The sequence below is a fragment of the Lolium perenne genome, chromosome 3 (assembly GCF_019359855.2).
Source record: "Lolium perenne isolate Kyuss_39 chromosome 3, Kyuss_2.0, whole genome shotgun sequence".
NCBI classification, from domain to species: domain Eukaryota; kingdom Viridiplantae; phylum Streptophyta; class Magnoliopsida; order Poales; family Poaceae; genus Lolium; species Lolium perenne.
In genome coordinates, this window is record NC_067246.2 from 74,744,078 (window position 1) to 74,816,166 (window position 72,089).

General features: G+C 45.6%; 2 protein-coding genes and 1 non-coding gene across 3 annotated transcripts; 2 read left to right on the forward strand and 1 right to left on the reverse strand.

Moving 5' to 3' along the window:
* Window positions 1-28,128: 28,128 nt before the first annotated feature.
* Window positions 28,129-28,767, reverse strand: LOC139837914 (uncharacterized). The gene has a single exon (XM_071827233.1). The coding sequence runs from the start codon at window positions 28,765-28,767 to the stop codon at window positions 28,129-28,131; it is 639 nt and encodes a 212-aa protein (XP_071683334.1).
* Window positions 28,768-29,689: 922 nt separating this feature from the next.
* LOC127346260 (small nucleolar RNA R71) lies at window positions 29,690-29,793 on the forward strand. Its single transcript, XR_007879430.1, has one exon. It is a non-coding gene; the product is annotated as a small nucleolar RNA R71 (small nucleolar RNA).
* A 21,835-nt stretch (window positions 29,794-51,628) lies between these two features.
* On the forward strand, window positions 51,629-52,443 carry LOC127341487 (monothiol glutaredoxin-S2). Its single transcript, XM_051367339.1, has one exon. It carries the CDS (start codon window positions 51,785-51,787, stop codon window positions 52,148-52,150), a length of 366 nt encoding a protein of 121 aa, XP_051223299.1. The 5' UTR covers window positions 51,629-51,784; the 3' UTR covers window positions 52,151-52,443.
* The last annotated feature ends 19,646 nt before the right edge of the window (window positions 52,444-72,089 follow it).

Below are 72,089 nucleotides of genomic sequence, written 5' to 3' on the forward strand. Positions count from 1 at the left end.
CTGAACACCTGATCATAGGCAATTAGACATAGAGGCCGCATGCTCACAGCTATCAACATCACGCATAAGGGCTCCCACATAGCCCATGATATATATAGTATGAAAAAAAATGTCCCCACCTGGTCTGATTTATCATCCAGACATTTCCTATTTGACGCTCGTAGCGCACGTTGGCGCCGCGATGCACACAATGTGTTCTTCATCAAACAATAGGTGGGGCAGCCCAGTTTGGTGGTCGTAGGTATGGGAGGAAGAAGTTGTGTCGAGGAGGAAGAAGATGTGGGCGACCAAGGACCCACCTCACAGGAGACAGGGAGGACATGGCTTGTCGCGACGTTGTTCGAGGAGATGAACCAAAATCTTAGGGTTTAGGGTGCGGGTTCGACGACTTAGGGTTCCGTGTGGTGGTGCTGGGATTTCACCGGAGGTGGAGAAGAAAGGAGGTTTAAGGGGTCCCTGGAACGACGGCCCGGCAGGAGTGGTGGCTCGGACTGGCCGGGGCGGTGAGGTGGCGCGCTAGCGCCGCCGTTCGTGGGTGGCGGCGGCAGGTGGTTCGGCCATAGCGGTGGGCGACATCGGAGCCGGAGAGGAATGCGAGAGAGAGAGGGGTGGTGGTGGTGGCAGCCGGCCGGAAGAAGATGAGGAGAACACACATCGATGGGTGGGTCTGGCCCACCACCTCCTCCTGCATGCGTTGACGCGCTCCCTAGAGAACATGCAGTCGTATTTCCTTTATTGGGGCTTAACAATGATATAACGAGCCCCCAACCCAAGGGTCGTGGTCGGCCGGTGCGGGTTTGGCGAGGTACGGGCCTTGCCCATCTCCTCTTTAGAGCTTGTATTCACAATTGGAGCTGCTAGTATTCGGCGCGGACATCCATATGTTTGGCATGAACTAGCTTGGGCTTCACGAGGCTGCTATGACGAGGTGTTCCTAGGTAGTCGTTTCTTTGGTTAAGTCGGATTCGCTGGCTCATGAAGGTGTGATGGCGATGATGCTAGTGATCAACCTCGACGATGGCCATCGTCTTTGGTAGTGTGTATGATGTTTCTGTTTAGTAACCAAGGTGGTTGTGTTGCTTTAACTGTCTTCGGCCAGTTTCCTACTAATTAACCCGGACAACTCTCCTCTGCTTAATTGATGAAGATGGCATATTCTTTTCCCTCATTTCAAAAAGAAATCTTTTAATGGTGAACTGTCACCGGAGAATATGCAAACCTTTGCTCACTTTAATTTCATGAGGTCAGTATTCCCTGAAAACGAATTGAAGATTCATGGGTCACCAGGGAAAGATTCCGAGTCAGATATTCGTGTCAAGTCGCTGGTAGTGGCGACAAAGGCACCAACCCATGGATCCAGCCAGCGCGCCTGGCTGAGGCGTGTGGAGCGTGAAACGTGCGCCTGGCACCACCTATCTTCTTCCTGCTGTCCATTAGCGCAATCTTAAGCTATCTAATCAGGCTAGTGCTGCGACGACTGCGAGCAAAACAAAAAAAAGACGCATCGTCACTCAATTCCACCCAACAAAAAAGATAGATGTATGGATCCCCCTCCCACGGGATAAGAAAACTACTGCCATTAGTTTCAGAGAGGCGATGCGTAACCATGGGCCAGTGCACGCACGCCACCATCTACGGCTGGAGTCTTGGAGAGCGACGGCCACGCTGCTCGCTCGCTGCTTAATTTCCTGTTAATTTCTTCACCAATCAAGGGTAGACCGCCTCATGAACTTTGCTTCCTGTGGATTGACCAGCGAACCAAAACTGGCCGTCCGATTTGTTAACAAGAAAAAAAAAAAGCTCCAAAAGGCCGGATGCGCGCGTCAGCAGCTGCGCTGCCACACATATATAAGCATCATATATAGGGCGGGCCGGCCAGCAGACTTATAAAAACCCTGTCAAGTCAGCATCATGATTCATGAATGTGTCCTCTCCCCTAATAACAAAAATATTTTGGCGAGCTAGCATCATTGGCATGTGATTGCTGTTTAGAACATTGCGCATACTCCAAGCTCTTGATTGACGTGGCCAGCATGCATCCCAATGCACGTCTGCTTGCTTTACCTAACGTATAGCGGCAACCATATATGACCTTTGCTTCTACTGCCGACATCTTGCTTGAGTCGAGGACCCAAAATCTGAGCTCAAGTTTAGTTTCCTAGCGCACACCCCCCCCCCCCCCCCCCCTCCCCCCTCTCGTAACCAGACTTCTCAGAGATCTTTTACTGGGTAGTGGGTACTAAGAATAACCTGTTAATTAAAGCACCTCCATCCTCGTCCCTAACCTGCGTCTCACAAACGCGCCGGATCAGCCGAATGGAGGGTCGGCGCATGTTATCACGTTTAGGGATAGCCCCGTCCCTTTTTTTTTTGTTGAATGACGTCGCCACCAAGCAACTTAGCGCCGCCCGCTAGCAATCTCGCGCCGCCGCCCTGCAACCTAGCGCCGGCCGTTAGCAACCTCGTTCCGCCGCCTTACAACCTAGCGCCGTCGGCGTCCACCCCCTCTGATCTTCACCCTCAGCATCAACCCTCTCCCGTTCTCAGAGAATCGACGCCGCTATTTGAGCGCGCGGTTATTCTCCGATTTGTTCGAGATGGATTCATCGTCCGTACTCCTGGGATTGCGATTTGGGAATCCTCGATTTCGCGCTTCTACGATCTGAATCGTAATTTTATCGCCGAAGTTGATCACAATGTCTCTGCTCTTCCGGTTGGAACAGCGCGGGAGATTGGAGGGTTTCAAATCCTGTTCGGCCCGATTATTGGATGTGGGTTGGACCGAATTTTTTTGGGTCGAGCCCAACGTTCTCATCCGCCCATCGGTCGCAGTTGTGAATGGATTTTGTTGCGTCATGGATCTGGAGCTTCCCCAAATTCCCCAATGGCGTCTTCTGTTGGGCCACAGCCCAATACTGTTCATCGAGCCACGCCTTTAGCCTCCGCAGCAGATAGGATCAGGGTAAACCCTAATTCTTTTGGTACTGGATCGGTGGTTTTCGTCACATCGCCTACTTCCACCAGATCTGCTCTCCTTCAACCATCTCCTCCCCGTCGCTGGTCTGGGACTACCACCGGTGATAGCAGATCGTTTGCTCAGATCGCTGCCTTGCCGCAGATGGATCGGAGATTTGGAGGCCCGCGCAGATCTCCTCCAAGGAGAAGCAATTACTTCGGTTATCGGCCAAGGGCTGGATCCGATGCAGATCGAAGAGATGAGCAGCGCCGCTGGGAAGATGAGCGCCGCCGTGATGAAGATTGGCGCCGCGAAGATGAGAATCGGCGCCGTGAAGAGGAGCGACGACATGCAGATCAAGAGCGTCTCCGATTTGAGGAGCGCAGAAGGCTGGATGAACGCAGGCGCCTGGATGATGAGCGTCAACGCGAAGCAACCCGTATTTCGGAGAGGGTTGCGCGTGAGCGAGCCCTTGCCGAGAGATCTCGCAAAGATGATGAACTGCGTGCTCGAGATCGATGGGCACATCGCCCGGAGATGGTTCCTGGTGACACCTCCAACCTCAATTCTGCTCGATCTGCCGAAGTAAGTCCTGTTGCACCATCCTTGCCATCATCTAATACTGCTGCTGCAGATGTTCATAGCTCGCAGTTGCAAAATCAGCATAGATCTGCCGTTGTCACCGATAGTTCTCAGTCGCTAGTCTCTCTGCCGGAACCGGTGGGGTCCTCTGTACCACCACCAGTTCCTGCCTCCACCACTGCTGCGAATAGAAGGGTCGAGATTCCTATCAGAAATCTCTCTTGTTTTTACTGCAATGGTGATCATCATATTTCTGTTTGTCAAGAAAGAGATCAGTGGGATTACAACGCTCCTTTCTTTGGTAGTGAGGAATTTGGGTCTGGTTTTTATTCTATCCCGGTTCCTGAAGAAGATAATTATCCAGTAGAACACCTCAATTATGCTCATATCACTGTTGAAAAAGGTGAAGTAAACTGCAGAAATATTGAGCATGAGTTCAATGTCTGGGCTGAATCTATGAAAATCAACTGGCGTTTCTTTGCAAAAGAAGTTTCTGCTACTGAGTTTAGAACAAGATTTCCATCTGCCAAGACTATTGAAGAGCTGGCCCACTTTGGGAAATTGTTTATGAGGACAGTACCTGGTGCAATCATCAGTTTGGAAAAATGGGCTGGTGACATTGAGCCAATTTCCATCATGCAGGAGGCCTGGTTCAGGATTAAAGGCATTCCTATGAAATTCAGGAACAAATCTACAGTGTATTATGCTGCCAGCCTTGTAGGCAAGCCTCTTGCTCTTGACAAAAATTATCTCAGGCACTTTGCCTATGTGAGGGTAAAGATTGGCAGTCAGGATTTGGCCTTGGTGCCCAACTCTAGAATTGGTGAAATAAAGAAAGGTTTTTATGAGTTTCAATACTCCAGGGAATTGTTTGACCCTTCCTCCAATACTGGCAACAAGACTGCTGTCCCTACTGATGCTCAAGGTGATGAAGGTGATCAGGGAACCCCAAAAAGGCAGAGAATGGGCATGCAAGATTCTGATGCAGGTTCTCAATCTCTCTGGAAATTACAAGGTATCACACAGACAAGCTGCTATGCATGAATCCTCTATGCCAAGGAAGGATACTGGCAAAAGGAAGCTGTTTGAGTTGGAGCTTCCATGTGTCCCTGAGAAGACTTTGGTTTCCACACCCTGTGCTCCTGTCAGTTCTTCTCCTCTTTCAGAAGTTCACAAGGAGGTGGTTGGGGCACTTGCATCCCTTCCATCTCAATCTTCTGAGAGCTCCTCCTCACAGAGAGCTGCTGATTCCTACAAGCAATTTCTTACTTCTCTGGCAAGATCCAACAGTGACAAAGCCTTCACAATTCAGAAGGAATACAAGAATCTTCTTGACCCAATTGCTGAAAATGTCAATGAAGAAAATGATCCTGCTGATGAATTGATTGACTATGACAGTAGTGATAATTCACAGGACTCTGATACTCCATATCTGACACAGGGACAGGGGATTCTTGCCTTGGCTGCTCCTTCTCTTATATCTGAGAGGACTGCTGTTGTTATTCCTGTTGATGGTCCACAGCCTGAGCCTGATTCACAAGAAGAACCTCTTTCACAGGTTGATAACCCAACCATTGACAATGATATTCCAGGTGCTGGCAACCCTTCTTCTTCTGGTGGAAATCAACAACAACCTGCTCCCAGGATGAGCTCCAGAGTTGAAGCCAGAGGCACTCATAGCTCAAGGATTGGGTCTAGAGCCATGGAGAATACTGAAGCCAGCAATATCCCAGGTACAAATTTAAATACTCACAACTCCTTTGCTTTGTTAGATGATGAGGAAATTTTAGCTAGAGCTCTCGAAATGGGAGTTAGTCCTACTTCCTTTTCTCTTGAAAATGTTAGTTATTTGAAAGATTTGGAAATTGCTAGACATAACATGGCTGCCGTACAAAAATCTGCTGAGAATTCCAATGATATTGATTCAAATCCAATCCTGTTACTGGGACTGGGTGAGGAACAGAGTGAAAGTGACAGAGATGTAGAAGAGGAGGCTTTCACTCCTGTTTTATCCAGAAGAAAAAGGAGAAATAAAAAGTCTGCTTGTAAGATTGGGAGAAGTGGATCACAGTTGACATCAGGTGATGTCACTTTGGGAGCACAATCAAAATCAAGTGTTGCCCAGGTCAAAAAGGAATGAGTGCCTTCCTGGCAGATTTGATAAAAGATCAACAGTTGGATTTTATTGGTCTTCAGGAAACAATTAAAAAAGATTATTCTTCTGCTTTTCTCAGAAGAATTGACCCTGGTGGTGATTTTGATTGGAAATGGATCAGCTCTGTTGGCAAGAGTGGGGGTATCCTGGGTGGTTTTAGGCTATCTAGGTTTACCATTTGTGATACTTCTGTTGGAAAATTTCATATCAAAGTTACCCTGCTTGATCTCAAATTAAATGTTAAATGGTGCTTCATTATCATTTATGGAGCTGCTCAGGCCTCTGACAAAGAGGAATTTCTGGTGGAGCTTGGTAACATTTGTAGTAATCAAACTCTACCAATTCTGGTTGGAGGTGATTTCAATATCATGAGATTTTCCAATGAAAAAAATAAGCCCATGCCTCATAACAAATGGTCAGATATTTTCAACTCCATCATTAATACATGTGCCTTAAGAGAGATTCATATGGCTGGTGGTCAGTATACTTGGTCTAATAATCATTGTGATCCCACCCTGGAAAAGTTAGATAGATTTCTGATGAGTAGTTCTTGGGAGGAACTTTTTCCTCTTGTAACAGTTCACAAGTTGTTGAGAGATATATCTGATCATAATCCTTTGATTTTGGATACACTGGATATCATGGTAAAGAAAAGAGATTTCAGATTTGAAAAAAGATGGCTCAAAGAGGATAATTTCCTGGATAGAGTCAAAAGATGTTGGGAGCAACCAGTACTTGCCAAGGACAGTCTGGACAGATTAATGAAGAAACTAAAAAATGTCAAGAAAGCTCTGAAAGGTTGGGGAGCTAATCTGAGAGGTGCAGATATTAAAAAGAAGAAAGATATTTCCAATGAATTGAGGGAATTAGAGGAGCTGGAAGAGAATGTTCCACTATCTCCATCACAAAGGGTAAGGAGAAGTGTTCTGCAGCAGGAATTGCTGTCAGTCTTGGACAATGAAGAATCCTTCTGGAGACAAAGATCTAGAGAGAATTGGCTCCTCCATGGTGATAGCAATTCTGCTTTCTTTCACAGAGCTGCCAATGGTTGTAAAAGGAAGAGAACTATTTTCTCTTTGAAAAACAGAGATACAATTATCCAAGGTGATGCTGCTCTGTTGGAGCATGCTACTGCCTTTTACAAGGATTTGTTTGGTCCAGTAACTGACTCTGGGATTAGATTAAGAGATGATGTCTGGACAGAAAGAGAAAAACTTAATATTCTTGACTGTGTTGAGTTGGATAAACGTTTTACTTTGGAAGAGATCAAAGATGTTGTTGATCACATGGAGAAAAACAAGGCAGCTGGTCCTGATGGTTTTCCCATTGAATTTTATCAACATTGCTGGGATATTGTCAAATTTGATATCCTGCATGTTTTCAATGATTTATTTGATCATAAAATTGGCTTGGACAGAATTAATTATGGGGTTATTACCCTTATTCCAAAATCTGCTGATGCTGATGTCATTCAAAAGTATAGGCCAATTTGTTTGTTGCAAGTCTTTTTCAAGATTGTGACAAAAACTTTGACTGTTAGAGTATCTCCTGTGATGAGTAAGCTCTTACTTCCCTGCCAGACAGCTTTTATTAAAGGGAGGTACATCTCAGATGGTGTGATGTTACTTCAGGAAATTTTGAGAGAGGATAAAGTCAGGAAGAAACAGGGTGTAGTCCTAAAAATTGATTTTGAAAAAGCATATGACAAAGTAAATTGGGGATTTCTGTTTGACTGTTGTAAGCAGAAAGGATTCAGTGATAATTGGATGCAGTGGATTAAAAAATCAGTTGCTGGTGGGACCCTCAGTGTCAAGGTTAATGACAAAGTGGGCCCATATTTTACTAGCCATAAGGGAGTGAGGCAAGGTGATCCTTTTGCCCCCTTCCTATTTAACATGGCTGCTAACAGTTTGGCTAAAACGATTCATCTGGCTCAAGACAATGGGCTAATCACAGGACTGTCAGATAATCTGGTACAGAATGGGGTTGCAATCTTACAATATGCTGACTACACCATTTTATTGCTGCAAGATGATGTTCAGCAAGCAATCAATTTGAAACTCTTGCTTTACATTTTTGAATCCATGTCTGGATTGAAAATTAACTTTGATAAAAGTGAAGCAATGATGATTTTAGATGACAGTATAAAGCAGAGCTTTTATGCTGAGTTGTTCAAATGCCAGATGGGTAGTTGGCCCATCAAGTATTTGGGAACTCCTGTTTGTGCTAGAAGGGCCTCAGTGTCTGACATGAGATTCTTGGAGGAAAAAACCAAGAAGAAAATGTGTGGCTGGATTGGTAACTCTATGTCCATTGGAGGAAGACTGGTTAAAATAGATGCTTGTTTGGCTAGCACTGCAGTGTATCAGATGTCCCTGAGGCTTTTGCACAAAACAAATATTGAGCAGATTGATAAGCCTATTAGATCCTTCTTTTGGGCTGGTAGTGCTGATAAAAGAAAATATCACTTTGTGAAATGGAGATGGATTTGTAAACCAAAACAAAAAGGTGGTTTGGGTGTTAAAGATTTGGCCAAAATTAACATTAGTCTGATGTGTAAGTGGTGGTGGAAGCTGGAGCATGACACAGGGCCTTGGCAGGATTTTATGAGATTGAAATATTTAAGAGGAAAAGGCATTTACTTTGCAAAAAGCAGGCCTGGAGATTCTCCACTTTGGTCTGATATGCTGAAAGTCAGGGAGCTTTATCTCTGTGGCAGAAGAATGAATGTTGGGAATGGATTGCTAACCAGCTTTTGGGGAGATTCTTGGTGCAGCACAAGGCCTCTCAAGGATATGTTCCCTGTGTTGTTTGATATTTGTAATGAACAGAATATTACTGTGGCTGGAGCTGCTGCTAGGGGATGGAGATTCTCTTTTAGAAGATGGTTGACTCCTGATCTCATCATTCAGGAGGCTGGGTTGCTTCAGCTGATGAATCAAACAAATTTGACTCAGGAAAATGATTATCCTAGATGGAAATGGTCAAAAAATGGCTGCTTTACTGTGAAATCTGTGTACAAACAGATTTGTGGGAATGGTAGAGACAGATCCTTTAAGCATCTGTGGAAGAGCAAAATTCCTCTCAAAATCAAAATTTGGCTCTGGTTAATTTGGCATAATGCAATAGCCACTAAGGACAACCTCCTCAAACGCAATTGGTCTGGGAATCCCAACTGCCAGTTTTGCAATGAGCAAGAAACCATCTCACATCTCTTTTTTGGTTGTTCTGCAGCCAAATTTGTATGGAGTGCAGTGGCTACTGCTGTTAAATCTCCCACACGTCCTGGGAGTTTTTCACAATTCTTTTGGTGGTTTCCCCAATTTGCTTCAGTCAGCCGCAACACCCAGATAGCTGGTTTAGCAGCTATTTGCTGGGCCATCTGGAAAATTAGAAATAAAGTTTGCTTTGAGCAAAAGATGATTAGTTCTCCCTTTGATCTAACCAGCTACGCTGCGGTGTTTATGAATTACTGGGCAGGTTTACATGGAGAACAAGATGCTTCAGATCTTCGTGCTGGTGCAGACGGGCTCTTGCGCCTGGCTGAGGTGGCTGGAGTAAGATCTTCTGGAGACGATGGTCGTGGCGATCTTCTGCGTTTGGAGGATAATAGAACTGGAGAAGATGCAAATGATGATGCTGCTGCTTGACTGCTCTTGGTTATATGCTTGTAGTTGTTTTTTTTTGAGCAAAATCTTCCCTTTGGCTGTAGGCAGGGGGTGCTCATGCTGTTAGCTTTCAAAACTGTATGTTGGTTCTGTAATATTCCCCCTAAAAACGCTAGCATTAGGCGGCGATCCTCCGCTTTTGTTTTGCTGTTCGTGAACACTGTTGTATTTTCGTTATCTCCCCCTGATAATGAAAATTCGATCCTTGGTGGATCGTTTGGAAAAAAAAAGTTAGTTTTTTGTTGTTGCAAATTCAACAATGTTTCTGCGTAATCTAGTAAAGTTGTAGCACATAAATACATAGTTTACAATAATTCAAAATACTTAATAAAATTTAAATAAAATAATGATAAAATTTACCAAGCACTCCCTCTCCTTTGAGTCTCCAAATACACTCTACGGTATTATTTTACAGTTACGCATAAGCATATACGTCAAGGATTTCCGCATGCACGACAAGAAATTAGCAAAATCCAATAACACATGTTGATAAACAGCGGGAAGAAGAGCATGTTGATCATACAAATGATGGTCAAATGATGGAAATAAGCGCTCACTCTCAATTATCATGTTATGCATGATCAAGCAAGCATTCATCACCCCCAACATATCATCTTGAATTGAAACCAAGAAAGACCACGGTACCTCACAATAGCTAATCGAGATTGTAGCACACCAAATGCCACTTGGCATCCTTCATACAACTTGTCTGCCGCGAAGAAAAGTGAGACTTCTTCTTACCGAGCCACACAGTGATTGTCTTCATAAATATCAACCATTTTGATAGATGCCATCAGTTAGGTAGTACCCTTTGACATACTTGTGGTAATTCAGTTCATAGTTGCAAGGTGGAACATGTCATTCAATAAGTCCCGCACACACGGGTGAGCGTTGCAACTCGTTGCTGTCATTGTGAGAATCCGCCATGCAAAAAAAAGGAAATCATGTAAAATTCAAAAGTCATAATCTTCCACACATTCAAGCACTACACATCACGCTCGATACTAACCTTGCCAAGCAAAGTGGTCAATTCTTCTATGGCTAGTGCATGTCAGGTACACATCTCATGAATCTTGTCGCTTCGTTTTGTGCCACCATAAGAGTTGTCTTTTTTATTTGGCGCTCTCAAATAGTACATATCTTCAATGATAGTGGATCCAGCCATATGTAGGTATACATCTTTTGCATCTGCACAAGCATCATATGCAAGCATCATCATTGCATCGGTGCATTTCTGAATACACGAGAAATCTAATATTTTGGTGCAGTGTTTCTTCATCACGAAGTAGTCATCGTACTCTCTTACACCATCCAACAGCGTAATGAACAACACCTTGTTCATCGGTGAAAATCCATTGGGTTATATGTTGCTTCATCGTATAGATGTGTCTTGGCTTGATTTTTTTTGTCCCAAACTTAAAACCTCCACACCTAGGAGCGGTGTTCTTCAACTCATCCACTTGCAATTGCAGAAGACAGACGAGAATCATCAAGTTACTCGCCATCATCATTGTTAGCATTGGATCCCTATTCCACGAGATGATGGATCGTCATCTCGTCGTTGCTATCAACAATGGAACGACAACGAGAGAGGCAAAAACTAGAAAATAAAGCTTGCGTAGGCAAAAGCTGTGAACACCCTTCACTCAAGCCAGTCACGCGAGGTCACCGTAGGTTATGTGAGGAGTCGATGAACTCCGAAATAGGAGGAGAGACATGAGGGGAGGTGCCATCGGCATAGGCATCGCGTGGTTGGTGTGCGACCGGCATCGAGATGGCCGGTGACGATTTCGTGGGGTGGGAAAGGCCTCAAGCAAGAGGGGGCGATCCTACATGGTTTTGGTAGCACCCGTAATGTCCTCCTCTCGTCGGAGACGTTGTGAAAACACCACACACGCTATTAAACCGCGGCAAACAGAAAATGTGTTGATTTTTGGACGCGCGGCTTTGCCTGATTTTCTGTGTTATTCCTAACAATCCTATAAGGAATGTGGCGGGGATACTCTTAAATTTTGTACAAGTGCAGAACCATGGATACAAACGCAGACGCTCACATACATGCACATACACTCACCTCTATAAACGTACACACGCACACCGTACCCTTATAAGACACATAGGTGTCAAACCTGGGGTTTAAACTCTGGTGAACTAAAGGTACAACCATCATTCTAACCATCTAATCTCATATTGGTTCTCGGTGATAAGAGAAGTTGGCATATAGCAAACTCTAATCTAATGAAGAATCACCGAACAAAGTTAGAGCATGCACTCTTTTCACGATTTCCTTGCCAAATCGCGTAGACGATCGATCGATGGACTTTTTTTTTTTTGCGGGCTGACGTATGTACGCCTGGCAAGGTAAAACCTGCGTCGTCTCTTCACACCGCTTTCCACCGGCCGATCACTGTACGGACGGCGTGCGTGCGTATACCCTGACCTCACGCCGCGAAAAGCTCAAGCAGTTGGATCGGCCGGCCTAACACCGAACACAGAGCTCTGTAGCCGACGGACGCACGATCCAGCTCCGTCGTCGATCGGGGGGCGGTGAGTCGTCAGCCACAGAATCGATCGAAGCGCGGGCGACAGCGCAAACAGAAGATCTGGCCCGTGCCGTCGCCTCTCCGATCGAGCGGTGCGCGGTTTGCTTCGATCGACCTGACGTTGGCCGGCGCACTAGGCGCCGGGAGCGGCGGGGGGTACAGCGACGTCACCGGCCGCCGGGCGCGCCACGCGTCCCACCCACCCGAGGTGAGGCGCGCCGGCTCCATCGCCCTTGGACAACGCACGATCGTCTGACGGGGCGGACCGGGGTGAGGGCATCTCCATTCTCCAACGGCGCAATGCCACCGTTTACGTTGGTGCGGACCGGAAATACGTTTGTACCTCTGCTTCCTCCAGCGGGATGGCACATAGTGTTCGGGCCGCTTGCGGAGACGCAAACGCAGCGCAAATATTCGCGGCATGTTTGCGTCTCCGCGGACACTGCGCAGTAGAGCCGAACGTTCGTTCGCTTCTCCCACGGGTCCGCCTGGCAGCGACCCTGGCTCGAGCCAACGCGAATTAAAACAGAACAACTGCCGGGGAGGGCAACTATCGGAGTGGCAACCGCGCCGATCATCGTCGTCGAAATGGAGCGCCAAACCGCCGCGGAAGAGCAACCACAGATCTCTTCGTTATACGCGTCGCCATTAATCCCCTCTCAATAAGACCCGTGCGCCTGCGCTTATTCATCTCTAACCGGATGCCATTCATCTTCATCTCCAACACCGGCGTGCCACCATAAGCAACATGTCGTTACCATCGGACACCAACAGCGAGGGGAAGCCGTCAGGATGGCGGCATTGGTGGGATAGAGCTGCCCCGCCAAGCAACTATAGCTCCCCGCCAAGCAACTATAGCTCCCCGCCGACAGAGGGCGAGGAGGAGGAGGATGTCGTTAGCCACGACGGCCAGGACGAGGAGGAGGAAAAGGAGGAGGATTCATACGCAAGGTGGACACGGCTGGAGGCGGAGGAGGCGGCCGAGGAGGCGGCGGCGTCAAGGAAGGAAGCAAGGGCACGAGCGAGGGCGCAGGCGGAGGCGGAGGCTCGTCACCCGTTCGCCGACGACGAGGAAGACCCCAATGACCACTCTTTGGAGGGGAACTCAAGCTCGTCGGACGCGTCGACTGACAGTACCTCTTCGAAGTAGGTGACGAGCAGGAAACATGTCCGTGAGGATGATGAGGCGGGGCCTTCTAACAAGAAGTACCTACTTTAAAATTTGTTTGTTCTCGCAGTTTATATGTTTAATTTGTTTAAACTTGTTGCACTAATTTCAAAATATCGATTCTACTTAGAAATGTGATGACGACGATTTATACTTCGCATTTTTTCGATAAAGGATGCTTTATTACTTTTGAGAAGCAATTACATCCAGCCTCTGCATAACCAGGAAGTGTCTGGAGTCAAAGTATATAAAAACTAGGCGAAATACATATCGAAACGATGAATCATATAACGCTTAGGGTGAGGGTGGGGCTGCAATCCGTAGACTATGTTGCCACCCATGTAGGGAAAAAGTATCTCTCGCCGTAGCCTCCAACCGTGTACAGACCTCCGTAAATAGGTCTCGGTTCTCCACCCGCTGAACACCCGCTGAAGAGGTAATCACGAACGGAGAATACATGTACATCTGAAGATAACCTGTAACAAAGAACAATTTTTATTGTTAAAAATCTTGTCATTTCTACTTAGCCAAAGCGCCCAGATAACTGCTAGCGCTCCCAACCTAAGTGTAATATCCCAGGTTTAGAGGCTATAAAATGAGAGAACACCAAAGTGTGCATTTCATCCATGCATAGAAAATCCGGGGAATTTTCGCGCTTTCAAATAAAACTTACCACAGTAACTGAAGTTTCACTTGACTTGCTGGAATTGAAGTAGATCATCAAGTCAAGCGCTATAAACTTCACTGTGATCTTTGTTAAAACCTTGTTTTGGGTAGAGATGATTTGATCTATGGATTAGATCAAATGGAATTATATTTACAACAATACATTCTTTAAGAATCAAATCCTAACTTATTAAACACTTAAAAGTTAGCAACTACCTTTGTGTGTAAATTAATTCACTTCTAAACTTATTACCAAATAAGGTAAACCACAGGGTCTAAAGTGCATAAAAGCCACATATTCTTATTTAAATCATAACTTATTAAATATATGGAATATCATAAAACTAAATCCATTTACATTACAAATTATAGTTCAAACTATTTGAATAAAACTAACTATGGGTATTTTGAAACTCATATGATCATGCCTTGGTGAAATCAAACACCAACTATCCAAATTTGAGGAATAATCTTCAACCTTGATCTTTTGATCAATATTATAATGAAATCCAATTCAATATGATATAGTGACTCATCCACAATAATAAAACCATCCACAAGATATTTAGTAACAAATGCCACTTGGCTATCCAAAATAAAATCATATGAGAGGATAATGATCTTGCCACATAGGATGAAAATATCCACATGACTTGCTTTCCAAGCTATGCCACCTCATGCTCAAAGGATTGCTATGGATGAGGGCATGACAACCAAGCACCTTACTCATCAAACCAACACAAGAGTCACCACCTATGTGTCATGATGCTAGAGCTTGCCCAAGCCTATAAATAGAGCCACACCCTTCATCTATTTCATCACCTTGTAGCATGATACAAGGAAACCAAACACTTGAGACCTTCCATGTGAATTAGTTTGGATCAAGATGAAGAAGCTAGGAGGTGTAGGCATACCACAAGATGTAGGTTTATCAGATTTCCTGAAGAACAAGCTTCAGAAGATACCAAGGTAGAATTCCTAGGCAAACCATATATTTAGAGGATCATATCATCATCTCCTGAGTAGAACCTTAGATTATTAAAAGACATTGAAAGTGAGTGAGGTTATAGATGCTAACCATATCCATATCTATCCTAGAGAATATTAGAGTAGTATTAAATTCTACTTGTTCAAACCAACCATTAATCTTGGAGGTGAGAGCCATGTTCCATTAGTGAAACATAACCCAAGCTTATGCCCATATCCTAATTCTAGTTGTGTATCATATTGGTGATCATTACTTAAACCCTAAACTACATGTGAATTCCAACCCATGGATTACTTTGGATTATAATTATAACCCTGCCATGCCTCATGCCTATTTAAACTTCAATTAATGAAGCATCACCAAAACCCTACACCCTTTCACATAGGATCCAATTTACATAAAACATTATGTCCTAACTTGTGTATTATGGATCACAAGTAATAACCCAAGCCATATATACTTAGGACTAAATGTCTTTGGTGAGTAGAGTGAACCAATATTCAATTCTATTTTGCTTCCTGATCTATGCAAAATATAGCAGTGGGTATTACGCCCAATCTGCAGGTTGTCGTGTTCTCCGCGGGGACTAGTCCATCCACAATAGAGTTTTGGCTAAAGCTAGGTCACATGAAACATGTTGATTTACGGGAAAATAAACCTAGACTAACTAATCTGGGCAAGACAAACAAGCAAAGATTCAAGAAAGGGAGAGAATTTACTCACTGGAACTGAATAGCTTCTTTTTGTATTTTCGTTTTACCAATTAACACTGAACTGAACTGTTGTTTAAAGAAACAGATGTACTAGCAAACACTTAAAGCAGGTGAGGAAGCAAAGATTAGGAGAGGGAATATATCAGGAGGACATGCAACACGGAATGGAACTAAACACGTTCCTGCACTTGTGCAGGATGCAGAGATGAAAGAAATAACCATTACGTATACACAAATAACAAGACACAAGCCAAGGTAAGATCCAAGGAAACAGCAAGTGCCTCTGATCTGCACCTTCGCGAGCACAATGATGCGTGTGGTTGGCACGTCCGTTGAGAACCCCAAGAGGAAGGTGTGATGCGCACAGCGGCAAGTTTCCCTCAGTAAGAAACCAAGGTTTAATCGGACCAGTAGGAGTCAAGAAGCACGTTGAAGGTTGATGGCGGCGAGATGTAGTGCGGCGCAACACCAGGGATTCCGGCGCCAACGTGGAACTTGCACAACACAACCAAAGTACTTTGCCCCAACGAAACAGTGAGGTTGTCAATCTCACCGGCTTGCTGTAACAAAGAGTTAACCGTATTGTGTGGAAGATGATTGTTTGCAGAAAACAGTAGAACAAGTATTGCAGTAGATTGTATTTCAGTAAAGAGAATTGGACCGGGGTCCACAGTTCACTAGAGGTGTCTCTCCCATAAGACGAACAGCATGTTGGGTGAACAAATTACAGTTGGGCAATTGACAAATAAAGAGGGCATGACCATGCACATACATATCATGATGAGTATAGTGAGATTTAATTGGGCATTACGACAAAGTACATAGACCGCCATCCAACTGCATCTATGCCTAAAAAGTCCACCTTCAGGTTATCATCCGAACCCCCTCCAGTATTAAGTTGCAAAGCAACAGACAATTGCATTAAGTATGGTGCGTAATGTAATCAACAACTACATCCTTAGACATAGCATCAATGTTTTATCCCTAGTGGCAACAGCACAACACAACCTTAGAACTTTCTCATCGTCCCGGTGTCAATGCAGGCATGAACCCACTATCGAGCATAAGTACTCCCTCTTGGAGTTACAAGCATCTACTTGGCCAGAGCATCTACTAGTAACGGAAAGCATGCAAGATCATAAACAACACGTAGATATAACTTTGATAATCAACATAACAAGTATTCTCTATTCATCGGATCCCAACAAACGCAACATATAGAATTACAGATAGATGATCTTGATCATGTTAGGCAGCTCACAAGATCCGACAATGATAGCACAATGGGGCGAAGACAACCATCTAGCGATTGCTATGGACCCATCGTCCAGGGGTAGACTACTCACACATCACACCGGAGGCGACCATGGCGGTGTAGAGTCCTCCGGGAGATGATTCCCCTCTCCGGCAGGGTGCCGGAGGCGATCTCTGGATCCCCGAGATGGGATCGGCGTTGGCGGCGTCTCTCGAAGGTTTTCCGTATCGTGGCTCTCGGTACTGGGGGTTTCGTCACGGAGGCTTTAAGTAGGCGGAAGGGCAAGTCAGGAGGGGGCACAGGGGCCCCAGACCACAGGCCGGCGCGGCCAGGGGGTGGGCCGCGCCGCCCTAGGGTTTGGGCACCCTGTGGCCCCACTTCGTTTCGTCTTCGGACTTCTGGAAGCTTCGTGGAAAAATAGGCCCCTGGGCGTTGATTTCGTCCAATTCCGAGAATATTTCCTTACTAGGATTTCTGAAACCAAAAACAAAGACAAAGAATCGGCACTTCGGCATCTTGTTAATAGGTTAGTTCCAGAAAGTGCACGAATATGACATAAAGTGTGCATAAAACATGTAGATAACATCAATAATGTGGCATGGAACATAAGAAATTATCGATACGTCGGAGACGTATCAGCATCCCCAAGCTTAGTTCTGCTCGTCCAGCGAGTAAAACGATAACACGATAATTTACGGAGTGACATGCCATCATAACCTTGATCATACTATTTGTAAAGCATATGTAGTGAATGCAGCGATCAAAACAATGTATATGACATGAGTAAACAAGTGAATCATAAAGCAAAGACTTTTCATGAATAGCACTTCAAGACAAGCATCAATAAGTCTTGCATAAGAGTTAACTCATAAAGCAATAATTCAAAGTAAAGGTATTGAAGCAACATAAAAGAAGATTAAGTTTCAGCGGTTGCTTTCAACTTGTAACATGTATATCTCATGGATATTGTCAATATAGAGTAATATAATAAGTGCAATAAGCAAATATGTAGGAATCAATGCACAGTTCACACAAGTGTTTGCTTCTTGAGGTGGAGAGAAATAGGTGAACTGACTCAACATTGAAAGTAAAAGAATGGTCCTCCATAGAGGAAAAGCATCGATTGCTATATTTGTGCTAGAGCTTTGATTTTGAAAACATGAAACAATTTTGTCAATGGTAGTAATAAAGCATATGCATCATGTAAATTATATCTTATAAGTTGCAAGCCTCATGCATAGTGTACTAATAGTGCCCGCACCTTGTCCTAATTAGCTTGGACTACCGGATCATCACAATGCACATGTTTTTACCAAGTGTCACAAAGGGGTACCTCTATGCCGCCTGTACAAAGGTCTAAGGAGAAAGCTCGCATTGGATTTCTCGCTATTGATTATTCTTCAACTTAGACATCCATACCGGGACAACATAGACAACAGATAATGGACTCCTCTTTTATGCATAAGCATGTAACAACAATTAATAATTTTCTCATTTGAGATTGAGGATATATGTCCAAAATTGAAACTTCCACCATGGATCATGGCTTTAGTTAGCGGCCCAATGTTCTTCTCTAACATTATGCATGCTTAACCATAGGGTGGTAGATCTCTCTTACTTCAGACAAGACGGACATGCATAGCAACTCACATGAAATTCAACAATGAATAGTTGATGGCGTCCCCAGTGAACATGGTTATCGCACAACAAGCAACTTAATAAGAGATAAAGTGCATAATTACATATTCAATACCACAATAGTTTTTAAGCTATTTGTCCCATGAGCTATATATTGCAAAGGTGAATGATGGAATTTTAAAGGTAGCACTCAAGCAATTTACTTTGGAATGGCGGAAAATACCATGTAGTAGGTAGGTATGGTGGACACAAATGGCATAGTGGTTGGCTCAAGTATTTTGGATGCATGAGAAGTATTCCCTCTCGATACAAGGTTTAGGCTAGCAAGGCTTATTTGAAACAAACACAAGGATGAACCGGTGCAGCAAAACTCACATAAAAGACATATTGAAAACATTATAAGACTCTACACCGTCTTCCTTGTTGTTCAAACTCAATACTAGAAATTATCTAGACCTTAGAGAAACCAAATATGCAAACCAAATTTTAGCATGCTCGATGTATTTCTTCATTAATGGGTGCAAAGCATATGATGCAAGAGCTTAATCATGAGCACAACAATTGCCAAGTATCACATTAGCCAAGACATTAATAGCAATTACTATATGTATCATTTTCCAATTCCAACCATATAACAATTTAACGAAGGAGAAACTTCGCCATGAATACTATGAGTAGAAACCAAGGACATACTTGTCCATATGCTACAGCGGAGCGTGTCTCTCTCCCATAAAGTGAATGCTAGGATCCATTTTATTCAAACAAAACAAAAACAAAAACAAACCGACGCTCCAAGAAAAAGCACATAAGATGTGATGGAATAAAAATATAGTTTCAGGGGAGGAACCTGATAATGTTGTCGATGAAGAAGGGGATGCAAGGCATCCCCAAGCTTAGACGCTTGAGTCTTCTTAATATATACAGGGGTGCACCACCGGGGCATCCCCAAGCTTAGAGCTTTCACTCTCCTTGATCATGTTGCATCATACTCCTCTCTTGATCCTTGAAAACTTCCTCCACACCAAACTCGAAACAACTCATTAGAGGGTTAGTGCACAATATAAATTGACATATTCAGAGGTGACACAATCATTCTTAACACTTCTGGACATTGCATAATGCTACTGGACATTAGTGGATCAAAGAAATTCATCCAACATAGCAAAAGAGGCAATGCGAAATAAAAGGCAGAATCTGTCAAAACAGAACAGTTCGTATTGATGAATTTTAAAATGGTACCAGACTTGCTCAAATGAAAATGCTCAAATTGAATGAAAGTTGCGTACATATCTGAGGATCATGCACGTAAATTGGATTAATTTTCTGAGCTACCTACAGGGAGGTGGACCCAGATTCGTGACAGCAAAGATATCTGGAACTGTGCAGTAATCCAAATCTAGTACTTACTTTTCTATCAACGGCTTAACTTGGCACAACAAAACACAAAACTAAGATAAGGAGAGGTTGCTACAGTAGTAAACAACTTCCAAGACACAAAATAAAAACAAAGTACTGTAGGTAAAAACATGGGTTGTCTCCCATAAGCGCTTTTCTTTAACGCCTTTCAGCTAGGCGCAGAAAGTGTGTATCAAGTATTATCAAGAGATGTTGTGTCAACCTTACCTTGGGCTTTACCCTTACCTTTCTTATTGTTTTTCTTTCCTTTGGGTTTAGGAAATATATGATTTCCCCCCGGTATAGAGGTGAATTTCAGAGTGCCTTCTCCAACATCAATGACTGCTCCCAATAGTTTCAGCAGGGATCTTCCAAGTGTGAGTTTTCCTGTTTCAATAACAAGATAATCAATGGATATTGTCCTTCCAAGAATGGTTGTATGCACACCTGCGGCTATTCCTTTAGGAACTATAGTAGAGTTATCAATGAGAGTTATTTCTTCTCCTCCTTCATCAACTCCCCAAAGTTTCAAAGATTTATAAATACTTTCAGGCATAAGGCAAAATTCATACATAATATCACAGTAGGCATGGAGAGTTCGATCACCGATAACAATTTTAACGTGGGATCCCACAATGAGAGTTTAGAGTTCACTAAAACTTGTTCAAGACGATTACGAACGTGGCAATAGTTATCATTCAAGCGAGATGTACTTATCTCGAGATTATTTAATCTACTATATATGCTAGTGAGGGCTGAATCAAAGTTATTAGCTGAATCATGTGATGCAACCAACTTCTTTATGGCATTAAAAGCTTGATCCCCATTGCAATGAAGGAAATCTCCTCCCACTAAAGTATCCAAAGCATATCTATAGCGAACCATAAGACCAAAATAAAAATTACTAAGGAGCAAACTTAGAGTCATTTGAGGTTCAGTTTTACGATAAGAAGTAAAAATTCTAGACCAAGCATCCTTAAAACTCTCCTCATCCCCTTGTTTAAAAGTGAAGACTAATTCTTCAGGCGAAGAAGTAACAGGTTCAGAGCTAGACATGGTAACAAAAGTAACTAAATTTTTTTTTTGTATTTTTAATATAGAGTGCAAGACAAATAAATAAAGCAAACTAGATAAGGTAAATGCAAGTAACTAAATTTTTTTTGTGTGTTTTCGATATAGCAAACAAGATAGCAAATAAAGTAAAACTAGCAACTAATTTTTTTTGTATTTTGATTTAGTGCAGCAAACAAAGTAGTAAATAAAACTAAGCAAGACAAAAACAAAGTAAAGAGATTGAGAAGTGGAGACTCCCCTTGCAGCGTGTCTTGATCTCCCCGGCAACGGCGCCAGAAATTTGCTTGATGCGTGTGGTTGGCACGTCCGTTGGGAACCCCAAGAGGAAGGTGTGATGCGCACAGCGGCAAGTTTCCTCGATAAGAAACCAAGGTTTAATCGGACCAGTAGGAGTCAAGAAGCACGTTGAAGGTTGATGGCGGCGAGATGTAGTGCGGCGCAACACCAGGGATTCCGGCGCCAACGTGGAACCTGCACAACACAACCAAAGTACTTTGCCCCAACGAAACAGTGAGGTTGTCAATCTCACCGGCTTGCTGTAACAAAGAGTTAACCGTATTGTGTGGAAGATGATTGTTTGCAGAAAACAGTAGAACAAGTATTGCAGTAGATTGTATTTCAGTAAAGAGAATTGGACCGGGGTCCACAGTTCACTAGAGGTGTCTCTCCCATAAGATGAACAGCATGTTGGGTGAACAAATTACAGTTGGGCAATTGACAAATAAAGAGGGCATGACCATGCACATACATATCATAATGAGTATAGTGAGATTTAATTGGGCATTACGACAAAGTACATAGACCGCCATCCAACTGCATCTATGCCTAAAAATTCCACCTTCAGGTTATCATCCGAACCCCCTCCAGTATTAAGTTGCAAAGCAACAGACAATTGCATTAAGTATGGTGCGTAATGTAATCAACAACTACATCCTTAGACATAGCATCAATGTTTTATCCCTAGTGGCAACAGCACAACACAACCTTAGAACTTTACATCCTTGTCCCGGTGTCAATGCAGGCATGAACCCACTATCGAGCATAAGTACTCCCTCTTGGAGTTACAAGCATCTACTTGGCCAGAGCATCTACTAGTAACGGAAAGCATGCAAGATCATAAACAACACATAGATATAACTTTGATAATCAACATAACAAGTATTCTCTATTCATCGGATCCCAACAAACGCAACATATAGAATTACAGATAGATGATCTTGATCATGTTAGGCAGCTCACAAGATCCGACAATGATAGCACAATGGGGAGAAGACAACCATCTAGCTACTGCTATGGACCCATAGTACAGGGGTAGACTACTCACACATCACACCGGAGGCGACCATGGCGGTGTAGAGTCCTCCGGGAGATGATTCCCCTCTCCGGCAGGGTGCCGGAGGCGATCTCCTGGATCCCCCGAGATGGGATCGGCGTTGGCGGCGTCTCTGGAAGGTTTTCCGTATCGTGGCTCTCGATGCGGGGGTTTCGTCACGGAGGCTTTAAGTAGGCGGAAGGGCAAGTCGGGGAGGGCACAGGGGCCCCGGACCACGGGCCGGCGCGGCCAGGGGGTGGGCCGCGCCGCCCTAGGGTTTGGGCACCCCGTGGCCCCACTTCGTTTCGTCTTCGGACTTACGGAAGCTTCGTGGAAAAATAGGCCCCCGGGCGTTGATTTCGTCCAATTCCGAGAATATTTCCTTACTAGGATTTCTGAAACCAAAAACAGCAGAAACAAAGAATCGGCACTTCGGCATCTTGTTAATAGGTTAGTTCCAGAAAGTGCACGAATATGACATAAAGTGTGCATAAAACATGTAGATAACATCAATAATGTGGCATGGAACATAAGAAATTATCGATACGTCGGAGACGTATCACACAACCACAAAATTCAGATGACAGAGACTAGTAACGGGCTAACAAAACACACATGAACGAAAACAATGTACAGTCTCGGAGGTCTCACGGACTGACACACGAGTAACTAATCTGAACAAATATGGTCACTACACAGGACTAGCCACAGATTGATTCACAGTACATCACTAGCTCAAGGGAATTGCAGAAAATAAAGTGGGGGAAAGAATCGACGGAGTCAACCAAGGGTGGGCTTCAGGTTGTTGGTGACGAGGATCAGCAGGGGAGTAGAGGATGGAGTTCTTCTGGTCGCTCTTGATCAACAGCCGGAGAGTAGAGTTAGCAGAGCAGCAGGGGACGCTGGAAAAGGAGCCGTTCTGGTCGCGGCCGTCTTCATCGTCGATCCCCCGGTTGGTGACGAGCAGCGGGGTCGGTGATGCAGGGGACGTCGTTGTGGCGGATCGATGGTTCGGTGGCGCGTCGCCGCGCTGGCCTGGCCGCGGCGAAGGCTGGAGGTGGAGCAGGAGCCTTTTGGGGGGGGGATTAGGGATTGAAGCCAGGCACACTTGGGAATGGAACCCGTGGCTCCCCTTTCACTTGGTCTGATCAGGAAATTTGCAGCTCCACCCCTCATCTTCTATTCTTCCTCCACAAGATGATCCTTCTCAGTATGTATTGCTTGACACAGAGAGAGTTTAGGGCCTTTTTCGCCCATTCCTGCAAAGCATATTCATAGGCTAGTCAAACCCTTCTCTTGTCCATTTATGTTGTAAATAAAGTGGAAAACATGGGGAAAATATCCAGAAATGACACAGCAAATGGGTAGAAATGAGTATTTATATGATGTATATCATACCCCCACACTTAAACCTTTGCTTGTCCCAAGCAAATCAACAAACTAGCAATGCCCAAGTAGAATTACAAAATCCAAGACTATAATTGACAAAACTCTAGTTGCAAATGTAGAATGAGAATGTACTACTCATGCTAAGCTGTGTACTGCTAGTAAGTTTAATGCAATCACCCAAAGTAAGCAACAAGAATAAAGGTGAATGCAACCGTTCACAAAGATTTTGGAACTACCATTTTGCAAAAGAATCTAACAAACTGAGCTGTAAAAACTGGAATTAGCAGTGAGAGAAGTAACTGAATGAAAAAGAAACTGAGCACAACAACCATTTTCATTTTTTCGCTTCACACAGTATATACTTGTAACTTGGTCAATTGGCTTCTTTCTCTATTTAGATATTCCAAACAGTTCACACAAATTTCTTTTTAGAGTTGGCCAGCCAAAATTCTTCAGCAAGAAATAGTTAGCCCCCATCTCCCAGTCCAAGTGTTCCGACCCAAGCCGCAACACCCAGCTGAACACAGGGGTAATTTCTTAGTCTCCGTCTCTCGGTCCAAGTGCTCCGACCCAAGCCGCAACACCCAGCTGAGCACAGGAGTGTTAGATGAAAAATCACATTTTTTTTGAACTGTTAGTGTAATGTGTTAGCGTCCATTCCCCTCAGTTCAAGTGTTCCGACCAGAGCCGCAACACCCAGCTGGGTTCAAGACTAGTTTTGTGTTAGCTTGGAACAACCAAGATTGCCACTAAAACATCTCCACAGTCCCCAGTGCTCCGACCAGGGCCGCAACACTCAGCTGGGTTCAGTTTCAGCTGACTCTAAGGCAAAACAAATGAAATTCCAGTGCATCTCTTAAACAATCCGTTCACCAATGTTCAGGTGATTTTCATTAGGTAATTGGAGAAAAGTCACTTGCAGTAACAGCTTAGGATGCATAGTAAAGAACCATTCAACATCGAACCAAGAAGATTTGTCAACTAGGCTTGGATAGTGTAATACTGGAACAATGAAATGGGACAAGGTTTTTGACCAACAACGGTTTAGGACGCAGAGCTTTTAGTAAAGCGATTAAACACAAAACCTCCCCCAACTCAGTAAGTGATAATACTAGGCGACTTGGGTATGAAACAGCTCACCGGGCATTTGCCTAGAATTTCCACAATTAATGACTCCTCGTCCTTTGTCCTTGTTGTGCCTGATGCCTAATTTAACCTATCTGAAAGGGCATACGGCCACAAAGTGGAAGCAGGAAATGGATTATGTGAATAAGTAATAAAAACTGAAAGAAGGATATAAATTATATAGTAAGGAATTGAAAAAGGATATATAACTATATCACAGGTTGCCTCCTGTGCAGTGCTTCTTTATGGTCTTAAGCTGGACCTATGGCGCAGCTCGTCATGTAGGAGAAGGTGGTGGAGTCCCTGGGTTCTCATTCCAAGTTTCTCCTTTATTTTCATCTTCAGGTTCTTCCTTATCCATCAGCATACTGTCACCTGGTAGATAGTGCTTGAGTCTTTGTCCATTGACCAAGAATCTTCCTTGGGATGGGCTTTGAACTTCGATGGCTCCATTTTCCATTACTCTCCTGACTGTGCAAGGCCCATACCATCTTGATTTGAATTTACCAGGGAAGAGGTGGAACTTTGAATCATAGACCAAGACCAACTCTCCTTGTTGGAATTTCCTTCTCAAGATATGCCTATCATGAACTTTCTTTTGCTTCTCCTTGTAAATTCTTGAACTCTCATAGGCATCCAGCCTTAGTTCATCTAGTTCACAAATCTGAAGTTTTCTCTGTTCTCCAGATTTCTTCATATCCATGTTCAGTTTCCTAATGGCCCAATCTGCTTTATGCTCGAGCTCGACTGGTAAGTGACAGGCCTTTCCATAGACTAATCTAAAGGGTGACATGCCAATAGGAGTTTTATATGCAGTCCTATATGCCCATAAAGCATCATGTAGCTTGGATGACCAATCTATTCTGGAGGTAGAGACTGTCTTCTCTAGGATTTGTTTTATTTCCCTGTTTGACAACTCCACTTGTCCATTAGCTTGCGGGTGGTATGGTGTGGTGACTCTGTGGTTATGAACACCATATTTAGCGAGCAGAGCCTCAAATTGATTGTTGTTGAAGTGAGTGCCACCATCGCTTATGACAATGCGAGGGACTCCAAATCTTGGAAAAATAACTTGCTTGAACAATTTGCAAACAGACTTGGCATCAGCATTAACAGTTGGAACTGCCTCCACCCATTTTGATACATAATCAACTGCTACTAGTATAAACTTGTAACCCTTAGAAGAAGGAAGAGGGCCAACATAGTCGATTCCCCATACATCGAACAGCTCAACCTCCAAAATCCCTTTCTGTGGCATTTCATGCCGTCTTCCTATTTTTCCTCTTCTCTGACAAGGATCACACATTTTGATTCGTTGGTGAATGTCCTTGAACATGTTGGGCCAATAGAATCCTGCCTGTAAGACCTTGGCTTGAGTTTTTGAGGTGCTCGCATGTCCACCATAGGGTGAGGAATGACAGTGTTCTATAACTTGCTTGACCTCCTCTTCTGGGACACATTTCCTTATTATCCCATCAGCACAATGTTTGTAGATATATGGTTCATCCCAATAGAAATACTTGGCTTCATGTAGGAATTTCTTTTTCTGTTGGTGAGTGGCATCAGGGGGATAGATACCACAGACAAGGTAGTTCACTAGGTCTGCATACCAAGGGGATTTCCTTGAAGATTCAGAGATTTGCAGCAACTGTTCCCCTGGCAGATAGTCGTGAATTTCCGACTGCTCCGGCATTATGTCAGGTAGTCTGGACAAGTGATCGGCCACGAGGTTCTCTGCACCACTTTTGTCCTTAATTTCGATATCAAATTCTTGAAGCATAAGGATCCACCGAATGAGCCTAGGCTTGGCATCCTTTTTGCTCATCAAGTGTCTGATGGCTGCATGGTCAGTATACACTGTGCACTTGTTGCCCACCAAATATGGTCTGAACTTGTCAAAAGCATAGATGATCGCCAATAGCTCCTTTTCTGTTGTAGTGTATTTGACTTGAGCATCATTCAGTGTCTTGCTGGCATAATATATTACATGAGTTTCCTTGCCCTTCCTCTATCCTAGGACTGCTCCGACTGAGAAGTCGCTGGCATCGCACATGATTTCAAAGGGAATAGTCCAATCAGGTGGTTGTACCACTGGAGCTGATATCAGGGCCCTCTTCAGCCTTTCAAAGGCTTGCATACAATTCTCATCAAAGAGGAAGGTGACATCATTGTTGAGCAGATTTGTCAATGGTTTAGCGATTTTGGAGAAATCCTTGATGAATCTCCTATAGAAGCCAGCGTGGCCTAGGAAGCTTCTTATTCCCTTGACATTGGTTGGCGGGGGAAGTCTAGCAATAACTTCCACTTTTGCCTTATCTACCTCAATCCCTTTTCCAGATATCAAGTGACCTAGGACAATACCTTCATTAACAAGGAAGTGGCATTTTTCCCAGTTTAGCACCAGATTATGCTGAGAGCACCTTTCTAGTACCAATTCCAAGTTATTCAAGCATTCTTCGAAGCTATGGCCATAGACGGTGAAGTCGTCCATGAACACTTCCATTTTGCTTTCAATTAAGTCCGAGAAGATGGAGAGCATGCATCTCTGAAATGTGCCAGGGGCATTACATAACCCGAAAGGTAGTCTCTTGTATGCAAAGGTTCCATAGGGACAGGTGAAGGTGGTTTTTTCTTGGTCTTTGGGGTGGATAGGAATTTGCAAGAACCCTGAGTACCCATCAAGGTAGCAGAAGTATTTATGGCCTGCTAGTCTCTCCAACATCTGATCAATGAAAGGTAAGGGAAAGTGGTCCTTCCTGGTTGCTTTATTCAATTTCCTATAATCAGTGACTAATCTCCATTTAGCAATCTTTTTAGCTGGAGTATCTTGTTCAGGAGCTATTTCTTCTAGGGTGATGCCACTCTTCTTCGGTACAACATGTACCGGGCTAACCCATTCACTATCCGAGATAGGATATATTATATCTGCCCCTAGTAGTTTCAGTACTTCCTTCTTCGAAACTTCATGCATTTGGGGATTTAATCTACGTTGATGCTCTTTGACTGGAATGCTTCCTTCCTCCAAGTATATCCTATGGGTGCAAATCGAAGGATCAATACCTATCATATCTTCAATTGCATAACCAATTATTTTCTTGTGCCTTCTGAGTAGGTGTAGCAGTCCTTCATTTTGCTCAGCATTTAGTAGTGAACTAACAATGACTGGGCTTCTTTCATCACTGTCTAGAAACTGATACTTGACATGGTCAGGCAAGGGTTTGAGTTCGACCTTCTTGGCTTTGGGTTCTAGAATCTCCACCTCGTCCACTTGCTCAAACAAGAATGTTTCTTCAATGAATTCCTTTTCTAGTTGTTGTAGCAGGATCTCATCAAACTCCACCTGGTTGCCGCATTCCTTGTGAGATTGTTTTACGCAACTGTCCACCACATCAATTGAGTAGCAGTCACTGTTAATAGCAGGCAGGTGGGAAGCGTGTTTCATGTCAAACAAGATGTCCTCATTCCCAAACCGAAGTTTAATGGTCGAGCCCTTAACATCAATTATTGCTCCTGCAGTGGCAAGAATGCTCTGCCCAGTATAACCACCTCTGATGGATCTTCCATTTCCAGTACTACAAAATCCACAGGGTAAGCGAATTTATCAATGACAACCGGCACATCACGTAGAATTCCAGAGGGCTTCTTGAGAGATCTGTCGGCTAACTGAAGTGTCATGGCTGTTGGTCTCAGTTCTCCAAGTCCCATTTGGCTACTCACAGATAGGGGCAAAACACTAACACTAGAACCCAAATCACATAAGGCCCTTAAATGTTTGGTGCCAATGTTGCATGGAATGGTAAAGCTGCCCGGGTCTTCCAATTTTTCAGGTAAGGCACGTTGTAGGACAACACTGCATTGTCTCGTCATGGTTACCACATCTGCCTCCTCCAAATTTCTTTTCTTGGAAATTAATTCCTTGAAGAACTTTGCATACATAGGCACATGGAGAACAGCATCCAAGATGGGGATAGTGACTTGCACTTCCTTCATCTTTTCTAGGAACCTAGCAAATTGTTTGTCATCTTTGTTTTTCTCTTGATGCTCTGGAAAAGGAATTTTTACTGGAATACTTGTCTCCAATTGCATTGGTGGCTTCTCCTTATCATGTTGAGGTTCCTTCCCCTTTTCCTTTTCTTGCATTGGTTGTGGTGAAACAGAGTCATGTACAAGGGCTGTTCTCAGTGCGGGTGTAACATATAGTAGCACAGGGGGGTTTGCGAGGATAGGACTTGTAGTTAAACCACTCCTTGTAGTCACCGCATCAACAACAGAAATAGAACCACACTATCCCTTAGGATTGGCTTCTGTTTGTGAAGGTAGTCGGGCATCCTGTATTGGGGCCGGTGGCAATCTAGCAGCTAGCTGTTGTATGGTGCTAAGGAAGGTTTCTGACTGTTTCTTGATGGTTTCATGTAATCCATTCATCATAGCCTGCTGCTGTATCATAAATTCCTTCATCTCTGAATTCTGAACATATTGACTGTTTTGGTTATTGTATCCTGCAGCAGAGGATGGATATGATGCCATACTGCCATTGCTTGGCTGCTTGTAGCTCAGAGCTTGATTCTGTCCAGAGTTGAATGGTGAAGGATTCTTATACGACAAATTTGGATGGTTCTTCCAATTGGGATTATAGCTTTGAGAAAAGGGGCTCTGTCCTTGTGCATAAGCCACTTCTGACACTACTGGATCCCCAGAAGCAAATGACATACATTCATGAGTCTGGTGCCCTGCATTTCCACAAGCTTGACAGTTTCCAATGGACTGAACTACCGAGACTACGGACGATGAATCAGACACGATGCTAGACAACTGTTTAGTGATAGCTTCCAATTGGGCTGCAACTGAGTTAGGTTGGGAAATCTTGTGAATTCCGGGCAGAGGGTTGTGCAGTGCTCTATCGTTTGTCCAGGAGAAATCATGAGATGCCATCCTTTCAATGAATTCAGTTGCTTCAACTAGAGTTTTGTTCATTATGCCTCCGCCTGCAGCCGAATCTACATGGGCTCTGGTTTGGGACGTAAGGCCCTTGTAAAAGGTCTGCAATAGTAACCATGGTTCTTGTCCGTGATTAGGACACATCTTGATCAAACCTTGATACCTTTGCCATGCATCATATAGGCTTTCACCATCAAACTGGATAAATCTATTTATCTTGTCGTGGTACTCAGCTGCTTTGGTGGGTGGAAAATATCTTCCATAGAACGCATGTAAGAGATGTGCCCAAGTGTCCTTCTGATGAGGAGGCATAGCATGGAACCAATGTTTGGCGCCATCTCTCAATGAAAAGGGGAACAACTGCATCTTGATGTAGTCGTGAGGCACTCCATTGTATTTCAGAGTATTACAGTACTCCAAGAAATTCCTGATATGGGTGTGAGGGCTCTCCAGCCCTGAGCCACCAAACTGGTTATGCTGAATCATAGAAATCAAAGCAGGCTTAAGCTCGAAATTGTTGGCTGGAATGCCAGGTTGATCTCCTTCTGGGCATAGGTCATGAGGAATCCATAGATCACACAAAATCTTGTCTCCCATCTTCAAGGCCTTGTTCTGTAACTTCAATGCTTTTCTTCTCTCGCGGAAGGTCCTCTCAATTTCTGGGTCAAAAGGGGCTAGACCGTCTGAATCTTCTGGTTGCATATAACATTCCACTTGGATCTACTGTATTTAGTTTGCTGCACGCACTCACAAATAGCTAACAATGGTAAGAGGGTTAGTACTCTAATAAGCCGAAGCAACAAAAATCAAAGAGATAAGAGAAACACAGAAACAAATGTTACTGAAAAATTAAACAAGCTACACTAAACCTAGTCTCTAACCTCACACGATAGCTCGACACTAGTCCCCGGCAACGGCGCCAAAATGATCTATGCAAAATATAGCAGTGGGTATTACGCCCAATCTGCAGGTTGTCATGTTCTCCGCAGGGACTAGTCCATCCACAATAGAGTTTTGGCTAAAGCTGTAGGATAACGTTGCATAGAAAACAAAAAATTTCCTACCGCGAACACGCAATCCAAGCCAAGATGCAATCTAGAAGACGGTAGCAACGAGGGGGTATCGAGTCTCACCCTTGAAGAGATTCCAAAGCCTACAAGAGGAGGCTCTTGTTACTGCGGTAGACGATCACTTGCCGCTTGCAAAAGCGCGTAGAAGATCTTGATCACGATCGGTTCCGGCGCCACGAACGGGCAGCACCTCCGTACTCGGTCACACGTTCGGTTGTTGATGAAGACGACGTCCACCTCCCCGTTCCAGCGGGCAGCGGAAGTAGTAGCTCCTCTTGAATCCGACAGCACGACGGCGTGGTGTCGGTGGCGGTGTAGAAGTCCGGCGGAGCTTCGCTAAGCAATGCGGGCAATATGGAGTGGAGGAGCAAAGCTAGGGTTTGGGAGGGGGTGGCCGGCCACTCTATGGGGGGCGGCCAGCTTGTGGTCTTGGGGTGGCCGGCCCCCTCCCTTGGCCCCTCATTATATAGGTGGATCCCAAGTGTTGGTGTCCAAGTCTTCGAATAAGACCCGAAACCAAAACCTTCCATAGGAGGGGGCAAACCTAGCCCAACTAGGACTCCCACCCAAAGGTGGGATTCCCACCTCCCATGTGGGGGGTGGCCGGCCCCCTATGGTGGAGTCCACTTGGGACTCCACCCCCACTAGGGCTGGCCGGCCATGGAGGTGGAGTCCCTTGTGGACTCCACCTTCCTTGGTGGTTTCTTCTGGACTTTTCTAGAACCTTCTAGAACCTTCCATAGAACCTTCCGCGACATTTTATTTCACATAAAATGACATCCTATATATGAATCTTATTCTCCGGACCATTCCGGAACTCCTCGTGATGTCCGGGATCTCATCCGGGACTCCGAACAAATATTCGAACTCCATTCCATAATTCAAGAACTACCATTTCAACATCCAACTTTAAGTGTGTCACCCTACGGTTCGAGAACTATGCGGACATGGTTGAGTACTCACTCCGACCAATAACCAATAGCGGGATCTGGAGATCCATAATGGCTCCCACATATTCAACGATGACTTTAGTGATCGAATGAACCATTCACATAAATTACCAACTCCCTTTGTCTCACGATATTTTACTTGTCCGAGGTTTGATCTTCGGTATCACTCTATACCTTGTTCAACCTCGTCTCCTGACAAGTACTCTTTACTCGTACCGTGGTATGTGGTCTCTTATGAACTCTTTTATATGCTTGCAAGACATTAGACGACATTCCACCGAGAGGGCCCCAGTATATCTATCCGTCATCGGGATGGACAAATCCCACTTTGTTGATCCATATGCCTCAACTCATACTTTCCGGATACTTAATCCCACCTTTATAGCCACCCATTTACGCAGTGGTGTTTGGTGTAATCAAAGTACCTTTCCGGTATAAGTGATTTACATGATCTCATGGTCATAAGGACTAGGTAACTATGTATCGAAAGCTTATAGCAAATAACTTAATGACGAGATCTTATGCTACGCTTAATTAGGTGTATCCATTATATCATTCATACAATGACATAACCTTGTTATTAATAACATCCAATGTTCATGATTATGAAACTAATCATCCATTAATCAACAAGCTAGTTTAAGAGGCATACTAGGGACTTCTTGTTTGTCTACATATCACACATGTACTAATGTTTCGGTTAATACAATTCTAGCATGATATATAAACATTTATCATAAACATAAAGATATAAATAATAACCACTTTATTATTGCCTCTAGGGCATATCTCCTTGATCTCCCACTTGCACTAGAGTCAATAATCTAGATTACATTGTAATATACCAAAAACCCATGGCAATATGGTGTTGGTCATGCTTTGCCCTAGGGAGAGCTTTAGTCAACGGATCTGCTACATTCAGATCAGTGTGTACTTTGCAAATCTTTACTTCTCCATCTTCGATGTACTCGCGAATCGAGTGATAACGCAGCTTGATATGCTTCAGCCTCTTGTGTGACCTTGGCTCTTGTGCATTGGCGATGGCACCCATGTTATCACAGTAAATGATTAATGGGTCCAATGCACTAGGAACCACACCGAGCTCTACAATGAACCTCTTCATCCATACCGCTTCTGATGAAGCCTCTGAAGCCGCTATGTACTCCGATTCTGTTGAAGACTTCGCCACCGTGCACTGCTTCGAGCTTGCCCAGCTTACTGCAGCACCATTCAATATAAACACGTACCCAGATTGTGACTTAGAGTCATCAGGATCAGTGTTCCAACTTGCATCGGTGTAACCGTTTACAACAAGCTCTTGGTCACCTCCATAACAAAGAAACATATCCTTAGTTCTTTTCAAGTACTTCAGGATATTCTTGACCGCTGTCCAGTGTTCCATTCCTGGATCACTTTGATATCTGCTAGTCAAACTAACAGCATGTGCTATATCTGGTCTAGTACATAGCATGGCATACATGATAGATCCTACTGCCGAGGCATAGGGGATGTTACTCATCCTTTCTCTTTCTTCTGCCGTAGCCGGTCCTTGAGTTTTACTCAATACCTTGCCTGGTAACATAGGTAAGAACCCTTTCTTACTTTCGTCCATTCTAAACTTCTTTAGAATCTTGTCCAGATATGTACTCTGTGATAGCCCTATTAGGCGTCTTGATCTATCTCTATAAATCTTGATGCCTAATATATATGATGCTTCACCAAGGTCTTTCATTGAAAAACTATTATTCAAATAACCTTTAACACTTGCTTAATAGTTCTATATCATTCCCAATCAATAATATGTCATCTACATATAATATCGGGAATGCTACAGAGCTCCCACTCACTTTCTTGTAAATACAGGCCTCTCCATGACCTTGTATAAACCCGAAGTCTTTGATCACCTTATCAAAGCGTCGGTTCCAACTTCTTGATGCTTGCTTCAGTCCATAGATTGAACGCTGAAGTTTGCATACTTTGTCAGCATTTTTAGGATCGACAAAACCTTTGGGTTGTACCATATACAACTCTTCCTCAATGTCTCCATTAAGGAACGCCGTTTTGACATCCATCTCGCCAAATCTCATAATCGAAAAATGCAGCTATTGCTAACAAAATCCTCACAGATTTTAGCTTCGCTACAGGTGAGAAAGTCTCATCGTAGTCAACTCCTTGAATTTGTCGGAAACCCTTTGCGACAAGTCGAGCTTTATAGACGATAATATTACCATCAGCATCTGTTTTTCTCTTGAAGATCCATTTATTATCTACAGACATTAGGCTATCAGGTAAATATACTAAATTCAATACTTAGTTATAATAAATGGATCAAATTTAGTATTTCATGTCTTATTGCCATTTGTTAGAATACGGGCTCATCATCGCTTCTTCATATGTCGCGGGGTCCTCATCATTGTTATCTACAATCATGACATTTAGACAAGGATCATACCAATCGGGAGTGGCACGTTCCCTTGTCGATCTGCGAGGTTCGATGGTTTCCTCGTTCGAAGTTTCATGATCATTATCATTAGCTTCCTCTCGTTGCCGGTGTAGGCGATGCAGTACAACTTCGTCTTTGCGCTACTACGATCAACGAGTATAGATTCATCAATCTCATCGAGTTCTACTTTTCTTCCAGTCACTTCTTTAGTGAGAAATTCTTTCTCAAGAAAGGTTCCGTTCTTAGCAACAAAGATTTTGCCTTCGGGTCTGTGATAGAAAGTGTACCCTATAGTTTCCTTAGGGTATCCTATGAAGACGCATTTCTCCGCTTTGGGTTCTAGCTTGTCCGGTTGTAACTTCTTTACATAGGCTTCGCAACCCCAAACTTTCAGGAACGATGACTTAGGTTTCTTATTAAACCATAATTCATACGGTGTCGTTTCTACGGATTTTGATGGTGCTCTATTTAAAGTGAATGCGGCTGTCTCTAATGCATAACTCCAAAATGATAACGGCAAATCGATAAGAGACATCATACTACGAACCATATCTAAGAGAGTTCGATTACGACGTTCGGACACACCGTTTCGTTGAGGTGTTCCGGCGGTGTCAATTGTGAAAGTATTCCGCATTTCTTTAAATGCATGCCAAACTCATAACTCAGATATTCACCTCCACGATCAGATCGTAGAAATTTGATCTTCTTGTTACGTTGATTTTCTACTTCACTTTGAAATTCCTTAAACTTCTCGAAAGTTTCGGATTTATGTTTCATGAAATAGATATACCCATATCTACTCAGATCATCTGTGAAGGTTAGAACATAACGATAACCACCGCGCGATGCTACGCTCATTGGTCCACATACATCGGTATGTATGATTTCTAATAAGTCGGTAGCTCGCTCCATCATACCAGAAAATGGAGTCTTTGTCATTTTTCCCATTAGACATGCTTCGCATCTATCAAGTGACTCAAAGTCAAGTGATTCAAGTAATCCATCTGTATGGAGTTTCTTCATGCGTTTCACTCCAATATGACCAAGACGACAGTGCCACATATAAGTAGAATTATCATTAAGTTTAATTCGCTTAGCATCAATGTTATGTATGTGCGTATCACTACTATCGAGATCTAACGAAATAAGCCATTCTTTTGTGGTGCTCGACCATAAAAGATATTATTCATAAAAATAGAACAACCATTATTCTCAGACTTGAATGAATAACCGTCTTGCATTAAACAAGATCCAGATATAATGTTCATGCTCAACGCAGTACAAAATAGCAATTATTTAGGCTTAAAACTAATCCCGAAGGTAGATGTAGAGGAAGTGTGCCGATTGCGATCACATTGACCTTGGATCCATTTCCAACGCGCATCGTCACTTCATCTTTCAGCGGTTGTCGTTTATTCTTTAGTTCTGTTTCGAGTTACAAATATGAGCAACCGAACCGGTATCAAATACCAGGTACTAGAACGAGAACTAGTGAGATAAACATCTATAACATGTATATCAGATATACCTTCTTTCTTCTTCTTGACAAGGCCGCTCTTCGGATCTGCCAAATACTTGGAGCAATTACGCTTCCGGTGTCCCTTCTCCTTGCGATAATAGCACCCGACATCGGGCTTAGGGCCGTTCTTAGGTTTCATAGGAGGCGTGGCAGCTTTCTTGCCACCCTTCTTGAATTTTCCCTTAGACTTGCCCTGTTTCTTGAAATCTGGTGGTCTTGTTGACCATCAACACTTGGTGCTCTTTCTTGATCTCAATCTCGGCAGCTTTTAGCATGCCAAAGAGTTCGAGTAACTCCTTGTTCATGTTACGCATATTGTAGTTCATCACAAAGTTCTTGTAACTTGGTGGCGGTGATTGAAGGACACGATTAATCCCCGATCTGTTAGGAATCACTATTCCCAAGTCACCGAGTTTCTTCGCATGCCCGGTCATGGCGAGCATGTGCTCACTAACGGAGCTGCCTTCTTCCATCATACGGTGAAGAAATGTTTCGATGCTTCATAGCATTCCACTGCCGCATGAGTCTCGAATATAGCTTTCAGCTCATTCATCAACTCATGAGGATCATGGTGCTCAAAACGTTTTTGAAGATCGGATTCCAGAGCGCACGGGATGGCACACCGAACTTGAGAGTACCGAGTTTTCCGAGTCGCGTAAACAGCTTTTACTTCATCGGATTCATCTTCTGCGGGAGGGTCACCTAGCGGTGCATCAAGCACAAATTGCAGATTTCCGCCGAGAGGAAGATCCTCACATGACGGAACCGATCGGTGAAGTTGCTACCGTTGCTCTTAAGTTTCTCTTTCTCTAGGAACCGATTAAAATTGATTGGGGACGCCATCTCTACAACATATATTTGCAATAGTTTAGACTAAGTTTATGACATATTGAGTTCAAATTTTAATTCAACATAATTAAAAACCTAAGTGAACTCCCACTCAAAACAATATCCCTCGCATTGTCTTAGTGATCACACGAACCAAATCCACCGCACCTAAACCCGATCATCACGAGAAAAGGTGTGATTTCAATGGCGAACACTCAAAGTGTTCATCATATCAACCATATGATTCATGCTCTACCTTTCGGTATCACGTGTTCCGAGACCATGTATGTACAAGCTAGGCTCTTCAAGGCCACATTAGTATCCGCATGTGCAAAGCTGTCTTGCACCCGTTGTATGTACTTATCGAATCTATCACATCCGATCATCACGAGATGCTTGAAACGATAAGACTTGATAACGGTGCTACTAAGGATGAACACTTTATTATCTTGAGATTTTAGTGAGGGATCATCTTATAATGCTACCGTCGCGATCTAAGCAAAATAAGATGCATAAAAGGATTAACATCACATGCAGTTCATATGTGATATGATATGGCCCTTTTGTCTTTGCGCCTTTGATCTTCATCTCCAAAGCACGGACATGATCTCCATCATCTTCGGGCATGATCTCCATCATCGTCGGCGAAGCACCAAGGTCAATGGCACCGTCTTCATGATTGTCCTCCATGTAGCAACTATTACAACTACTTTGAAATACTACTCAACATGAAATTTAAAGACAACCATAAGGCTCCTGCCGGTTGCCACAATACAATAATGATCATCTCATACATATTCATCATCACATTATGGCCATATCACATCACCAAACCCTGCAAAAACAAGTTAGACGCTCTCTAATTTGGTTTGCATATTTTACGTGGTTTAGGGTTTTCGATATAGATCTAATCTACCTACGAACATGAACCACAACATTGATACTAATGTTGTCAATAGAAGAGTAAATTGAATCTTTACTATAGTAGGAGAGACAGACACCCGCAAAGCCTCTTATGCAATACAAGTTGCATGTCGAACGAGGAACAAGTCTCATGAACGCGGTCATGTAAAGTTAGTCCGAGCCGCTTCATCCCACTATGCCATAAAGATGCAAAGTACTCAAACTAAAGATAACAAGAGCATCAATGCCCACAAACCATTGTGTTCTACTCGTGCAACCATCTATGCATAGACACGGCTGCGATACCCTTTGTAGGATAACGTTGCATAGAAAACAAAAATTTTCCTACCGCGAACACGCAATCCAAGCCAAGATGCAATCTAGAAGACGGTAGCAACGAGGGGGTATCGAGTCTCACCCTTGAAGAGATTCCAAAGCCTACAAGAGGAGGCTCTTGTTGCTGCGGTAGACGATCACTTGCCGCTTGCCCAAGCGCGTAGAAGAGCTTGATCACGATCGGTTCCGGCGCCACGAACGGGCAGCACCTCCGTACTCGGTCACACGTTCGGTTGTTGATGAAGACGACGTCCACCTCCCCGTTCCAGCGGGCAGCGGAAGTAGTAGCTCCTCTTGAATCCGACAGCACGACGGCGTGGTGTCGGTGGCGGTGTAGAAGTCCGGCGGAGCTTCGCTAAGCAATGCGGGCAATATGGAGTGGAGGAGCAAAGCTAGGGTTTGGGAGGGGGTGGCCGGCCACTCTATGGGGGGCGGCCAGCTTGTGGTCTTGGGGTGGCCGGCCCCCTCCCTTGGCCCCTCATTATATAGGTGGATCCAAAGTGGTGGTGTACAAGTCTACGAATTAGACCGGAAACCAAAACCTTCCATAGGAGGGGCAAACCTAGCCCAACTAGGACTCCCACCCAAAGGTGGGATTCCCACCTCCCATGTGGGGGTGGTGGCCCCCTATGGTGGAGTCCACTTGGGACTCCACCCCCACTAGGGCTGGCCGGCCATGGAGGTGGAGTCCCTTGTGGACTCCACCTTCCTTGGTGGTTTCTTCCGGACTTTTCTAGAACCTTCTAGAACCTTCCATAGAACCTTCCGCGACATTTTATTTCACATAAAATGACATCCTATATATGAATCTTATTCTCCGGACCATTCCGGAACTCCTCGTGATGTCCGGGATCTCATCCGGGACTCCGAACAAATATTCGAACTCCATTCCATAATTCAAGAACTACCATTTCAACATCCAACTTTAAGTGTGTCACCCTACGGTTCGAGAACTATGCGGACATGGTTGAGTACTCACTCCGACCAATAACCAATAGCGGGATCTGGAGATCCATAATGGCTCCCACATATTCAACGATGACTTTAGTGATCGAATGAACCATTCACATAAATTACCAACTCCCTTTGTCTCACGATATTTTACTTGTCCGAGGTTTGATCTTCGGTATCACTCTATACCTTGTTCAACCTCGTCTCCTGACAAGTACTCTTTACTCGTACCGTGGTATGTGGTCTCTTATGAACTCTTTTATATGCTTGCAAGACATTAGACGACATTCCACCGAGAGGGCCCAGAGTATATCTATCCGTCATCGGGATGGACAAATCCCACTGTTGATCCATATGCCTCAACTCATACTTTCCGGATACTTAATCCCACCTTTATAGCCACCCATTTACGCAGTGGTGTTTGGTGTAATCAAAGTACCTTTCCGGTATAAGTGATTTACATGATCTCATGGTCATAAGGACTAGGTAACTATGTATCGAAAGCTTATAGCAAATAACTTAATGACGAGATCTTATGCTATGCTTAATTAGGTGTATCCATTATATCATTCATGCAATGACATAACCTTGTTATTAATAACATCCAATGTTCATGATTATGAAACTAATCATCCATTAATCAACAAGCTAGTTTAAGAGGCATACTAGGGACTTCTTGTTTGTCTACATATCACACATGTACTAATGTTTCGGTTAATACAATTCTAGCATGATATATAAACATTTATCATAAACATAAAGATATAAATAATAACCACTTTATTATTGCCTCTAGGGCATATCTCCTTCAAAAGCTAGGTCACATGAAACATGTTGATTTACGGGAAAATAAACCTAGACTAACTAATCTGGGCAAGACAAACAAACAAAGATTCAAGAAAGGGAGAGAATTTACTCACTGGAACTGAATAGCTTCTTTTTGTATTTTCGTTTTACCAATTAACACTGAACTGAACTGTTGTTTAAAGAAACAGATGTACTAGCAAACACTTAAAGCAGGTGAGGAAGCAAAGATTAGGAGAGGGAATATATCAGGAGGACATGCAACACGGAATGGAACTAAACACGTTCCTGCACTTGTGCGGGATGCAGAGATGAAAGAAATAACCAGTACGTATACACAAATAACAAGACACAAGCCAAGGTAAGATCCAAGGAAACAGCAAGCGCCTCTGATCTGCACCTTCGCGAGCACAACCACAAAATTCAGATGACAGAGACTAGTAACGGGCTAACAAAACACACATGAACGAAAACAAAGTACAGTCTCGGAGGTCTCACGGACTGACACACGAGTAACTAATCTGAACAAATATGGTCACTACACAGGACTAGCCACAGATTGATTCACAGTACATCACTAGCTCAAGGGAATTGCAGAAAATAAAGGGGGGGAAAGAATCGACGGAGTCAACCAAGGGTGGGCTTCAGGTTGTTGGTGACGAGGATCAGCAGGGCAGTAGAGGATGGAGTTCTTCTGGTCGCTCTTGATCAACAGCCGGAGAGTAGAGTTAGCAGAGCAGCAGGGGACGCTGGAAAAGGAGCCTATCTGGTCGCGGCCGTCTTCATCGTCGATCCCCCGGTTGGTGACGAGCAGCGGGCTCGGTGATGCAGGGGACGTCGTTGTGGCGGATCGATGGTTCGGTGGCGCGTCACCGCGCTGGCCTGGCCGCGGCGAAGGCTAGAGGTGGAGCAGGAGCCTTTTGGGGGGGATTAGGGATTGAAGCCAGGCACACTTGGGAATGGAGCCCGTTGTTAGCTCTAATCTTGACGATGTATCTAGTTAATTAGATTTATTGCATGTACCTAGTTTGTATGGGCTGAGTGTTTCGGCCAAGTCAGAGATTGCATGAGTAGACATGCATCTAGCGGTCAAGTCAAGTTAGTTAGCTGAATGGCCTAGAGTAATTTTAGGAGTCTGAATAGGTCACGTATGGTTAGTAGAGTTGTGGCTCTCTGCCGATGCTTTGCATGTTGGCCGAGTCACATGTATTTAGAGAGTTTCAAGGAGGTGGGGTTAGTGCGTTAGTGGAGTAGCTGCACGAGGTATGAGTTATCATGTACTGGCTATTTAAGTTGAGAAAATGAATGAGAAAGGAAGGCCTGCGGGCAGACTGAAACAATGTAGTCCATGTGGTACACCAGGGAGAGAATGTCTCTTTGCAAAGCTAGCTGGATTCCTCCTTGGTGCATGCGTGTGGAGTTTTCCACCGTGAGTGTTCTTGAGAGACACAAGAGAGATTGAGAGTGTGAGAGGAAGAAGAAGATGGGGCTGCGAGATGCAGCCCCGACATTTGGTATCAGAGCGAGAAGATCTTGGTGACCTTCATCGACGGCGGTGCGAGGCTGCTGAAGCCGACAATGGTGTTGTCGGCAGACTCCATGTGAGGTGGAGGTCGACGGCGCGAAGCGGAGGCTGTTGGTGGTGTGATGCCGCTAGCTGCCGGTTGCGGTGCGATGCCGCTAGGAGGAGATGGCGGTGTGATGCTGCTACGAGGAGACGACGGTGTGATGCCGTCACGACGCAGCGGTGGCGCGATGCCACTGGGTGCCGGCAGCGACGGTGCGATGCCGTTGCGCCATGATGACGGTGTGATGCCATCATCTCGAGGAGAGTCGGCGCGATGCCGGCAGCGGTGACGTGATATCATCGTCATCATGGAGAGTTGGTGTGAAGCCAACAAAAGTTGCAGTGTGAAGCTGCGGCATGATGGCGACGTGATCGGCGGCATGACGGCGTCGTCCACGTCAAGTTCAAGTCCATGTGTGCGGCAAGATGTTGTGAAGTTCAGCGCTGCGATGACGCCATTTCGCTGAAAGATGAGCTTGATGAGAGCAGCAAGAAGTAGCAGGTGATCTGCATGGAAGACAAGTTGGTATGTCAAGATTAGGGGGGAAATTGTTAGCTCTAATCTTGACGATGTATCTAGTTAATTAGATTTATTGCATGTACCTAGTTTGTATGGGCTGAGTGTTTCGGCCAAGTCAGAGATTGCATGAGTAGACATGCATCTAGCGGTCAAGTCAAGTTAGTTAGCTGAATGGCCTAGAGTAATTTTAGGAGTCTGAATAGGTCACGTATGGTTAGTAGAGTTGTGGCTCTCTGCCGATGCTTTGCATGTTGGCCGAGTCACATGTATTTAGAGAGTTTCAAGGAGGTGGGGTTAGTGCGTTAGTGGAGTAGCTGCACGAGGTATGAGTTATCATGTACTGGCTATTTAAGTTGAGAAAATGAATGAGAAAGGAAGGCCTGCGGGCAGACTGAAACAATGTAGTCCATGTGGTACACCAGGGAGAGAATGTCTCTTTGCAAAGCTAGCTGGATTCCTCCTTGGTGCATGCGTGTGGAGTTTTCCACCGTGAGTGTTCTTGAGAGACACAAGAGAGATTGAGAGTGTGAGAGGAAGAAGAAGATGGGGCTGCGAGATGCAGCCCCGACATTTGGTATCAGAGCGAGAAGATCTTGGTGACCTTCATCGACGGCGGTGCGAGGCTGCTGAAGCCGACAATGGTGTTGTCGGCAGACTCCATGTGAGGTGGAGGTCGACGGCGCGAAGCGGAGGCTGTTGGTGGTGTGATGCCGCTAGCTGCCGGTTGCGGTGCGATGCCGCTAGGAGGAGATGGCGGTGTGATGCTGCTACGAGGAGACGACGGTGTGATGCCGTCACGACGCAGCGGTGGCGCGATGCCACTGGGTGCCGGCAGCGACGGTGCGATGCCGTTGCGCCATGATGACGGTGTGATGCCATCATCTCGAGGAGAGTCGGCGCGATGCCGGCAGCGGTGACGTGATATCATCGTCATCATGGAGAGTTGGTGTGAAGCCAACAAAAGTTGCAGTGTGAAGCTGCGGCATGATGGCGACGTGATCGGCGGCATGACGGCGTCGTCCACGTCAAGTTCAAGTCCATGTGTGCGGCAAGATGTTGTGAAGTTCAGCGCTGCGATGACGCCATTTCGCTGAAAGATGAGCTTGATGAGAGCAGCAAGAAGTAGCAGGTGATCTGCATGGAAGACAAGTTGGTATGTCAAGATTAGGGGGGAAATTGTTAGCTCTAATCTTGACGATGTATCTAGTTAATTAGATTTATTGCATGTACCTAGTTTGTATGGGCTGAGTGTTTCGGCCAAGTCAGAGATTGCATGAGTAGACATGCATCTAGCGGTCAAGTCAAGTTAGTTAGCTGAATGGCCTAGAGTAATTTTAGGAGTCTGAATAGGTCACGTATGGTTAGTAGAGTTGTGGCTCTCTGCCGATGCTTTGCATGTTGGCCGAGTCACATGTATTTAGAGAGTTTCAAGGAGGTGGGGTTAGTGCGTTAGTGGAGTAGCTGCACGAGGTATGAGTTATCATGTACTGGCTATTTAAGTTGAGAAAATGAATGAGAAAGGAAGGCCTGCGGGCAGACTGAAACAATGTAGTCCATGTGGTACACCAGGGAGAGAATGTCTCTTTGCAAAGCTAGCTGGATTCCTCCTTGGTGCATGCGTGTGGAGTTTTCCACCGTGAGTGTTCTTGAGAGACACAAGAGAGATTGAGAGTGTGAGAGGAAGAAGAAGATGGGGCTGCGAGATGCAGCCCCGACACCCGTGGCTCCCCTTTCACTTGGTCTGATCAGGAAATTTGCAGCTCCACCCCTCATCTTCTATTCTTCCTCCACAAGATGATCCTTCTCAGTATGTATTGCTTGACACAGAGAGAGTTTAGGGCCTTTTTCGCCCATTCCTGCAAAGCATATTCATAGGCTAGTCAAACCCTTCTCTTGTCCATTTATGTTGTAAATAAAGTGGAAAACATGGGGAAAATATCCAGAAATGACACAGCAAATGGGTAGAAATGAGTATTTATATGGTGTATATCACTTCCCAAGTACTTGCTTTGGGAACCAAATGAAATAGTAGTTTATAAAATAGAATCACCACAAGAGCAATTGAATTAACCATGAGGAATATAGGGTTCATCCTAAATAATTTAAGTCAAAGCTGGATTGATGATTATAGAGGTTATATCACCACTCTTCTTAAACTCTAAGAACCATCATTCACATAAAATCATGAACCAATCCCATTTCCTTTACCATTTGTTAAACTTTAGCCATAATTAAATAATATGTGAGGAATCACTATGGTTAAGCACTAGAAAAATAGAATATGTTCACCATGCACATGTTCTACATTCCAAATCATTTAAACAGATTTGATTCCTAAATTAATTAGAAAATTGAGATGAACCCTAAAATTATAACAATTGAAATTTTTAACTTGTGCCTCATAAGAACCCCAAATTAATCATTTATAAAATGGTTGTTTATAAACAAAACAATACAGCAGGTAGCATTATCAAATTGTTTTGATATTAAAATATTTTAGAACCTGCAAAACAAAACAGAAATCAAATTTGAATTCAAACATCAAATACAAACCAGAATAATAAAAACAGAAAATTGAAAAGAAAACAGAAAAGAGAGAGAGAGGCCTTACCTGGCTTACCTTTCCACCGAAGCAGGCCTCAGCAGCCCAGTAGCAGCCCAGGTGCTAGCCCAGGACAAGCCCTGCCCGAACCAAATACCGTTTCGGAGTCTTTAAAAATCGTGCGAGGAGAAAAGCTTCGTCCTTCTTCTTCCCCGGCGTCGACAGCACTGCGACGCCAGTAGGCCACGACCTCGGCGGCGATAAGGATGGCCCTGGACGTCGCAGACCATCTCAGAGCCACGCCCAACTCTTCTCGTATCCGAGTCTATCCGTTCGCGTCTAGATTCACGCCCACACTCAGTTCAATGTCGCCGTTGCATCTCCACCTCTGTCGCCGGCAAGCCGACGAACCAGACCACCTCGCGAGCTATAAAACCACCTGGAGCTCCACGTTGAAACCCTAATCCTTCGCCGCTCATCCATTTCTCCTCGGAACCACTCTAGCTTTCGATTTCTTCCTCTACTGGTCGCCGGTGACCATCATGGCACCGTCGACTGGAGCCACCCCGGAGTCCACCGTTGGGTCGAGGAGGTGCGCCTGACCACGAAGATCATCCTGGAGGAGTAGAGCATCGGGGGAAGCCAAGTCAAGGAAGAATTCTGGCGTTCCCTTTCCGTCAGGTTCGCCAGGAGATCGCCAATCGCCGTCGTCTACGTCGACCATCGTCGGAGCTGATCATACCATCGTATTCAGGGTGAGCATACGCGTCTATAGCACATACTCTCGCTTCCTAGAATCGCTTGTAGCCTCTGATTTGATTCTCGCCGGAATAGCACCGCCGCAGAGCTCATCGTCGGCGTAGTTCCGATGAGTCCCCGCGGAAACCACCACCACCATTCGTCTCGCCTTGCAGTACTCGTTCGAATGCACCTAGTCGCGCGTCCCGGGAGGCAGTAAATCGGCGGCGCTGCCTTCAGCTGACCGCCGGCGTTTAAACGTCGGTGAGGTCAACAGCCTCAGTCAAATTTGACCGGTCCTTGCTTGCGTGGCAGTTGACGTGGCCATAGGTCCCACTGGTCAGTGACCGTAGCTAGGTTACGAATCGGTATGTTTAGCATTTTCTGTTTAATTTAAAAACCAGTAAATAGCTGCAACTTTGCAAAATCATATAAAATTCATATCAACTCAAAAAATTATGAATAATATATTAAAATGCTCACAAAAATAAACTCTATTCAAATAAAATATAAAACAAAAATGTGTGTCAAAATAAAAATTCACTTATTTTTATCTTTATTAAATATGTCTTTCTAATTGTTTAAAATGCAAATGGAATTCAATAAATAATTAAGTTCCAAAAATTAAATTTAACTATTCAGTAACTAAGTAAAATGTTAAGATTAATTTTATTTATCATATTTGCATTAACTTAATTATTAGTGGTAATTCATAAACTCTAATTTGCAAATTACCATTTACCATTTTCTTTAAATAGTACTAACTCAAGAAAATATCAAAAGCCAATATTATTTTGATAGACCAACAATTGTTTACTTAAACATCTTAAATCAACAATTTAAATATTTTAAACCTAATAACAATTATTAAACTCTGATTCTTAATTAAACCTAAATAGGAGTTACTCTAATTATTAATTCTTGTGAAAGTTAATAAAATGTCAAACCATTACTAATTATGCTTCAAAGTAATTAGTAACCACAACTCTATTAACAATCATCATTTTAGGAATTGTACCATGATTTAGAAACCCTAGTTTCAATTTGAGTAAGACCTTGATCCCATTATTTCATGTGATCATTCCACCTTAGAACCAACTCTAAAACCCTAGTTATGTGTCACATGTGATCATGTGAGATTCATCTATACCTATAGAACCCTAATAAGAAACCAATGAATGCATGCTTATGGTCCACTAGCATAAACCAAGTAACATGAGATTATCATTTCATGTTCCTATTCTTAATTAAAACCTATATGATCCACTAATGTCACCTAGGTATAAACCCTAACTTGTTAATGGAATTAGTACCATTGATCACTATTTCTATATACCATACCATTAGAATCAACCTCAACCATCAAACCCTAGTAGAACCATAATGATGAACCCTAGTATAACCTTATGTAACAATTCACAACACATGTTCCTATTCCACTAAACCCTACTTAAGGATCATAAACCACTTAGCTTGGAAACCATTGGTGATTTCTTAGTGAAACAGATAAGAAGTTATGGTAAACCTAAACCATAGTAAACCCTAATAGCTAATTATAGAACCATCTTAATAACCATCCTTTGATATGATGCTTAGAAGAAACCATAGCAATAAACCTATCAATACTTGCTATATAGAAACCCATTCCAAGATAAGAACCAACTAGTTCCTATTCGTGAACTAAATGAATCCAATAGTAAACCCTAGAAAGCCATAGCTCCTATGTATAGTAGTTCATATTCTTAATTAACATGTTCTTCAAAAGTTATTCTTTTGAAGTATAGTATAAGTAATCATCAACCATGTTCTGTAGAACCTAAAATTGACAACTGTTCTTTATTTATTATTCCACCACTATTCTTTATGTGTATGATTGTTATGATGTCTTATATCACTTGGTTATGATGATAATATAATCAAACCCTAATAAGAACCTTGTTTGAGAACCATTCTAAAAGTGCAACAAACCCTAAAGAAATATTTACCACTCATACATTCTAAATCATTAAGGTTAGGTTACGCTCGGGACGATTGCATCTCATACTATGCATTATAGCATCTTTGCCAGTTCTTTAAACATTGTCCTTACCGGACGATGATGGTATTTCAGCATTTGGAGTTCTCACGTATCGAAGCTTTTGCCTGCATAATCTTGCAATCAAGAAAGGCAAGTTCATCGCTTGCTCATGTCATTTGATTATTTGTATCAAACTATATGCAAAGTACTATACTTATCACTCATGCATTGAAAAGCAAAGTATTATTTTACAATTATGAATATGACTATGTGGTGGGCAATGGAACCATGGTATGTGTTGATATAGTGGAGGTTCCATTGCATGGGTACTACTCATCTAGGACTAAGTACCAATGCCGTCCAGTGATTCTAGCGCCGTACATATCGCGTTATCCATAAGATCTATAATGACTCTGGGGAAGTCAGCTGTATTTTTTCCCTTCTGCACGCCAACGGATTGGTAGAGCTGGCGGGGTGTTGGAGGCACTGCCGTAGGTTGGGATAGCCTTTTAAATCCCCATCCATTAGTGATGATAAGCTCTACGATCTATGATGGATTGTCCGGAGTACACCGTGAGTAAAGCCGTATTATCGGGAGAAGTCTACTGGGGGTGTAGGGTCGGACAAAAGGGTGGGTTTGCAGGGTCGCGGAGAAGGCAGTGATTGGCTTGGATCTTATACTGGGCCTCACACCAAAGGAAGTGTGGACGAGGACATACTCTCGGCCGGCAACAAAGTTAAGATCTCTTGTGGGGTAAAGTAACGCACCTCTGCAGAGGGTATCAAGAATTGTATTGTCACTCCCTGTTCGGGAAGGGAGCTATGAACGCGGCAGAAAGGAACTCCACGAAGTTCTAGTCAACTGTGAAAGACGGGCAGAGTTTTCAGAATAAAATAAACCTTTTGAAGAAATGATTACAAAAACTTGCATTGGCCTATGACTTTCTGGTCTATGGCTGTAGCTAGTGCATGATACACCTATTTCCTAATATGAACTTGCTGAGTACGCTCGTACTCATTCTATCCCATTTGAACCCCCTTCTTAGATCAAGTCACCGAAGGAGAAACTACCGTGGAACTCGAAGACAAAGGAGTCAACTGCAACAAGATGAAGAATCCAATCAAAGAAGTCAATGGAGTCAACTTCTGCATCAACTATAATGAAAACCTAGACTAGTAATAGAAGGGAACCTTTCCCTAATCATAGCACCTAAGTAGCTAGATTTCTATAGCAAGCCAATTAGCTCTTAAACTTGAGTTAGCAATAAGATAGACTACGAGTCGTTCTTCTGGAGCTTTATTTGAAGTTTTACCTCACTTTAAAGTAGGAGGTTGTGTGGATCTTATGTAAACAGCTCATGTGTACTTCTATAGACATACCTTGGACTCGCATATGTTTCTGTTGTACCACTCTGAGAGATGTAATATGAGTGGAACGGTATTTCACTTGTGTTATGTCAACGACTTGTGTACTACACCATGCAGTGGTACGCTGGGTCACCACACTAAGAAGCAACTTAAACCTTGAATCGATACCGTGAAGCCAATTGCCAAAGACATTGGCCACACTAGTCGGTGGATACAGGGTAGACACTACTTGGATGACTGACCATATAAATCTCGCAAAATGAATCTGGAAAAAAAGTGTTTAATGGTTTCATCATGATGACAGAAAACACACCGCGAACTTCCGTGCCAATTCCGTTTAACAAGATTATCTTTGGTAAGAATAACTCCTCGACGAAGGTACCATCCAATTTTTTTAATTTTTAATGGTATCTTCATCTTCGAAATTTTCTTATTATTATCAACTGGTATATCAGAATGAAGGATCACATTGTATAAAGATTTGACTGAGAAAGTGTCATCTACATGAAGATTCCATCTAAATTCGTCTGGTTCAGGCGATAGGTAAATATCTCCCAGTCGGTGAATTAGAGCATTCCATGTCAGTAGCCTTTGTCCAAGCAAAACCCGTCTGAACGTCACATTCGGGGGTGAGGTAGCCATTACTGTGGCAATGGTATCACCTTTGCAACGAACAATACTATACAAAGCAGGATATTATTCACTTAAGGGAGCATTGTCTAACCAAACATCTTCCCAGAACCGTATTTGTGCTCCATTCTTAATCGAGAAAGTACCATGGCGAAAAAAGACATTTTTTGTTGCCATGAGACTAGCCCAGAAGTGAGAATCCCCAGGTTTCCAAACCACTTGGGATAGCATCTTCGAGCCAATATACTTTCTCCGAAGAATAGTTTGTCAAATCCCATCCTCGGTAAGAAGCTTAAAAAGCCATTTACCCATCAGAGCTGAATTCTTGACCTCCAGGTCGTGAACTCCAAGTCCGCCTTGATCTTTGGGACTACAAACTATACTCCATTTAACTAGTCGGTATTTCTTTTTCTCGCTGTCCCCTTGCCAAAAGAATCTGGATCGATAATAATCGAGTTTATGCAGAATTCCTTTCGGTAGCAGAAAGAATGATAACATATACAGTACCATATTTGTCAGTACCGAATTAATGAGTACCAATCTTCCCCCCATGGACAACAATTTACCCTTCCAACAACTAAGGCATTTTTGTAGTCTTTCTTCCACAATTTCCATTCAGCAATTGTAAGTCTCCGATAATGAATCGGAATACCCAAATAGCGAATAGGAAATTGGCCTTGCCCACAACCAAACAACTCTGCATATAGAGTCATATCATTTTGGGCATCGCCGAAATAGAACAATTCACTTCTATGGAAATTGATTTTCAATCCCGACAACTGCTCGAAAGCCGCCAAAATTAATTTCGGATTGCGAGCCTTTTCGAGATCGTGATCCATAAATCGTATTTACGCATGCGAAGTATAAAGATCATGCCATGCGAAGTATAAAGATCCAAAATTAATTTCAGATTGCGAACCTTCGTCGCCCGCAAGGGTTGCCCCCCGACGCAAACGGATAATCTACGCCTAGCGACCATTTCGGTGTCTGTGGGTCAACCCAAACGAACGCACGGGGACAATTTGGGCGTCCAAAATGCGTCGCCCCATTGGAGATACTATGATTGTTTATATCCGTGCGATTGAAAAATAAACCTATCGGCCGGCCAGAAGCCCGGGCGGCTACCCGGGCAAGAGAGATGCTAGGTCCGCCTATGACAGCATGTGACCACTCCTCTCTTCCAAGGGCCTGTCTCGTGGTGATCACGTCTATTTTGTCTTGTGCGCAGCGCAGCAGTACTGGTGGATGTCGTTCGCATCCTGCCAACTGAACTAATGGTCACACAGCGATGCATGTTTCCTAGGCCTAGCAATAGGTGCATGTCTTGATGTGCGCCACCGCCCCCGGCGTATAAAATGGGGTGTTGGCGCATTCGTTCCCTCACACAACCCTAGCTACCTCCCCAATACCCAACCCTAGCGCCGCTATCCACCTTCTCTACATACATGGCAGGTCCTAGGGTCGAGGCCGCGGACGGGGTAGGGCCAGAGCATCGTGCTAGATTTGCCGCACCTGCAAGCTCGATGTTGCCTTCACGTTCGTCCTCACCTGCGAACTGGGAGAGCCCGTACGCCATGTACTTCGAGTTCGTCGTCCACATCAATGAGGACCCTCTCGATAGAAAGATACCCCCGAACAAGTTCGCGAAGTTTCTCGCCGACTGGGAGCTGGCCGTCGTGAACCTGCTGAAAGGCAGCTGCGGCCAGTGCCGGTGGCCCGTTGATGTCTTGTTCGACGGGCAAGGCAATATGTACCTCGACGCTGGCTTTGAGAAGTTTGTCCGCGCCCACAGCCTAGAGGTCGGATGCATGCTGATCTGCCGGTACGAAGTGGATGGCGACATGCGCGTTAGTGTGCTCGACGACTCATTGTGACGCAGGCACTACCACAACCACGACTCCGGTGAAGGCAGCGACGATTACGGCGAAGACAACAGATTTCAGGATGTTCTTTATTTGTAGCAAAGATGAGAAGTGCGAGTTACAGCCACTAGTGTAGGTTTCTGGATATTCTTTCATCACATAAAAGCGCGGACAACAGAAATTCTAGGTTTCCTCATTTTATAATGTTTCTAATTGTATACCAACATTTATGTAAATATATCTATCTTGCGAGCAAAAACTCTAAGAAAAATTTGCAAACTAAAAGCGGTGGCTGGAGATGCCGTGCTCCTACGCGCGACACTGTCGCGTGCGTCGGCCGCGCGATGGCTGGTGACGCCAGCTCCGGCGTCAGAAACTCTCCCCGTCTTCGTCGTCGTCGTCGTCGCAATTATGGAGCCGTTTTTCACACTCGACACCACGTCACGCCGTGCCACTGTGTTCTTGTTTGACGAAGCCGGCATCGACGGAGGAGGATGGATCGTACCGTGGAGAGTTCCGATGCCGGCATCTCCGGGTCCGGGCAGCCTTGGCGCAGAATCTTCCTAGCTCGTAGCTACCGACGGGTGGTTCGCGTTGCCCCGGATATCCCACTCACCAAACCCAGCCCCACCCCCAAAAAAATATCGCACGTCGAACCTGTGCAAAACGGATTCCATCGCAAGTTACAAAACCGAAGAAAATGCCACTTGGAATTCGTACTGCTGCTGCTATCTCGGAGGTCGGAGCCGGAGAAGAATAGGAGCAATTTCCTTTCACCACCACCGTTGCCCGTGGTACCGCGCGCGCGTCGTCAGCTAGCTCGGATTCTTTCGTACTCCGGCTAGCTAGAATTTAATGCCCGCTCACTGTCCGCCTCCAGCCGGCGCGCCCCTCCAGCCACGTGGTGACGCAACCTCTCAGGCCCCGCCGCTCCCTGTCACCGCGCGCTCGCCTGACGTCACCTCCCCACCCCGGCCCATGTGCCACTCCTCTACCTCCTCTATATATAAACCCGCCGAGCCAAGCTCGCCTCTCCCGTCTCCCTCCACCTCCTCCGGATCCACCCATATTCACGGCGGGGCCGCCCTGTCTCACACACCGTTCCCTTTGGGATCGCCGGCCGTCCTTAACTAATCCCATCCATCTTCACGGCAGCGTCGGTGGGTCGAGCATGCAGGCGGTGGCGACCATCCGGCGGGGGCTGACCATCGACCCGGCCGGGGAGGAGGAGGCCCCCGCGGAGCGGTTCGGGCGGCTGGTCCGGGAGAGCCCCGTCGTCATCTTCGCACGGCGCGGCTGCTACATGGCCCACGTCATGAAGAGCCTGCTGGCCGCCGTGGGCGCCCACGCCACCGTCATCGAGCTGGAGGGCGCCGCGGAGGAGCTCGCGGCGGCGGAGGCCGGGGGCCAGAACGCGGCCGTGCCGGCGCTCTTCGTCGGCGGCGCGCCCGTCGGCGGACTCGAGGGCCTCATGGGGCTCCACCTCAGCGGCCGCCTCGTCCCGCGCCTCAGGGAGGTCGGCGCACTCTACGTCTAGCACAAGCTCCATCTCGCTAAGCCTCGATCTCCCCTCCCTCCCGCGCATCTCTCTCGTGCGCACGTGCGCGCGCACGCTTCATCGATCTTTTCTGTATGTACATATGATGAAAACCACTGTCGAGTTCTGTAATTTGCAAACTTTAGAGGGGCCATGGAGTAAGAAACTACACGATATATAAGTTGTGTACTGCAGTTTCTGCCAAGCTTTAGAGGAGTCAAGCATGAACTATATAGGTGGGTTTCATTTCAAGACAAATTAAAGGGCTGGACCTAAATGTGATTATTACTTTACTGGACTCTCTACTCCTCCAGTACTCCTACTAGCAGCAGCCACGATCTTAATTTGCTGAGCTCACTTGTTTAAAATCCTGCTTCTATTTTGTCCTGATGTGATGTTCCTCTTTGGTGCGAAAATTAATTAGTGATCACCGCGCACGCACATGATTGACGTATAATCATGCTCGGAAGCCGATTATTCTATGGCAGCAAGATAACATATTCAAGTGCCGAGGTGGGGGGTGGGTAATGGAGGGGGACGTCACCACTAACTTGCAACCCTAATGGCCGCTTTGCGGGCAATGATCGAAATGGCATCAGTCTCACTTGGTACGCAAAAACGCAACGCAACTGGTATACACCCATGCATGAGGTCAGATGGAAGCGATGGAATTTGTCAAAGCCTTTGCAGAAATAGAAATATGTACTCCATATTCCATTAGTGGAAGATGATACTGTAGGCAATAGAGCTGACCTCAGCTGTCTTTTCTTCCCCGTTGTAAGAGCATCTCCACCGGTCTGATACATTTTGGATACCAAATGTATCCGTTACATCGAGTCGTGGACACTAAAGGAGTCAAACACAACCGTTGTTATAAACGCGACAAGCAAATAACGAAGAACCAAAAAGAAATCGCAGCGGAGATACAAGATTTAACGTAAAAAACTCTTCCAACACAGAGGGGGAAAACCACGGCCGCCAGCCAGCAAATACTTCACTATATCGAGGAGCGTTTACAAACGTCGTGAGTTATCTTATAATCTGATAAACCCTAGCTGGCAACTTACAAGTGGTATATAGATAGGCGGTGGCATCGATCCGTACCGATTTGGCCCAAGCCTACCCGGTGACGGGCCTCGCTCCGATCTTCAGAAGTTAGCCTCCCTTTAGTATGAATTTGGATTACAATATAACAAGCGCTTGTCCGTTTCAGTCGAGGCTGCCCCAACAGCCTCAGGCAAAAAAAAACATTTTTTATTGATAGTATGGTTATTTGAAATAGGGACAAAATGGGGAAAACATAAATTAAGTAGACTAAATTAAACCCCTTGGTAGGTAGGATGTGCGCCATGGCCACCTAGTCCTCGTCGTCGAGTTCGTTGAAGGTCCACGGCACCATGGACATGCCCATCAGCATTGCCATTGTTGTCGAAGAGACCTTCGTCTTCCTCCTTATCCCCATCTTCGCCACCGTGTCCACAACGACGCATTGTTAACCTAAAATTAAGCCGCAAATGGATCGCTGCGGACATACTTCTCTATATACGTCGGGTCGATGGGCTAGGATTTTGCACACACTATGTCATAAGTAACCATACTAATTTTTGCTACGAAACATGGCGGGTCGGATTGTAAGTAAGCCACGTACATGAAGCCACGTATCATAGTTGATCGTACGTACGTTGCGTTTAGGAGAAGAAACGAGGGGAGAAACGTAGAGTAAAGACGTGCGGTTGCTAACACTCCAAGCCAATTGCGTCGATCCGTGTATGGCGGCAGGGGCACGTGCCAGCGGCTTAATTCCCGGCGGGAAATAGAATACGGACGGAGGGAGCTGACGTAGTATGCCAAATTTCAGACTGTGGTGTACGCAGCGAACGAGACAAGCTGCACACGATCCCACACTGTTCACCCGTGCACACAGTTTTACTACTACTCCTGCAGTGCAGGCCATGGTCAGGTATTAACTAGCCATGGGCCGCCTCTGAAAGATACTAGTCCCGAGACGGGCAGCAGACAATTTCAGCTTACGTGGTCGTGTCAGGCCACGCCAAAAAAATGGGAATGGTGTTTTGGCACATGGGAGCATATGCTCCCTTTATTTTGAAATGCATGTTACATATATTTTGAAATTTCAAAAAATTGAAACGAAAAATTCGAACGTACATCTTCATGTGCTACACGCTCACAAACTCGTTTCATAAAAATCTGACTTGTCATGTGACGTGTGTAAAAAAGACAAAATTTAATGCTGAAAATAAGGCTTTTTAGGAGATAAATTTTCTCTTTTTTACACATACCACAAAACATATTGGTTCCTGGCGAAACTTGACAAACGTACGTATATTGTGGAGATGTACATGTAGAATTTTTTGTCAAAATTTTTCGACATTTCGAAATATAATTTTTTGATAGAGGGAGCATATGCACCCGGGAGCCGAATTGAATTTCCGAGTGTCTAACATATAGTTGGGCGTAATAGTGATAATCAAACTGTAGCCAGAGAAATGTCGGCACTCCCAGGCAAGGGTGTTCCATTTCGTTTAAATACCGGCGCAAAACGGATCCAATATAACGGAAAGTGTTCCTTTTGAAATAGGTTTTCTCTCAACTGGATAAATAAAGCCGCAATAACCAAATCGATACGACGTGGAGAGGAGAACATCTTACAAAGAAAATCGAATAAAAATAAAAAGGAACACATAGACCCAAACTTGCCACCGAGGACATTGACACGAGACCGAGTCGAGTCGGGACTCCACACGATGCCCCCAAGACGGTAACAATGCATTGTTCCGCCACCATCGAGACCGCGGAGTCTAGGGTTACCCCCCCCAGGGTGGATACCCACAATGACGCCCCCAATAGGGTTACGACACCCGCAGGCATCATCGTCGTTGGCGCCGAGACGTTGAGCATTGATCCGGAACCATCCGCACACCACGCTGAGAACTCAGCCGCTCGTTGTCCCCAAATTAGCTTCCAAAACACGATCTGGGAGTTGCCAAAGCCGAAGCGCCGACAACACCAGAATCCTCCATCGTCTCCTCCTCGCCATCCCCATGGCCGAATGAATGAGACCACCACCGTACACCCACATTTCCCACCGTAGAGCCATCCGCGTACTCCACCTTCCGAGGCCTGCCCCGGCATTCCCACGAACTCGAGCCCATGACATGATCAGCACACCGCAACACGAATTGGAAAGGGTAAGACGTCACCATAGCCAGCAGCCATCAGAGTACACGTCAACCGAGGGGAGGGGATCCGCCCCCGCCACATGAGGTATAGGCCGTTTGGATGCATTAGGACAACCGAGTACGCCTAGAACAGGCCCACCGCCTGCTAGGCCTCGATCAAGCCCCATTAGCCGTGACGCGGTGCTGCTGTGCCCAGCCCACTGCTGCCATCCACCCGCAGCTCCTTGCTATACCTATCCATGATGCCATGTGCTAGCCATATGCCATGAACGGCGTCGCCGCAACCTCACTCCTCGTAAAATGGCCCCGGTTGAGACAACACACCGCCACAAAGAAAGACTCCCACCGCGACACCCCCGGACATAGCCACGCCAAAACTGATGCCACCATGTCGCTGGTCAAGCCGCTCAATTTGTCGGCATCAAAGAACTCGCCACCACACGTAGCAAGAGAATTACCTCGATCCTCATGGATGGGGGAGGAACAACACAACCGTGTTGCCAAGGCTGCCTGATCTGGGGCCACCTGGCCCAGATCTGGTACCAACTGTGGTTCAACCTAGGAGGAGCCCACCGGTATTGGCCCCACCGAGGCCCTCCTAGCCTAGGACGAGGCCCGCCTGGCACCAACTGCAGCTGTCCTCCGCAGTCGCCCTCTGTCGCATGCTGTGCCAGCCCACCCCTCCGCCAGGAACAGTCGTCGTCAAATCTCACCGCTGCCACCGAACCGAGCTCGAGAAGTCCCGAGTAACACCGGCTCCATCCGGTACTTCCCCGCACAGATCCGAATGTGACCGACAAAGGAAAGTCCCGCCGCGGCCGGCACGAGCGCGTGCTTTACCCAACAGCCCTCGCTGGAGGCGGAGGAGAAGGAGGTGAGGAGAACGGGTGGGGGCGCGGGGGCTTAGGTTTCGCCTGGTCATCGCTCATGGGAGCGGCCCGAGCGAAACGTTAAGTGGTAGAAAAAGGGCCATTAATCCCGGTTCGCAACTGCCATTAATCCCGGTTTGAATATTTTGGGGACTAATGGGGGTGGATGGAAGCCTCTTTTTCTACTAGTGGTTTCCCCCCTCTAAGCCTCTTACCTAATCGGTACATATCCAAACATGTATGCGTGAATAGGTTCCACGATCATAAGATATGACTTAAACGGTGTGAGCTACATGGATCGGTTCATGAGGACCTGTTTATAGTCTAAATGTAAGATCCGCGCGTCCCTTTATCCTTCTCGGGCTCTCCTATCAGTGGCATATTCTCATTCTCCCTTTATCCGTCCAAGTCCCGGACGCCGCCACCCACACCCTGCCATCTCAAGCCACATTCAACCACCAAACAATAATCTTAGAAGTAAGTATGGATCACGCAAGAAACCGAGCCGGTACTACATCTCCAAATGAGAGAGGCGGCGATAGGGTAAAACCCATATAGGGTTCCATCCCCTCACCAGCAACACTGTCGGCCTGCTCCGTCTCTGGTGGCCTTGGGGTCTTAGAGGTGTAGCGGATCACGGTCCCTCGTCAGCGAGAGGTTTTCTTTTGCTGTTTACATTTGTTATTTTATGTTTTCTATGTGATAATGAGGCGTGGCTACATACTAAAAGCAGAATAAAGTCCTCCCATTATATCCTTCCTTCGGTGAGGCTGCTCATAGTGGGGAGTAACTTAGACTAGTAACATATGTCATGTTACTAGTTTAGGTTACTACATTCATAGTGGATAGTAACTTATATATGGTGTCATGTAATGTGTCATTTATTATGTTGTAGACTTATTTTGTCTTGGGGTGTGTGATGTTATGGTAACATAGTTAGTTACCACCTCACTCTCTTTCTTCATTTATTCACATGCCATGTTACCAAAATGTCTTGAGATGTGTGATGTTACTAGCTATGTTACTCCCACTATGAGCAGTCTGATGCACCTAGTAGGCGCATAGAGTTATGTGTCCAGCGGATGTCATGCGCCATCTCCGTGTCCGTGTGTGTGGGTATAGATTTGGCTCTTCGATCTTGATTCTCATCAATGACGGCGTTGCATTGGTCCCTTAGGTTTTAACACGATTATTAATATATCAGCGGCCATTTTCTAGTGAAAAAAAAAATCAGCATCGGACATGTTGCTGGGCGTATAATCAAGCTGTAGCCAGAGATATGCTGGCAAGGCCCCGGTGTTCAATTTCGTTTCACTAACGCCTGCGTTGTCGTCTTCTGCGGGCCTCTGGGCGGACACGTCACCGTGCCAGCGTGCAACTCGTTTGGCATCTACCTGCGCCTGCAGCGGCGCCGATTTTATTACTGCGCGCATGGCCAGTGCGGCTTCTTCCAGCGAGGTTCTTGCAAAGTACAGCAACTTATTTTAGGTGGTGCAGCTCCCCTGCGTAACAGTACTTGCTATACTATAATTCGCGTCATCAGATCTGGTGCTGATCGATACTTAAACCTGGCGATGGTGATGTGAGCGGAGCAGACCGCCCACCGGTATGTGAAGAACCTCCAACGCACTCCGCCGCCCTGTTTGCTTCAGACATAATCTCGTGAGCCCCTATGCAAGTAACTTAAACCAACAATTTACTCCAGGGTTAAACACCGTAGCAATCAAACCCTAGTAAAAACACTGTACACGATCAAACATTTTGCTCACACAAGACTTCTGTTGAGCAGACACACTGAAGTAGGATATGATCAGCTGTATCTGAATCCTGCAGGCAAGTGAAACGAGTACTCGATGAACCTGCAACCAGTGTCTCGCTCTCTCGTCCGATTTCTGGACTCGGTACTGGATGGCAAGCCACTGAAAAATCTCTCCCCCGGCTCTTAATCCTTATCACGGATTTAGGTAAAGTGTATGCTAAAATTATGATTAGTTTTAATGAACCAGCGACAAGTATTAGAGCACGAGGAGGTAGAGAATTTTAGCCCTGTCCAGACTTTCGAAATATAGTCAGCAGGTGCAAAGCGAATTCCTCGCTGACAACGTCTCTTGTACTGCGTAGATTTGGCCGAGAACTGACGTGAAGGATCACAAATCAATGAGAAATGATCTGGTCTCGGTTCAGACTTCAGACTCATAATAGCCACGCACAGGAGTACACACTGCACATATCCCTCCGGTGATAGATCAGCTTCGATGTCTGCAGTCCAGCTCAGCTGTTGTTGATCAATGCCTCCTGAACTCTTCTCTTGTTTCGGCGCCTGGAAGTAACTCTCTGCAACACCTTTGGTGCAATATATTGAACTGAAACACCACCGTTCTATCGATCTCTCCAAAACAACACTTTGTCCACCCTGCCGGCACTCGCCATATCATGTTCGATAGCCTGCACAGTGCAGACCTTGGCCTGAATTTTCATCAAAACTAGCTATTCCCATTGCACCCGAAATGCCACTCCCTGAAGGCTGAATCCTAAGGTTTTTAACTCCCAAGCCCCAAAACAGTGCGGCTTGCAGATTGTAGACCATGCCACGAGACATTGTCCAGCATTGGCATGCTCCTTGCAGGCTAAAAGTCCGTCGATCACACCATATTTGGGGCTTCAGCTATATACTGGAAGTTGATGTATAGGTTTTGCTTAGATCACACTCTTGATGACAGGGACGAAGCTAGGATTTGTTGGCACTGAGGTCATCTATATTTGCTCTCTTTTTTACTGGGATCATGTTCTATAAACTAATACAATTTAACAAAAGGTTTTGCTACGATCCATAGGTATCAGCAGACATCACTAGATATAAGGGCATCTCCAACCGAGTGACCCATCCTGCGCCCGCGCGTCCGGATGGGTCCAGCCGTATAAAAATGCGGCCCAACGTGGGGACGCACCGCAAAAGCGGATGGCCATGGCGTCCGGAACGACGCAAACCTGGCCCAAATCTGGGCCGGGTTTGCGTGGCCGCGGATGGCACGCGGCGTCCTCGCGTGTCCGCCTAGTCCGCGTGGCTGGCCCACCTGTCGGTGCCCCAGTCCTATTAAATGTGGACTGGGGAGGGGGACTGTCCCTATCCAGTCCCCACTCTCCACTCCGGCCGCACGCGCGAGCTCGAAGCTTCCGCGCCGCCATGGTCCCGAAGCGTGAGTTTGAGCCCTCCGCCAACGACACGAGGCCGGCAGCAGCCGGCCAGTCGCACCGGCGGCGTTCGCCATGGGGCCGCCGGTGACGCCCAGACGCGACCGGATCTACGTCACCATAGCGGTGGCGCAGATGTTCTGGGACGCCGGCGTCCCAATGCCGTGGGGGGGCGTGCACCTCCCCCACGGCTGGCACCTGAGCCCAGATCGGGTTCCGGTGCCGCCCATCACGGCCTCCGGCCGCGCCCGCGTCGCGGAGATCCGGAGGCGCGCAACTGCCGGCGGACCTCCAGGAGGACCCCGCTTACAGTGACGCAAGTCCCAACTGGGACTTGTGGTTCGAGGTGGAGCACGATGTGTGCCGTCACACGTGCTTCACCTCCGGGACGGCGTGGCCGCGCGCGCAGCCGCGCACACCTGCAAGGCGGGCTGGCCGCCGCCACGGCGGCCTCTACATCGGCGAGCCCCAGCCCCCGCACCAGCCCCAGCCCCAGGAGGAGGACGGCCCGGAGCTGCAGGCGGCGCTCGCGATGTCCCGCGAGCAGAGCGACTTCGACGAGCAGGCCAAATGGCCGCACCTCGCCGAGACGCTGCGCGCCTCCGCGCTGGAGGAGGCGGCTAGGAAGGCCCACGAGGACGCCCATGTGGAGGCGTGGGCCTTCCTCGAGCCGGCGCGGCGGCGGGGAGGAGGCCACGCGCCAGGCGGCGCTCCGGGAGGAGGAGGAGCGCCGGGCCGCGCGCTTGGCGGAGGAGGACCGCCGGGCCGCGCTCCGGCTAGAGGCGGAGCTGCAGGCCGCAGTGGAGGAGCAGCTCTGGCAGGAGTCCGCGCGGAGGGCTCGGCTGCGCAGGCCGGCAAGCCCGCCTAACCCGCACTCCGCCTGGGAAAGGCGCAGTGGTCGCCCTGGCCGGAGTCCCCGGCGCCCTCCGGCATTTCGAGCCGGAACAGCGCATCGCCGCCGGGGGGCGTCGTAGTCATCGACGCCAAGGACGACGAGTACTACTGGGGGTAGTACTGCCGGCGGCCACCGTGCTCGCAAACCCTGGCTAGGGTTTGCTTTTTTTTAGTTTAAGCCCATATAGAGCTAAAATAGGTCTAAGTTTAACTAACCCCTAGTTTAAATTTATTTTTTGTTGTTTTCCTTTTTCATTTTGATTTTTGTTTTTTTATTACATATGCGTTGGGCGCAGCGTGCGACCCAAACGGACACGCGGACGCGGGCCGTTGTCCGGGTGTCCGCTCGGCCACCCAAACTGCCCAAAACGGACGGTCCAGCGCGTCCGTTTGGGTCACGCGGTTGGAGATGCCCTGCTACAACCCAAACGGACGTATTCGGTTGTCCGATTTTGGTTGTTTGGGTCGGCCTCCGGAGACGGGGATATATGAGGACGTCCGTGGCTGCTTTTATTTCCCAACGCACAGAGATACCCAAATTACTATTCATCTTCACCAACTACTAGTACTACCAGACCCAGCCAGCTCCGGCCCCGCCCTGGCGGCCTCCGTCGATGCCCCGGCGACCTCCGCGCGAACACGCACGCGGGGCAAGCAGAGACGAGCTTGGTGAGGAGCCCCTCGCGCGCTGCACGGCCATGGCGGGCGTGGCGAGGCCGGCGAGCCCTGCGCGGCCATGGTGGGCGCGATCATGCGAGCACGGCCGTGGTGGGCGGCGAGCCCCTGCGACGGCTCCCCGCGCGGCACTCCGCAGGCCAGGACGGCGCGGCTTGTGAGCCCCTGCGTGGCGGGCAGCGCGGGGAACGGCCTGGGCGGGCGGCGCGGGGCGCGGCCGTGGCGTGCGAGGGCGGCGCGGGGCGCGGCCTGTGCGAGCGGCCTGGGCGGGCGGCGCGGCCTGGGCGAGGGTGGCGCGGGGCGCAGCCGTGGAAGGCGAGGCCGTGGCGGGCGGCGCGGGGCTCGCCCGCGGCGGATGAAAGCGGGGCGGGGCTCGTCTGGGGAGCACGCGGGAGAGATCTTTGCGCAGCGCGCAGCGCCGGCGGAGAAGCAGCGCGCGGGAGATGCTGCAGCGCGCGGCGCCGGCGGAGCAGCAGCGCGCGGCCGGCGTGGTGAGTTGCCGGCGACCGTGGCCGTGGCTCGCGCGTCAGGCGATCGTGCTTGCGCCGGCGTGGCGAGTGGCCGCCACCCTGCACGTCGCCGTCGACGAGCTTTGCCGCCGGAGCTTTTTTTGAAGCAACAACTTCCGGCATGGATGAAAAAAAGTGAGGAGTCGGCGACGGGGTGCGGCCGGCGTGGGCGATGGCGGCAAGTTGGCCAGGCCAGCCAAAATCCGGTGGCTATTCCGGTCATCTCCATGGGAAAAAGAGGACATAGGAGAGAGAACATGTGGGGCCATGTGAATAAAACGGGCGTCCCGAGCTGTCCCGAGCCATCGGACAGACGCAAAGTCCGCCCAGATTTAGGTCAGGTTTGGGTTTCCCCGGATTTTAATGACCGTCCGTTTTGCATTTGGGTCTGCGCGTTGGCAGTGGCGGACGCAGGAAAGAATTGGAGGGGGGCACACCTCAATTTTTTTTTGCGCACCCCCCAAATTATGAAAAACCTTTGCATAACGAAGAACAAACATAGTAGTATCTCGCTTGACTATCTTGACCAGAGAACAATGGTCGACTGCCCATGGTTTCAGTTGCTCCTACGTAGTAGTATCACTGCAGTAGTTTTGTATTTGCAGCCTGCACTACATTGGTACTATAGGTGTAGTGAAGATGGCACAATCATGCATTCTGTAGGCAGAGCATGAAAATATTGACTTGAACATAGTTTAGGTGAACATAAGTACTGGCACAATTCAAGAAAGTTATCCTTTTTCTCTGAGGGCTTACAAAAAGAAAGAAGCTTTTTCAAATGGAGCAACAGATTTACATATGGTTACTACAAGAAACTCGAACGAGATAGGTATATAGGTATGAACCTCTTCAGAATCTCAGATGATCTGCGCTCCACATTATCACCATGCCTAAAAAACTTAATCCTCAAACTTATTCATCTCCAGGACGGGGTGGGTCCATACATTATTCAACACCCCCTGCCTATGTATCACCTATGTATGCAATCTGCAACGGTACAAGTTGATTGCATCACCTCTTTGGTTCTGTAGGGGTCATCACAGCTCACATGCAAATGACTGCATCACCCACTTGGTCGGCAACGCAGCAGCGAGGGCGGCCGGCGGTCAGCAGCAGCATGGGCGGGCCGCGGCGAGCGCCGGACTGGGCGGGGCTGATGGGCAGCAGCGGCGGGGCTGGGCGGCGGGCGGCGGCGGAGCCGGGGCCGGGGCGGCGGGTGGCGGTTGCGGTCGGAGAACGGCGGCTGCGGTCGAAGGACGGGTGCGCGTGGAGCGGGGAATCGAAGTCTGGGGCGTGCGCGTGGCGTGGGGCTCGACTCCTCCAGGATGGCCGGATGGGCCAGCGAATTTCTGGGTGGGCCTTGGGCCCCCCCCCCCCCCGCTGCGTCCGCCGATGCGCGTTGGGACGTATTTTTACCCAAACAGACAAGAGTGGTCTCCATTTTTGAGTTTGGGTCTCCGCGTTGGAGATGACCTAAGGGACCTCCGTCCCTGCTTGATGAGCACCAAACAACCTTGCCTAGCAATAAGCGTTCCGCGCCACGCTTGTCAGTAACCCTACGAGCAACCGATGGATTCAACGTCGATGTCCTTGCCGGCGGCCACGGTTCCGACGCCTCAGCTTTTAATTTCTCTCTTTTGGGTAGGGACGTAGGGTAAGTTTCAGCTGGGCCCAGTTACAACAAACTAGTCACACCCATTTCAGCCACGCATGAGGCATCTTATACACCGACCTGATCGGTGGGGGCAAGACACCGCACCCCCCCCCCCCCCACGACCCGGGTGGCTCAGTGGGCTGCGACCCATCTCATCAGGTGAGTTTCTTTTTTTCCTTTCTTCTTTTCTATTTTTTTTCTTTTGTGTATATATTTTTATTTTTTATAATCTAAAACTTTTAAAGAATTTTTTGAGAAGTGTTCAGTCTCCTGGAGATATAGCCCACTTCTCATCTGTAAACACCAGATTTCTGCCTTTCTGCTCTTTGATCAGAGTCTCCGTGAAAAAAATAGGCACGACCGCACGAGTAAGACGACTTGTTAGATTGGGACTGACTTAGGATGGGCCAGGGACCCGCCTTTCTTCACCTAGAAGGAGTCGCAAAACTTCTGTTAGGTTCTTATCTTAAATTCCGTCTAGACCTTTTCTTCATGCAATAGAAAATCTGAATCTTAGATTCCGTCTATACGGAGGAATTATTTCGCAAAATTTGAACAGTTTTCTGAAACTGGACAGTTTTAAAATTTGAACATTTTTTAACTAAACAGTTTCAAATTCGAACTGTTTTAAAATTTGAACAGTTTTTAAATCTGAACAATTTTGAAATTTGAACAATTCCTGATTTTTTATTTTTTTCGAATATGGACAATTTTTTAGGTCAAACCATTTTCGAAATTGAACCATTTTTTAATATGAACAAATTTCAAATTTTAACGTTTTTTGAATATGATCAAAATTTCAAATTTGAATGATATTCAGATTTGAACATTTTTTGAATTTGAACAATTTCCAGATTCAAACATTTTCCGAATTTGAAACAATTTTACATTTGAACTTTTTAAATTTGAACAAAAATAAAAAAATAAACAGAAAAAAAAACAAAAATGAAAAACAGAAAAGAAACAGAAAAGAAAAAGGAAAAGAAAACAACGAAAAAGAAACAGAAAACAGAAAAACAAACGCTAAAATGGGCCGACCAGGTCGGTCCATACCACCCGCGGGGGTTGTGCGGCGCGTGGTAACGGCCGACCTGGTCGGTGTATAGTAATTGCCTGTTATTAGGCAAGATAGCACGAGAAGGCCCAGTTTGTTATTTTTGTATAGGCTCTCAATTTGCAAGTAGGTGGAAACTTCGCGACGACGGGCTTAGCTGAGGTTCTGGTACGGGCTTGAATTCGGCCCATCTCTGTAGTTCAGTTTAAGGCCTTTGCTCCCTAACCCTGTAGAGGCCAGAATACCCACGGGACACTTATGGCATATCCACCCACAAACACCTGCGAATACCCAAGTGTACACGGTTTTTCTGAAACATTAAAATATTTGATATAAATTTTCGAACAATTCTGAAAAAATATCTGGAATAGAAAATATTGTATTCTATCAGTGTGTAAATTTTCAGAACGACATATATGGCATTTGGCTCTAAGTATAACGAAAAAATCTTACGATAAAACCTAGATTTGACATTTTTGTTGAGCCCAAAATACAACATATTTTGTTCTAAAAAATTACACGCTGGCATACCACAATATTGTCTACACCTTGGTATTTTTTTGATGTTTTTAAAATGTTTAAATTCGAATTTTCTGAGGTTCAAAAAATGGTGTTCATATACCGAGCTACAAAAATCCATTATCCAAACACCTGACACCTCTTTCTTGCGAGGACACAAATACCTGCATAGCAAAATCAAATCCTCGCAGAAGCTTCAGTGAAGTGAAAGAAATTCAATTACAGTTATATTTGCTTATTTTTAGAACAATAGCTTTCGCTGATAAATTTGCACTTTATCGTTGCGTCCAGTGTTAGTCTAACCCGGCGCCGCTCCTATGCCAATTTTAGTATACTTTGTGTGCCTTGACGTCAGATTTTTTCTCCCCAAATACAACGTAGACGCACATTTGCTAGTCATCTATAAAGACCAACTAAGCCTAGCCCATCAAAGATCATTACTATTTGCAATGAATTTGGCCACAGACAACAAACTGCAGAGAAGTCAAAGTGACATCATGGATGCTAACGACCATTAGGCACGAAAATGCTATTCATCTCGTGCCGTTGCCTCCCTCTTTGTCGCACGGTCGGGCATTCTTTGGACTCTGATTCATGCAGCGTCCCCTACTCGCTTTCTTCTGCAAAACACCCGATTCAATTCGCCAAGTTGGGACGGCAACCCAACAGTACTCGCTCGATTCAACTCGATTCGATCGCTGCAACTTAATCAAGTCTCTCTCGAACACTATTCCCAGAGTGAACTAGTTATATGCAGTGCTTCCGATCGTGTACTTCGCCGACAGGTTGGATCATAGATTCATAGAGATTTTTATTGATGGTAGTGGTAGTAGCTAGTGAAGTACGATATATTCTAACTGCCCAATCGATATTGCCATGGGCTACTTGACAGGAATGCCGCAACACGCGAGAAGATGATAACGACATTGGCTCAGATAGAGCTTGCCAAACGACCAGCATGGCTCCGTCCATCCGCTACAGGACGCACAGATGAATCATGCATGACTCGATCCATGGGTAGAGCAGATACATCAGCCGACTTAATTAAGCTGGAAAAAAATAATCAGAACTGTATAGTTCTTCGTTCTCCGTACACCACACCACCATATACACATAGTGACCAAGCCGTCCGTGACGACACAAAAGTGGCCCAAATATGCGCTAGGTTTGCGTATGCGCGGACGCAGCGGTCGTCCGCCCGGCCCTCGCACGGGCCCGCTGGCAGGAGCACAGCTGCTTCATCTTCCACGATATTACTTACGGGCGGCGCGCTGCAGCCTTTCCAGGGCCGCGTTAATGGCGCGCCTCGGCTTCCACGAGCGTGCGCAGCTGGGCAGCGTCGCAGTGGCAGGATATTGCAGGATATTGAAGGCGATATGGCTTCCGAGCCTCTTAAAGGGACGTTGTTGGCGCCCATTTCCCCGATCACACCTTTGTCAGAGCCAATACAATCCACCCCACCGATGCCACGGGGAAGAAATGTTGGCCGTTCCGCAAGACCAAGAATAACCACGAGGCTAGCGGCTCGCGGTCCGGCAAGAAGCCACGGATCGGGCGGTACGTCTGCATCGACTTCACGCGCCGGCTTTCGGAGAAAAACCGGTCGGTGCCATGACCGGACGCAAACCTGCCTGGAGGAGGTTGGTACCTCAACTCCGGGCGTGTGCCGGTAACCCCAGTGCCGCGCGAGGGCCGAGAGCGCCGGGACGAGGTGCGCCGCCGCCGAGCCATCTTGCCGCCGGATCTCCAAGAAGATTCGGCGTACGCGCTCAACTCCTACAACTGGATCTCCTTCGAAACGTGGGAGTTCGACGCGCGCCACCGCGCTGGCTACCTCGGGGACATCGAGTACTTCGACTGCGAGATCACCGCGGAAGAAGAGGAGAACGACTAGGAGGACACGAACGAGGACGAGGACGAGGACGAGTAGGAGGAGCGCGCAGAGTACGACCACGACGACGGCGGGCCGGCGTGGGATCCGGAGATCCAGCCGCCGGACATTACCGAGGAGGAGGACATTGCCATGGCACTGGCCAACAGCGAGCGCGATGAGCTCAACGAGCTCGCTTTGTGGGACGGGCTCGCAATCCAGCTCCGCGAGTCCGCGCTGCTGCAGGGTAGGCCGGCGACTCCTCCGGCCACGCCGACGTGTTCGAGCGACCGCGCTCCGGCTGCTGCTCCGGCCTGGGATCCCTGGCCACCTTCACCACATCCTCCTGCGCAGGCGATGGCCTGGCCGCAGTTGCCGCAGCCTGCCCTACCTCCTCCACCGCCGGCGTACCAGCTTCCATGGCTGACGCTGAAGTTCATCGACCTCGTCAGCGACGACGACCAGTAGACAGTACCTAGGTTTTTTATGGCTTTTTTATGTTTTTTATTAATGTAAACTATGACTTATGAATGGGAAGAAAAAATTATGCGTCGTTCCGTTGGAGCCACCCCCGCCGCAAATGGACGCGCGTAGGATTTCGACTATTTCGACCAACGGACGTCCGAAATGCGTTGCTCTGTTGGATATGACCTTAGATGAAGTCGAGCTCTTTGGATAAGAAGTCTTCCGAATGTTTAGGCAATTGGACGATATAAACCAAGAAAATACCCACCTACTAAAGATAGAAGAAATTAAGATCCAAAAACTTGGGCCATTACCAAAAAACAAAAAGGCTTCATTGTTGCTAAGCTATGTTATTTATTCCCGGTAAAGAAAACCTTCAACCACCTGCATATTTTCTAGCTCCCTCGGGAAGGCCGGGGAGCCACATGTCAATGGGAGGGAGCTACATTTGCTTAATGTCAGGTTTACTTGTGCATGATGACAATTTCTCAACGATGAAGACATCACACACCCTACATATTTCTAGCCCAACGGTACTATCATGGACGACATTGTGCATATCAGAGGTCATGTATGTTTTTGTCCCCCAAGTCATTGGATCTAGATACGATGGGTTTTCGTCCATCACTTTGGTTTGTTATGATGGACTTGTTCGCAAGTGACTTCAAGTTTGATGTGATGATTGGACATTAGACTGCACCTCAAATGTTTTCTTGCCCATGGGAATCTGCTTGCGAGGCTAAGCATAAATTCTTCTTCTGGCTTTTTATGCATGATAGACTAAACACAAGAAATTGGGTTTTTTCTTCGATAAAGGAGCCTAGATCCAGCCTCTGCATCAATAGATGTACACGACTTTCTTTATTAAAATAAACGTATCAAGTCGAAAAAGATCCAAAATCACTTATTACAGTCATGGAAACGAAGGGTCGATACATGGATCAACCAACTAAAAGCCCGGCTAACAAGAAATTGGTTGGGCAGAATGAACTTTGATTTACCATCTTATTGATGTGCCACTCTTCGGTGCAATCAGGAAGAAACTCTTGTGCATCTATTATGGTCTTGCCCTTTTGCTGAGCAGTGTTGGGATTTCGTTTGCTCTCAAAGAACAGGAAATCTATCTGTACTGGAATCATTCCATGATATTAGAGACAAACTTAAGCTGAAATTCTCAATGGAAATTATAATTTTAGCTGCCTAGAGTATATGGATAATGAGAAATAATAAAATCTTTCAGGAATCAGAGGCCTACTTTTCAAAGCTGGAAAGCAATATAACTGAGAATGGTGGCTCATAGAATGAAGAAAAAACATGTACTCCGTAGAAAGTTTCAAGGAGTGGCTACAATCACAAGTTTAGACTTTCAGTGGTTTGCTTCATTTTGCTTTTTTTCAGTTCGCTGTAATCGTTTGTACTCATTTGATTATTAAAAATTGCAGTGGGATTTTTCCCACGGTTTCAACCTAAAATAATAAAGTTTACTCAATTATCATTTTTTTGTAATCAGGGTCTTCTTCCTCGATAGTATGGCAACGAAAGCATAGCTAGGGTATCATGTATTACAATAAGTGCATCTTGACTGTAATGCATTCATTAATCGTAGGTTCTCATATATGGCTCAATCAGCTTTTCGAAATGAATGGAGTTAGTCATGCTCGTGTGGATTTGGACTTCCCGTTCCTGATTCTCCTGTAGCTGGATTCCCCGGAACCACAAGAATCTCCTGGTATTTACTACCGCTCGGAATTAGATCATAAGGGAATGTAAGTACTCGGTGGTATACTCCTGTAGCTCCTTGATTCCTTACGCAAGTTAGAGCCTTATGAAAGAGGGAAGACTGCTTTGCACGGGGTGATCTGTTGAAGTTGGGGATCTTGGGGAAGATTGCTCTAAGGAAGTTAAAGAGGTGAAATCTGCATCTACCAGACACCCGCGCTGACAAAAAAGTTCCAAGACCTGGCCCCTTCAAATATTGGCAAATAAACTCTAGGAGGTTGATGTATCTGCTGCCTCAATCTTATCTCTTTCCTTTAAGGCGAATACGCGAATACTGGTGTTGTTTTTTCACAAGAGAAATCGGATTGCAAAAGATACAGGCAGTAAGTTTAAAACGTTATGATATATATCTTCTGGTTTTACAAAATATACTCCCGTTTATTCTAAGTGTTTCGGTATATTTGATTGGAGGTATAATTGAGGAAAAATGAGTCGTTTGAAAAAAAAAATGAATTTATCATATAATGTGTGTTGATCATATGGAACTCTTTCCCTCACTTTGTCTAGAACCCGGCCTGCCACTAACCATATCCTTTTTGGAGTGAGTAGTTTTGTTGTTTTGATTTATACTTATACATGGTTGGTGCACAAACATATACACAAACGACTACACCTCCATCTACAAAAGATGTCATAGATTTTTATAAACGTTAATGTATCTAGATAAATGTAGTGAAGTTGAGTTATCGGTCTATATGCGTGTTTTTCTCTCCTTCAGTTTTGCCGGCCGGAAGCGCACATGCTGACGTCCATGTACCACACACTGCACACACGCATGCGTTCGGGTGACCTGACCCTAGCAGTGAGTACGAACTCTGAATCGCGCGCTAGGCCGTTCGGCTGACGGCACGGCACGGACGTAGTACATCAGTACAGTACTCCATCGACAAGTGATACCCAAGCCAAGATCGAGTTCACGTGCACATGAAAGCTGAAACTACCATTTAAAACATCGACAAGTGACACCCAAGATCGAGTTCACGTGCACATGAAAGCTGAAACCACCATTTAAAACACCGACTTTCTGTTTCAAATTCCAGATTTCTCTTGTGTACATGGACTGGCTTCTTAGCCGCTTTTGAGAATGAAATAACAAAGGGTGAGGTTTTTTTTTCCCGTCTACCTCGATTTTTTTTTCCAGATTTCGTGCATGCAGTGTTTACTGAACTGATAATGTGATCCAAATGTCTATAATAAGTACGCTATCAGCTTTTTACCCAAGACAGCTGTATGAAATTTAGGCAGCTTGATTATATACATACATTTAAGAATCTATTCTAATCTAACACCTTCACAAACTATGGTTGCCCACTTGCCCGGAGCCGGCCTCATTCCTATTCCTTTTTGTCGGATCTCCACTGCATTTAGATGCCGGCAAGTTCATTTTCTTTCACAGTTTGAATCCTTTCCTTCAACTAGTTTTTTTTTAGAAAATTAACTAGCCCAAACCGGCTAAACTTTGAAACCGGATTTGCACGCCGCTACGAAGCTTCAGCCCACGAGTTCGAGGAGTGGTAACCGGGAGCGTCAAAACTCGATGGATGTATGCAATTCAAAATAAAATTGATCACAAAATAGCCTTAATGTATATCTCATGTGAGATCTGAAACGGAAGGATCGCAAAGAGTTTTTGGACAAGCCTGTCATTATTACTAAGGGTGTGTTTTGGGGATTTTTTATTTAAATTCCTGATCATAAAACTACTACAAACTCTTTTGGAACTCCTCTTACAAAAAAAAAAACTTCACAAACAGTTTACCACATAAACCCCACTACCCCTCCAACCTACTTCTATGCTACTCCCTCAGTTTTTATTCACTTTGCGTTCTTGGTTTAGCTAAAGTTAAACTTTATCAAGCTTCATTGAAAATATGAAAATATCAACATTCATAACCCCAAATACATATAATATGAAAATATACTTAATGACATTTTCACTAATAGAAGTTTTATATTGTATATGTTGTTAATTTTTTGTAATATTTTATTACACTTGAAAAAGTTTGACTTTAACTAAACCTAAAAAGAAAACTAATCGTGAACGGAGGGAGTACCCCTTCAACTCATTCAGACAGATTATCATGTCCTCAACTCTTTTAGTTTTGCACATAATATGTCCTCCTTAATCAATTTAATTATCTAGATCCCAAGAAAATAACCCTCCAGATTTTTTAAGGACTAGTAACACTTTAGATTATACGTTTTAGGCTAGCCATAGTGCTACTGTGCTAGTATGTTAGTCGAAATCATGCACCCCACCCCACAAAAACAATGATATGAGAAAGGAAAAGAGATCGATGGGAGGATTAGAGTAACATAGGTGCATACTGTCTCATAGTGCACAATGCAAGAAAAAATAATGTCAAATTGATCTTGTACATAATTTTGCAATGAGATTATGTAAATCAATAAATATAATAAAACCATGATACTACTATGGGATACAATGCATTATAGAGATAATAACATACCCACTTATTGAATGCATGATACAATATTATCCATCGTAGTGCATGCTTTTTGAAGATTGAGATTTGAGAGGCTTTTGGCGATATGTGTGTCTTTTTTTTTTTTTTTGAGATGTACGTGTGTCTCTCTTGTTTGGTCACGGCCCGTCATTCCATCATTCGATGGAACGTAACGTACGTACATGAGTCTCGTAAAAGGAGATGTTTTCGACCAAGGGTGATCCATGACAATGCATGGTGTGGTAGAAAGCCGCATATTGCAGTCAGGACGAGGGCAGGGATCAGTTTTCTTGCTTTCCAGGCGGCCCCAAAGCCTTTAATTGGGGAGTGACCACTTTGCATCAAAATGTGTTGCACCTCCTGCTGTTGTTTCGCTGACCCTAAGCTGATAGGAGTATATATAGTTCCTAGTACAATCCTGTCACACCGATTAGCCTCGTGTACTGGAGTGCTACCACACTCACACTGGCATCCATTGACATCTCAAGCTAGCTTGGCTTTACTGCGGTGTCTATGCCCATGAGGAGGCTAGTTAAGCCTGATTTTTGGAGATAAGGCTAGCTAAAGCCTTAGTTTTTGGCCTTGAGTAAAGCTAATTCATCAATGTGATTTACTAGTACTAGTACCAAACTAGTCGCGGTAGAGTACTCCCTCTGTTCTCAAATAAGTGGCATCTAGGTCTAAACTTTATCCACAAAAGAGTGTACTCCTATCTTTCCAATGCATTATAATTGCTTCTTTCTCATCGTATGAAAATCAAACCCAATAATATTGAGCATATGTTCTCCTTG

Coding starts and splice junctions, on each gene's coding strand:
- LOC139837914 (XM_071827233.1), bottom strand. CDS start 28,767: ATGCAAGAAAAGGAAAAGGGGAAGGAACCTCAACATGATAAGGAGAAG.
- LOC127341487 (XM_051367339.1), top strand. CDS start 51,785: ATGCAGGCGGTGGCGACCATCCGGCGGGGGCTGACCATCGACCCGGCC.